The sequence below is a fragment of the Rhipicephalus sanguineus genome, chromosome 5 (genome assembly GCF_013339695.2).
Source record: "Rhipicephalus sanguineus isolate Rsan-2018 chromosome 5, BIME_Rsan_1.4, whole genome shotgun sequence".
In the NCBI taxonomy this organism is placed as follows: domain Eukaryota; kingdom Metazoa; phylum Arthropoda; class Arachnida; order Ixodida; family Ixodidae; genus Rhipicephalus; species Rhipicephalus sanguineus.
In genome coordinates, this window is record NC_051180.1 from 25,150,258 (window position 1) to 25,222,346 (window position 72,089).

Genomic DNA, 72,089 nt, shown 5'->3' on the forward strand with positions numbered 1-72,089 from the left:
ATTAAGAAGCTAGTTGCAAGAGTAATAAGCTCAACACGAATGTACTGAAAAGAAAATAAAACATAAAGATTGTGGCACAATGTAGGAAGAAATTTCTTTTCTCTTACTTAGTCACGACAAGGGGTGGTTCAAAACCGTCGACGAGTAACGTGCAAGTAAGACGTACCTTGACAGCTCTCTTAGTGGTTAGTCGAGCGTAGCTGGGTTCTAGCGCACACTGTGCTTGATTTTAGCTTCATGCCCCGCAGATAAAGCCGCTCCGTGAATCGCTTCGCTCTTCTCCTTCATGGAATAGCTAATGGCTGTGTCACCAAGTAACAGCGGCAAAATCCATCTGAATTACATTGAGGTACATGTATTCTGAACATGAGGCCTAATGCGACTTTTTTTAATAAGACAAGAAAAAAGGGAATGCTCTTACCATCTATTCCCATTTATGCGGCAGTTAAAATTTCTTGTTTTGTGGCCTTAAGTATTCAACGTTTTCACAGGTATCATATATGCTGATCTGTTTTCACAGCTGGCATATACATATTCGTGTAACTGAACGGATGACATAAACGAGTAATTACAGGACATTTAATTTTTGTGACATGAACACGCATGACCTGCCAAGAAGCATAACGGTCATATCGTATCAATGTGCTGGCCCAGTTGACTAGGCATAGTCGTGGATCGGGGTTAGAGCAGAAGCCGTGAGAAAACTGCAAAACGTGTAGATAAGCCTTCGCCCAAACTACATGGATGGAAACGTGTCACCATTGCTCCAGGCGTGACCCGTTCATGCTCGCGTTTTGCCGTGTTTTGGCGAGCACACCCCGAGGCAAAACTTTTGCGAGCTTTTCACGTGCTCCATCACAGCCGTGTCAGTGCAGCTCCGTGGGTACATGTCTCCGGTGCTCGTTTCCCTTGCTCAATTACTGCCGGGAGTGAAGGCCCGAACGACTTCTCGTTCCTTTTGAAGTTTTCAACTCATTTCCATTTTATTTGTTATGACGCCTTCGGAGACAGTAGTTTGTGTTAGCAAGAGTCATGACATAACACCCCCGTTCGTACATTAAACACCTCAACAGCAGTTTATAATATTACAAAGATGGGACTCAGCTGTGCGAGCGTTGCGATAAAAGCGCTGGCTGTACATTCACGCACTCGGCTAAGCAGCAGAAACAAAAAAGAATTTCGTAGTTTCCGACAAAAATAGTGAGTACTTCTTTAACTCCCGCATTTTTTTTTGCAAAGTTGAGCTTATGCTGCCGCCTAAAGTACTTATGGAGTATTAGAAATAAAATGCTGTAACCCACAGAGAGATAATTGAACAGAATGAAATTTGTACAATTGGCATAGCTGTCTGTCCTTTTTAAATTGCGTTTATATTCTAACGGGTCAATCTGATAGTCATTTCGCCTTGTATAATTACACGAATAAATGCTTCTGTGGAATATAAATGCTGTGTGTTCCATGAACGACCACATATGTTCTGTTGTGACACATATGTTTCCACTGACGAAAGTTGATGAAACGAACTTCTGCTTTTTTCAAAGAGGCTTTAGGTGTCTCGAAGTAAATGAGCGTAAAGAATAGCACCTACTACTACTACTACTACTACTACTACTACTACTACTACTACTACTACTACTACTACTACTACTACTACTACTACTACTGCTACTGCTACTGCAGCAGCAGCAGCAGCAGTAACAGAAAATGATTAAACGAAGTGAATAAAAGGAAGTTGAGAGAGGAAAGGACTTGTCGCTAGAGGAGGAACTGCAAGGAAAATGCAAGGAGTCGGATACTTCAACGTGGTATTTACTGCATGGAGAGGACGGTACTCGAATGAACATAAATGGTACTGATACTGATGGTACTGATAGTGCTGTAAAGCTTGATTTAGAATCATTACTAAGCACCCATTTGTGTTACAATGTAATTACTGCCCCTACATGCATTACTGAAAATACAGCTACAATATTAGATATATTCATAACCAACTGCAACAAATGTCACGTTAAAGCAGACGTCATTAATTATGCTATAAGTGATCACTTGTCTGTTTACATTTCATTGTCTCAATTCAGCAGAGTAAAAAAGCAGATGAACACCGATGTGTACCCTCAGATTAACCCTGTAACTTTGTCAAAATTCCGCGATTGCTTATCGAACGTAGACTGGCGCGATGTCTTAAAAGGAAACGATCCAGATGAAGCTTATAAAAAGTTTTTGTGCGACTTTATGCGGATTTATGATCAATATTTTCCCTACAAAACATCTGGACGGTCAAGAAAGGGTAAGAAGCCATGGATGAATAATGATATGCTCAGCCAAATAAGAAAACGCGAACAACTTTACAAATCGTTTGTTCAGGTACGGTCTACTGAATCACTCAAAACTTACAAAACTTTCAGAGACCATGTAAACAAAAATATTCGCTTAGCAAAAAAGGATTATTACACCAATTTCTCAAGAAAATCTTCTCAAGAAAATTCAGAACAGCTGTGTAAAAAATTAAAATCTATATTCTAGCAAACTGCGCGGCAGACGGGACACAAAGAAGGAACGAAAAAGGCAGACGAGCGCAGAAGATGAAACCTTACCAACTCGCCCAGCTTTCGACGCTTGTTAAAATCTATAATCGGTCACGCACCTGAACCCCTTAGCAAACTAGTAAAAGACAGAATAGAGTTAAAAGGATCGGCGCTTTATACTGCGTTTAATGACTTCTTTGTCTCCTTCGCCCCTTCGTCAAAGAACTGTATCCCGGCGCTAAAATACCGCAACGAGCACACGATTTTCTAAGACCCGGTCAGTGAAGCTGACGTAGTTTCCTCTTTCAGTAAACTCAATAACAGCAAATCACTCGATGAGTCGGGGACGCAAATCGCACCAGTTAAATATGTTATAGACATAATCTCGCACTGCTTAGTTCACATCTTTAATATAAGCCGTACAAGCGGAGTGTTCCCACGCGAAATGCAATGTGCGAAAGTAACTGCTCTTTATAAGAAAAGTGACAGAAACAATTTTTCCAATTATCGTCTTATTTCCATCCTGCCAGTCTTTTCTAAAGGACTAGAGAAAATAATACTTAAACGACTCACATCCTTTCTCGACCAATATAAGATTCTAAAGCCAGTACAATATGGCTTCCAAAAAAAAATAAATCGACAGAGCTTGCCCTTCTTGCACAAAAGAATATATACTTGAAAATTTCGAAAATCACAACCTCGTATTAGGTGTTTTTTTTGGATTTCATGAAGGCATTTGATAGCCTTAGCCATCATATTCTTCTGCAGAAGCTTCATCGCTATGGTATTGGGGGCAATGCCCACTCCTTAATATCATCGTACCTACAACACCGCTCACAGTATGTAGAAATTAATGGACATGCATCTTCCTCAAGAAAGGTTAAATTAGGTGTACCACAAGGAAGCATCTTAGGCCCATTTTTATTTCTTTTGTATATTAATGACATTGTCAGCGTTGATCAGACCGTAAAGTATGTCATCTACGCTGATGATACGAGCATTTTCTTCGCTGGTCGCTCCGCTCGTGACTTAGCGGATCATGCCAACGCTACTCTTGAGTTAATTCAACAATGGCCCATAGATAAGCACCTGGGTTTGAATGTTGCAAAAACGAAAGCCTTGATGTTTCACCCTCGTTATAAGGAATGTCTTACGTATCCGCTATTTATTAATGGTGCATCAGTTGAATACGTTAAGTCTTTCAAAACCCTAGGCATCTATTTTTCCGCTACAATGTCATGGGATGCACACGTTGACTTATTGATTAAAAAACTTTCTCGTACTATAGGACTTTTGCAGCGAAACTGTACAACGTTTCCGGTTACAGTAAATCTACCGCTCTACAACTCGATTTTCTCTTCCACACTGAACTATGGTGCTCTTGTGTGGGGCACAACCACAAATGCAAATATCATGAAATTATTTCTATTACAAAAGCGAATTATTAGACTAACTTGTAAGGTGCCCTATTTGTCACATACAGCTGAATTGTTTGACAAATTGCGTATCGTTAGTCCTATCACTATACGAATATAGGATTTATCATTATTACAAATTATGCACAAAAAACCAAGACAATGCCTTGCAAAACTTAGCCAATCTTAAAACAAATGCAGTAGCATACAACACACGTAACCCAGAGCAGTGGGAAGTGGCACGATGTCGCACAAACTATGGGAAGCAAATAGTCCCCTACCAGCTACCATCACTGTTAAACCAGTCGCAGAAAACAAATGGCGTCGATATTGAAAAGTTAACAATGAAAGAGCTCCGCGATATATGCATATAAATAAGCCAAAATATTGTTTATAACATTAGACACCTTATTTGTATACATCATTTCAAGGTTCGCGATAGGTATATATGTTACCTTATTTTGTTCTTTTTTTTCTTTTTTTTTCTTTCTGAATGCTGTTTTTTTCACCTTGCCAACACTATTTTACACTTCGTTTTTTTTTCTTCGTTATATCCTGTTACACGAATGTTATACAGTTTCCGCAAATATGTACCAATAATTCTTGTGTACCTTTGCAATCTGTTTCATGTTATTATTATTTGTCCTGTTCACTGCTTGCTGCTGTCACCTCGTCAAGCTACTCACTGTAGTAGCTTTTTGTGACAGCTCCTATCTTTCCTTTCTTCGAAAGATGAATAAACTTGATTTTGATTTTTTGATTTTTGATAAGAAAAAAAAATTATGGGAGACGTCATGATTACTCACCCGCCACTCGGTTTCATGGAGAAGGCGAAAGGTTCTTTGAAGATGTGTCGTTCTGTTGTCGATTTACTTCAATACTTAACGCCTTCCGTTTTTTCCCCTGGGTGTGTAATGTTTATGCCTCATCTTTTTCGTAATTAAACTAGACGCTCCGCTGAGTGTGCTCCCCTGTTTCCTGTAAATGCTCGTCGGGGCAACCATAGCTCAACAAAACGAGTTTCTTTAATCTCTGTACAGCATGCCCTGCTACTCGCGCGGTGGAGCAAGAGATTATGGCACGAGCGTTCAGAGCAACGGCTGCCTTGCTGCTTGCTCGGCTGAAACAATAAAAAGGGGTTACACTTCGCTTAACGACCTGACGGGGCCTTTATTTCTCCATTACCTCCGTTACATACTTGCATCCTCAACTCGAGGCATGGGTATCTTCGACAGAGAAGCGTTATTAGAAAAACACGTTTCGCGTGCTTAAGTCCGCGCGTGTCTTATACCATCCGTGGCAGTCAGCTTAATGCGTGTGCTCTGCGTAATGTACGCGGTGGGTGTGTATGTGCCTCAACGAATTTTCTGCAAGCGTGAGCTCTCTCGGATGCAGCTGACTAGACAGCGATCTGCGATGCTGCTGGTTGTAGCAATCTCCTGAGGATACACCGCATTTTTCGCCTTAGAATCATTTAACTTCGTTTAATTATATACCTGGCATTTCTAAGGCATGAGGATTACTAAATTACTAAATGTAATTATCATTTACGAAAGTGATAATTATACGGCCCGATTATCACAGCAATCTAACTTTCCACGACGCCGATCACTGGTTACAAAGCTGGCGAAGGGGAGGGTGTAAATAAAGATGTGGGATGTGTTACATTAGATGATTCTGAGTTTTATGAAGGCGGCAGGCGCGGACATACATACATACATACATACATACATACATACATACATACATACATACATACATACATACATACATACATACATACATACATACATACATACATACATAGGATGGTCTTGTCGAGGTTAGAGTGGCTCTTAGAGAGCAATAATTGCTTTCCTGAATTCATGAATGGCTTTAGGAGAGGCCGATCAGCCATTGACGGTGTCATCAACTTGGTCTCCGACGTTGAGCAGGAAAGATGTCGACGCAGATTAGTGGCCGCAGTTTTTCTTGATATAAAGGGCGCCTACGACAATGTCTTGCATTATGCCATCCTTGATGCGCTAGAGGATTTAGACATCGGCGGCCGAATGTATGCATGGATCGTGAGTTACCTTAGTGGCCGTACCGTGTATATGTCGACGAGCGACGGAGATACCGATCGTTATAATATTATCCGCGGAGTTCCCCAAGGGGGTGTTCTCAGTCCGACCCTCTTCAACATCACGTTGATTGGACTTGGTGCTGAACTTCCTGACACGGTGAAGGTTAGCACATATGCTGACGACATCTGCATATGGGCGTCTGGAGCTACACGTCCTCAATTGCGTGCCCTACTGCAACGTGCAGTGACCATCACAGCAAGGTACCTACGACGTCAAGGTCTCGCACTCTCAACTGAAAAATGCGCACTGCTAGCATTTACGCGCAAACAAATGACGAGGTACCCAATAATCGTGAATGGGACCGAGATTCCTACAGTAGCACAACACAAATTCCTTGGTGTCATCATCGACCGGAATCTATCGTGGTCTAAACACGTCGCTGCTATGAAGACAAAGCTGAAAAGTTTTGTCCACGTGGTTCGGTTCTTGGCAGGAGCAAGATGGGGTCCGCCGGAGGCTGCTCTCCTACAGCTGTACCAATCTTTATTCGTAGGATACTTCGATACAGCATGCCCGTGCTCTCCAACATGAAACCTAGTTGTGTGCGCACGCTAGAAAGCATCCAAGCTCAAGGTTTGCGCACATGCTTGGGCCTGCCACGGTGCACATCAATCAATGGTACTATCGCCGAAGCTCGGGCTTCTCCCATGGATGTATATAGGCTCTGCGAGCCCCTTCGAGTCCATCTTCGCTTGCTGACCCGACACAGGCAACATCCCCTATCAGCACTCCCTGTTACTCACCCAGACTGCTGTTATTCTAGAGCTCTATCGCGGCACGAGAACATTATGCCATCAAGATTCTCTCCAACATCTATTCCTGTGATACCTCCGTGGGTTCTGCCTAGACCGCTTGTTAGGCTTCAGATACCTGGGATTACGAAGAAGTCCCTGGTACCATCTATCGGCCTAAAGCAACTTACCCTCCTGCAGATTTATACAATGTATGGCGGTGCGGCACACGTATACACTGATGGATCTACCACCTCACGTGCTTCCGCCGCAGCCTTTGTCATTCCGCAAATGACCGTCGCTAGAAGTTTCAAGTTGGATCACAAGACCACTTCAACTGCTGCGGAACTTGTTGCTATTCGGGAAGCATTACGATTCATTTCCGCAGAGCCCGCTCGAAGATGGACGATATTCTGTGATGCCAAAGCTGCTCTCCAAACCATCGATTGCATCATGATACAAGGCCCGTATTATACCTTATCGATAGAAATTGCTGAGCTTCTTGGCAATGCTATGAAAAATGGACATCATGTAGCATTCCAGTGGATACCTGCTCACTGCGGCGTGATGGGGAATGAAAAGGCTGACGCCGAAGCTAAAACAGCTTTACATAATGCCCCGGAAGTGTGCATTGCGTTTTCGCGAGCAGACACTAACGCCTTACTTCGGCAAGTAATGGGCACCTACACTTCGGAGCACTGGAACAAACCAGAACGCCGGCACAAGCGGCTTCATAAATGGGACCCAGAAATGAAGTTTCGTATGCCTCACAAGCTGAAGCGAAATATGACATGCATCATTCACCGCATTCGTCTTGGTGTGGCATTCACAAGACGCTATGCCCACTTGATCGGCTGCAGTGACACAGGTCCCGATTGTGGTCATTGTCGGATACCAGAGACACTTCAACATATATTTTGCGCCTGTCCAGCGTACGCACGAGAACGACAAAAACTGATCTCATCGATTGGGCAGTATCATAGTAGGCCTTTAACCGATGAGGTTGTGTTAGGTCCTTGGCCTGACGTCAGCAGCACAAGTGTGGTCATAGAAGCAGTCGTAGCCTTCTTGCAAGCCACTGGACTGGATGCACGTCTTTAGATTTGCCCCAGCGTCACGAACTATATTCTCATCTCCCAACCTTACCATCGTCATTCATCACTCTTTCGCTCCCCTGTCCCCCCTCCCCAGTGTAGAGTAGCAGGCCAGAGCAAACTATAGCTCAGGCCGACCTCTCTGCCTTTCTGTAAATAAATTCTCTCTCTCTCTCTACATACATACATACACACATACACGGTCACCATGATTTCCTTTTTATTATAAAGCTCATCATCGAAACATGAACTGCTTTTGAAGATATAACTACTCTTAGATGTCATAATAGGATTTCACAACTAAAGCTGATCGACCAATCCGGGATTAAGCAGAAAAATTCGACAAACGTCCCCGAGTATTCGCGAGACTACGAGCATCTCCATCAAAATGCGGACGCTAATCCAGGCGTAGAGGTATCAGCTGAAATCCTCCGGCGACGCGCACAGCTTATGGCATCCGGGTAGGCCGCGAATTACTACTCAGTGTATAACATGAGCTGCAGGAGTGGGCTTCTCTCACACAATCTACGAGGGATTCTTTGTGAACAAACATGTCAAGAAAAACGTGAGACCCCAGACGCTTTTCCGAGACATTATTTCTTGTTAAGTTCTTAAAGTTGAGCCGCGGATGCGTATTTCTTTGTCCGACAAATGAAAGTTGTCGTTCTGCCACCTGAGCTTCGCGCGCACACACAATGTCTTTTTTTTTCTGCTGTCCTTTATCTCGCGAGGATAAGCGCGGAGACATTGCCTTGAAAAGGAAATGATGTTTTAGGAGTTAGAGATCTGGAAAAAAGGAATGAAGATAATATTTTCTGACGCTTCCAGTCAACTGACACTCGGCTATTGCGGCCAGGAAGACGGGAACTTGAAAAAAAAGCGTTATTTCTGAAAATGTTGCAATGCTCTCACAATTTTGCAATAAAGGAAGGTGAAGACAGCAGTGGTCATATTAGGTTGTTTCTTTGAGCCTTTCATGTCTTCTATTTTGCGCAGGTTTTCGAAATGCTACCGACAGTAATGAGGAAAAAAGAAATCGGTGAATAGTCTTTGGCCATCTAATACAATGCAGTACTCAGCTTCTACATCGCTGCTATTCTTTCCAGTCAGAATAAAATGCCTCACCTTACGCTCTACGTACTATAACCCTCTGCCATTCAACCGCGAAAATTCCTTGCTCTTTCTCAAGGCATTCTGAATATTGGAAATGCAAGAATAGCTTTTTTAAGACTCCAAAAATTCTCGAAATTCTTGCAGGCAGTTGCTTTCGTGCCGATGTATCAGTTTGCTACGTTGAAGAATTGTAGCTTTTGTGCGAGCGCAAGGAAAACGAAATACAGGCCAACACATTTATGCAATATACATCTGCATAGATATGCTCGGTCAGTTAACGTACTCCCGAAAAAAAGAAGAAAAGCGGCATACTTACATGCGTTGCTCTCGTGAACTCGCGATTGGTTGAACTTGCACTTAATAGCTAAGGGCGCTCTTTTTTCTTTCCGCTGATAGTGATTGTGCCAACAATGAATTGATGCAAAGTCCTTTATTGTGACATAGGGAGACGCAGGTTCTCTGTGGGGAAAGGCGGGACTTTGCGAGACTGCTACAATAGTTCACATTGTCTTAGGATTTCCTCTAATTTAAGTATCTCATATACTGAGTCGGCGTGTGGTCTGTACTGTGGTTTGTCAGTCCCTCTAAACCACTCTGATCAGGCCACTCTGACTTCCATATTATGCATATAATAGCTGCGTGTTCGGATCCTAAGTAGCGCTTCACGATAATCCGTGCATTGCAAAGCCTGTATGGCCACTCGCCCTTTATCGAATGCAGAACATTGCCATAATAAGTGTTGAAGGTCTGCGCGGCAGCACAGCCCACAGTGTGTGCACGTTACTGTCGCAATGCTGTTATCGCCATTTTGCGGTGTGTAGGCATAATTTGCGAGTACCTTATTGACAAGTACCTCTTGAGAGCGCGAAAGGGGAGACTTGCTCGATGAGAGGACCTTTGAGGTAACCTGCGTAACACGTTGTTTACTAGCATTACGTAGGGACGTGCTCACATACTGCATTGTGGCTACTGAGGGAGCCATTTGACTTAATCGCTATCCGCAGAATTTTGATGATGGACGCAATCTTAGGGTGCCTTAAGCAGGGCTGCAAATGTTGAGGTTTCGGTTCATGTGACTGACCCTACGGATCTCCAAAGTCAAGATGGCAGCCGACAAATGGAAACGCGGAGTGGGATAGGTTGAACGAATAGGAGAAAGTGCCTCAGAAAGGCTGGCCGAAGTTTCAATAGGAGCGCCTATCTCTGTCAGAGGCGCCTTGGCATCCTTGGCGTGTGAGTTTTAAGGGGTTAGTGTTGACGTCATGTCCAGCGGTGGCGCGTGTCGCTGTTGGTAATTGCTGTCTGGAAAGAAAAAAAAACGATCAACCAGAAGAGTATAACCCTTGCCACATTTCAAGACAGTTTGCAACAGCGCTCAGGCATGTCATCTCAGAGATAAGGGGAGCGAGAAAAAAAAACACATTTTAACAGCCTAGCTGTTTACGCCTTTCGTTCTGCGGGCGGCGTTTGCAGAAACCTGGCGGGTATGCGCCACTGAGAGAGAGAGAGAGAGAAATATAAAGGAAAGACAGCATGGTTAACCAAAGAAAGCCTCCGGTTGGCTACCCTTTACTTGGGAACTGGAAAGTGGGTGTTAAAGAATAAAAAAAACAAACTAGAAAATGAGTGTGACGAGAGTATACGGCGAAACAAACAAAACGGTCATGACTGTAGCACCGTCCAAGTGCTACATCAACATTGTCTACAAACAGTGACAGTTTGTCATTCAGTCCGGTTTCTCGAAGAAACCGCAACAACGCCCTCAGAGCGGCTCGTGTTGAAGACCGGGCAAGCCAATGACCTATCATTTTGTTGCCTGCGAGAGGGCGGTTGTGCAGCTGACCTAGTACGGCTGAGTGGGCTGCTCTTTCGGCGTTGAAGCGGGTGCACTTACAGAGAAGTTGCGTGACTGTTTCGCTGCACGTGAAGACTTCATATGACGGGCTATCAGCCGTTCCAATAATAAATGAATAGGCATTTGAGAAGTCACTCCAAGCCACAGACGGACAAAGACGGTAGAGTCACGACGTGATAGGCTGGAAGAAATACGTAGTTGGAGATGAGAGTCCAACGTATGCAGCCGTAGGATTGTGAATGTGGGTGTATTCTACAAGTTCAACGTTAGATGAAAGCGGATATATGCCCACCATCGCCTAGCATAGCATAGCCATTATGGAATAGTACACTAAGGGGCGAGAAAGGAAAGTGAGGTTGAGCATGAGTGGAGATCGTACAGCATAGCCATGTATAGTATAGCACAATATAGTATAGCAAAGTATAGTATAGTATACTATAGCAGAGCAAGATGTGGGAAAAGGTAGTGAAGTTGAGGAGGAGTGAATTGAGGGTGAGTAGGAGGGAAAGAAGGATGTCGGAGAGGGTCAAACATAGCACGACCAGATATAGCATAGTATAGCAAGGGATGGGGTAGCCATGTATAGTATAGTAAAACAAGAGGTGGGAAAGGGTAGTGGGAGTGAGGAGAAGTGATTCAAGGACTGGGAGGAGGGAAAGGAGAAGGGGAGAGAGTAAAGCATAGCATAGCCTTCTATACTATAGTATCTCAGCGGGTGGGAAAGGGGTGAATGAGAGGAGTGATTTAAGGGTAAGGAGGACGGAGAGGCTAACGCAAGTACCGTCTTGTACAGCATAGTATATATAGTATAGCAAGGGGTGGTAAAGAGAAGTGTGGGTGAGAAGAAAAAGGAGGAGGGGAACGCCACCAGCTCCGCTGTTTCCATAGTCTTCGCACGACTAGCGCGTAGCTGTCCCAATTTCTTTATCAGCTGTGGGTTGGGTATCAGAGTTTTTGCCTCTCGCTTCTTGTGTTTGTTGTTCAGCTAACAGAGGCGGGGCAGGAATCGCGGCTTAGTAATGACGTTTTCCTTTCACGTGCGCTCATAATGGTTGACCACAGAGCCGTCGTTGGTTACCCGGTATACCTGCTCAGCAGAAAACCGCCCCCATGGAAACCAAACAACGCATTTTGCGATAGCGCACCTTGTATGCAGCTCTTGCCGCGGGAAAGTAAAGTACTATGCAGTGCTCAAACAAAAGACACACCACCTCCAACGCTATAGTAAGCAGCTTTCATTTTATGAACCCCAAAGAACGCTGGACATTGTTGCGAGTAACACTGGCCGCCAGGTCACGTATTCTCAGTATCGTCATCGCTCTATGCCACTAGGCGGTCAGGGAGCATTTGGGGGCACTGTAATTGATCGGCTGCCGGACATTGGCCATGCTGCACGATAACAGTGCACTGCCAATCCCCTGGTATGCTGAGCAGTCCACCCCATTTCGGTGTTAAAAAGCTTTCGAAATATTACCATTAGTAGGGCACCGTTTCTTGAACTGCCCACTAAAGGGGCAGTTCCTGAGGGATTATGTTATGTACAAGATTTGTATAGTTAGACAGATTCAATGTAACATGACATTTTTTGTCAGCTATTTTTTTTCTCTATTGCTTCTTTTGTTCATGATGGTCTGGATGCCGCGAAAGCTGTATTTTTTATTTGTTTTTTTTTTATTTTGCTGTACGAACTGTGTACAAGGGCGTTGGGTCCTCTGTCAGGCTATATGCCTTTAGCCCCAACATCCTTTTGTTTCTTGTTCCTTGTACAAGAATACAATAAATCAAATTTTGAAATTGAAAATTGAAAAAAGGCTTTGTTTGTTTTCATTCTTTAAATTGTTGGTTTTGATTTATAGTCACCCGTTCTTTACGCAACGCCCCGTGGTCTGCCATGGCTGCTGCTACTGGGTTGACCAGTGTATGAAAGGATACGCTTTTCACACATATAAAGAAGAATTATGTAAGCGTTGTGCGTTGGGTCCACATTACTTTCATTTGTTTCTTTCCAGTTATTAACCGCAAGTGAGAGGCGTCCGCACAAGCCCATCGTCCCTAAACAAAACAAAAAACTAAAGAAGAAGAAAAAAAAAGCAAAGAGTACCTTCACTGCCTTGTGGGCAGACGAGAGGTTTTTTATTTTTTTTATCTTTCCTCCTTTCTCATCCTTCTGTTAGCCTTCCCAAATCCTCCTTGTAGCGTAGCCAACTGGAAGCTTTTCTGGTTAGTCTGTCTGCTTTCTGCTTTTCTCTTTCCTTCTTTCCTTCCCGTGGCTAACGTACAAATGTGCTCAATATTAGGAGATGCTTGAACTGTGCATATAACATACATTCAAATTCGAACCAATTTTGTATACGCAGGCTTGTTCAGACGACCATCAGTACACTGTTGCCTGAACATATCGGCGCATTCGGTGTCCCGGAGGATGCGTTAAGTAGAGTCTTACAGAAACATTGGCCGCGTATCTGCGTGCTTCGCTGCAAATGTCGTCTAAAGACGATAGAAGAGGCGCTGCGTGAGATATGGACGCCATCTGGCAATACGTCGGGAAACATGAGTGCTGTGTTGCGGGCTGGTAGTCCCGGCGCAGCAGCAGGCGAAGACCGGCGGTGACCAACGCGACCGGCGGAGACGCCAGCCAGCCCGAACACGCGGTTTAGCGCGAAGCGCTGAAGCAGAAGAAACGTCCGCACTCAACGAGTACTCTCCACACACTCTTTTATTTACACGTCGCCTGCGTAAAACAGGAATGCCAGAGCGGCGCCCCATGGCATTCGTACAGTGCAATACAGAACCTAAACCGAAACACAACAATGAGCTCGTGCAGAGGGCACGGAGGAAGGCAAGTTTCAGCGCAGTCGCATTTTCAGCGCAGCTTACGAAAGGCCTTTATAATTACATATGTATGCATTTTCTATTAAAGGAACACACAACCTAATACTTACCTAGTGATGTTGCGCCTCAGATATGCGTGATATTTACTTTTTGATCGACAAGGTTCACAAGTATGAACAGCCGAACCAGTTCAAGATGGCTGGCCCTTGGGCAAGTGGTTCAACTTTGGCCGAGTGGCTGAATCGAGTGACGTGCCGACAGACAGTAAGATAGACCAAAATTTCTCCGTTGAAGTATCCCAAGAAAGACTATCGTCTTTAAAACTTAAAACAAAGCGGGAGCACCCATCTGGTAGGGTCCATATTCTTCGTCCTCCACCCGAAGGAGGGCTGCACGATTTGTGCGGAAATCTTTAATGTAAGCGAAAGTTCTCGCTCCACAGTTGATTGTACCGAAGTTAGTAAAATTAGTGCTGCGTTTCACACTATGAAAAACTGCTTTAAGGTCAAAAGCCAGAATCGCTTTGTCGTTTTGGGCTACGGAAGTAGGTTTGATAATGTGTCTATGAAGTTGAAGTAGATAGTCTTGGGCAGCCATGCGAGGTCGAAAGCCAAACATGGTATCCGCAAAAAGCCTGCTTTGTTCAAAAAAAGGGTAATAACCTATACCTGACCATATTCTCCATCAGTTTACCTACACAGGACGTGAGCGAGATAGGCCGTAAATTATCGGTATTGACCCGTTTTCCAGGTTTCGGGATAAAAGTGACCAACGAGGTCTTGCACTCCTCTAGGAGAAGATGCGTCCCTTCATCGGAGCGCGTCATGACTGAGCATTTTTTATTTTTTTCTTCGAACTTGCGGCTTACTTTCCGTGTACTTGCGAGCGAGCGCGTGCGCGGGCACCTGGCGGCATCGCACGTCGGCAATGGTAACTATGCAGATAAGGGTACTTTCTTGGGCTAGTTGGTATCTATTCATTGCTACGTTACTGCGCACCACTTTGAAGACGAAGACTATGCATGCTATGCAACTGTTGCAGCTCACGATGCTCAAATCAGTCAATGGCCGTGGACTTTGGGTTTATGGCGTCATTTGTCGAGAGAAGAGGAAACGATTTCTAGCTCACTTTAAGAATTAATTTTAAATTCATGGCCGCGAGCGGCGTTATAATGTTTGGCTCGTGTTTTGTCAGGACCCTCGACTACCCATTGGCAGTGTTTTCTAACCATGCTGAAAAAGTGTTGCAGGGCTCCTTTAATGCAACGACTCGGGCTGCCGACTCTGCGAATGGTTCGGAGGAAAAAATGCGATAGAATAAGATTTCAGTCTCCTACCTGAAGACCGTCGTCCGCACCAGACCTTTGTATGAGAAAGTCTTTCCTTACAGGATTATACTTACCTCGACCTCGTTTGTTTTTCTTTTTTTGCGTTTATGAAATAAGTCATTGCTTGCCTTTAAGTGTATTATCAAAAAAAATAACAATATAAAGCGTGCAGTAGAGGCTTATAGGCAGTGCACTGTCCTACAGTACAGTATGAAGGCTTTAGCACAGCCATTTAAAAGGAGATTTTTGTATACGTTGCGCTGCAACGCATGATTGTTTGGCGAGCGCGAATAAAAGATGAAGATAAATTACGATGGCAATAAAAAAGCTAGTGCGACGGTGATCGTCTTCCAGATAAGGGTACGCGAAAGCGAAGCGGCGAGAAGAAATGTACGCGTGGGAGTCGCAATTTATATAGCCATCCCTGAGGATTCACACGACTTGGCAGTAGATATTGTATTTCACAATCGTGAAGCAACCTTCTCCAGCAATTATTTTTATTTAGCTCTTCATGGTTTCGTCATGACTTTTGTAGGCTCCCTTAGCTATGAAGCTAGTTGTCCTCCTTTGAATCCTTCATGTTTCATTGTTGCTTCTCCGTCGACCTCGCTCACATTTCCTTGCTTGAAAACTTCTGATCCCCAATATAATGACGCAATGCTTTCCATCGAAACTGAACTCGTCTGCTTCGCGATTCCCATGGACTCTCAAGTTTCTAAAGCCCCTGTAATTTGAACCATTGCTCACTGAAAAATTAGAATTTTTCGCACTGCTTTTTTCATTTAGCTAGCTCACATCTTTTCACACAGCAACTGCCTAATCTTGAAAAATTGAATTGACAGGTACCGGAAAGAAAGAAAAAGATGGTTGATCCCTCCGTCATAGGAATCGGAATATCACGAAAGTAAAGCATGCCCTTACAAAAGTAACTGAATGTTTACAGCACATTGATATAACAGATTGCACAATGTATATTGATGTCTGGCAGCTATAGCACCGTTTAACGTGGATGCACCCACTTTGATGATTGCTGGTGCATCTCCATGCCGACGACTAACGTCCACGTTAAATGATTAAACAAACCCTGTGGTAGTAGTTAACGGTGAAAGCGTAATAAGAGAACGATGTGTGATAGCCAGAAGAGCGTCGCATATTGGACGCGGAACTTCGTCGCCATCCCGCGGCATGTTAAAATGTTGTTGAAGACTACGGCTAGAGGGAAACGCAAAGCGCGTCGTGCCGCCCTGGTAGCCTGGCCGCGATTGTTCTCGGGGCGAGCGCGTGAGCTCGGACAGCGCCCTCTAGAATATTTGCTCGGAACGCGGTGTTTCAGCCAGAAACTGACAGGCGCGCGTCCCAGAGCTATTTTCGGTTTGGATTAGCGTGATGCTATGAGGGAGGCCGACGCTTTTACGACGCTAAGGCTAAGATCGCCACCTCGCAGTGTTTTACGACATTGACAAAATTGAACTTCTATTGAAAACGAGCCGAAAGAGACGGACGTGTAACGCGTTGCAGGTGCTAATCGCGGAGGCCAGAGTAATGACGAATTACTTTATTTACCGCTCCCAGAGGGCAACACCAGCCCGCCGACCGGGAGAGAGGTAGCAGGTGGTAGATATAAAAGGCGCGTTTGTAAATCCACTGGAGTCTGTGGCCATGGCTCAGTGGATAGCGTGCCCGGCATCTGTTGTTGCGGTCCAAGCCGTCGTGGGTTCGATGCCCACTGACGGGACATTTTTTATTTGCCTTCTAATCGTGTACATTTTTTCGGTGTCATTTCCGTGACGAAAATACGTCACTGAAGTCTTGTGGACCCCGGCATAAAACTCTTTCGTGTTAAAAAATCACAGCATATCCACGGAGTGAATGATGATGAGTGGGCGAAGCTGCGGAGGTTCATCGGTAAACCGTGAATCTTCCGTGAATTCTGCCCAGTACATCATCACCGACGTGAGATCGGGCGCGTTGATACTAAAGGTTCGATGAGTTATGACGACTTGCAGCTCACTTTAATTTTACACGTACGCTGTGAATTTTCATTGTTTAGAAAACCATCGCTTTAGAAAACATCTGGCGTCTTTCGTTAAGCAGCTGGCGTCTTTTCGTTTTGCTTTAGAAACATCTGGCGTTCTTCCGTTTTGCTTTTACAAAACATCTGGCGTCTTTCGTTGGTTTATTTCATCAATCAACGGCGTTTTGAACAAAATTTTTATTGTTTAATCACGCACAGGAGAAATCTCACCAGGCACTACCTTGGAGGTAAAGAATGGCTGCTAATGGGAATGAGAGACAGAAGAAGTCGGCTTTTAGCTACCGCTGCGAATTTTTTATTGTTCAACAACGCACAGGAAAAATCTCCCGGCACCACCTTGGAGGTCAAAGCGTAAGACTGGTTACGCACTACGACTACGACTACGAGGGACGAACGGGTGCCGCCTTAAGGAGCTTCGCCCCTAAAAGAACATTGCTAGAAATGCTCCAAAATTCCCCTACTCACAATCGGCGCACATGATACCATTCTTGCATGATACCCGAGTCATTCCTTATATCTACTGTCTCTCAGCATGCAGAAACGATGTGCTCAAAATGACCATGTTACGTTAGCTTACTTTGTGCCAGTGAAATATGCAAGAATATTTGAACTTGTGACTTTATGCGTTATCCGTTGCATCACGGCGTCGACGACATGAGTAATTGCACAGCGTTTCTCACGAACAGACTTTCTCTTCATTGATGCGAATGCGATGCCTCGAATTTGGCTTCACACTGCCCGCAGGACAAATATGCTGCCTAAGGAATATGACTGCATCATAATGGTTCTTTCGACATACCGGTCTTTCCTCTGTGTCAATACATTGAAGCAACTGGTAACACCTTTGCTTATCTTTTAACTTCTTTTGTGAAGTATGCGTCTGTTAAAACGTTCCAAGAAAGTAATTTGAGTAAGTGGCCCCCATCCCAAACATTCTATTTCTTGACAAATTTCAACTACCTGTTTGTTTACAACATCGGTACGTGTTTTTCTACCTTAATTTTCGTTAGGTTAGTATCTGAACGGGAAACAGAGCAGTAGCACCGAATAAAAAAAAAGGCTTCGCGTTTCAAATATACGCTGATAAAATACCAAGTATTCTTTATGACAGCGATTTGCACGCAAGAAAGCCGAAGTTCTTTCCGATTGAGCAGTTTGGTATGGCCTCACAAAAGTTCTTTGGTCTGCATTTTGGAATAATATAGACCCATGTGGCAACAGGCTACGTACATTAACTTCCTACATTGTTGGCTTAGCTACATCACAATGTTACAGAATTACGTGTCTTAGAATGTAAACCTCACTTTCTCTTTATGTAACCATGCATTTAGTTTTCATTCAGTGATTCAGTAATGAGTAATTTCAGAACAAATTAACTGTCATAAGAACGGACATAAAATGACCACATTTCACTGAACATTCATACGTGAGAAAAATCATCAGGTGATATGAAACAGTCAAAATGAAATATCTTTGTAGAACATTTAAATGTAATGAAAAGAACAACACAACAGGTGTGCTCCCAGTTTACGATGCATTTAGAAACCACCCGCAATTCGAATACAGGTTGTACTAGCGTATTTTACTTTTTTTTTTCAACATCTCACTTTTTTATTCCTCGTTCCTCAGTACAGATTAGACAATACGGCTCAGCCTGTTAAACCTCTCTCTCTTTCCTTTCTGATTTACCTTACTTCATTTGTCTTTTTTATTTCTTAAATATGTTGCAAAATGCAACGCGCTGAAGCATGCATACATAAACACTGCGGGGTGTAAGAACAGAACTAAACGAGTGTAATTTTAATTTCACTAGTGCGTTAAAGCAGGCTCTGCGGGACGACAGCCGGTGCAAGTTCCGGCTAGAGCGCTCTATATTTTTATTCTGTAAACCTCTTGTTCACCCAGGGACGATATTGCAGTTACGCAAGTCTGTGTGTGCGCGCGTCTGCCCCGCTTATGTGCGAGCAATAAGACGGCCGGGTACTCGGTAAATCAACTCGCCAAGGAGGGTGCGCCTTTGAAGCGTTACGAAACACCGTCTCGGCAGATAGCAGCATGTTAGAACGTGATGATAGGAGAACGTATCGCCATTGCGAGGGGGAATTGATCGGTTTTAGGAGGGTTGCACGGTCAATGGTTTTTCGAGTTATGCAACAGAACAACCTAGAGTGAAGGAAAAGCGTGAAAGCGAAGGGGTGTTTTTGCTTTTCTGTCTACTTCGCTGCTTTTGCAGGTCTTCTACGTTTCTACTTAACAGACGTTCATATTATTCGTACAAGTTTCTTCGATTGCACTATGCGATATGAAATGCAGAAATGATTGCAAAGTACTGCTTGTTAAAAAAAGACTATTTATGGCTTTAAGCTACGGCGTAAAATAATTTTTAAAAAAGCATGAGCTATGTGGCGACTGCGAAACGAGTTCGATAAAAGGTTCGTTCTCAACACATCGCTTTACCTAGTAAACGGCCCGAATGAAAAATGATTGCTCATGCTGGAGCTAAAGGATACAGGTACGCCAGAGTAACCGAACATTGTACGCCATGTGGCGAAACGCCACAATGTTTATCCGCGATGTAAAATCATTAAACAGATAAAGAACCATGCCCCGTATGGTATGGAAGTTGCCTCAATATTATTTGCGATATGGCGTTTAATTTGGAACGCGGTTCATACTTCCCGACTCCCATGGCTATGTTTTAATATGTATCGGTTCAATCACCTTTGCTGAGGCTCTCAAGGCTCTCAAACGCAATTAAAATAAAAAAAAATAACTGTGTTGATGCTACCTTTCATTTTTTTCTTCTGCTTAACACTCACCCTTTTATTGGTGAATGCGCGACGTTTTATAAATATTGTTTATCGATTCAGATAAAAATGCAGGAGCTTGCTCAACGCACACAAGAAAGCGGGCTGTGTACATAGAAACTTCGACTATGCATCTGTATAGTAATGGTGACTTGGAAGTTTCCCATAATTGTAGCCATTGCAGCAATAACTTTTAAAAAATTAGATATAGGTACGCAATAAAATGGGAAAAGGACCTGTGTACAACGGAACCAATATGATACATTTGACGATATTTTTGAGTCACTATATCAGGCAGGACATGCATTATGATGCCCCGTGCTGCCTCTATCGACATGCACTGACTGCTGCTTCCAAAGCAAAGTCAACCGCATGAAGATCTGCAATCTAGAACTCATACAGTGCCGTTATTAATCCTTGAGACGCTCGCACAGCCTCGTCTTCCTGTCCCCAACAAACACGCGTATAGATTCAACGCATGTGGCACACAGCTGTTACTCTCCCAGATATGCCTAGGAGCATAGTTTGTAGCAGCGATATTGCCGTGTGCGTTTACAAATACGGGAAACTGTGACTCCCACTTCAAGCGCACCACATATGACAACATGACACGTACTGTCACATCGCGTAGTTTCTTATTTATGTATTTATTTATGTATTCGAGATAAGACACCTCATTCATATGTCATTCGAGAAGGGACACCAAGTGACATTTCAATGGTTGCCAAGTCACTGCGGCGTGCTTGGCAACGAACATGCCGATAATGCTGCTCGGTCAGCTTTGCAAGGAGACAAGGAAGAGGCTATACCGCTTTCAAGGTCTGATGCTGCTGCCATGCTTCAAAGGATCGCAAAGAATATTTCGCACTCAACACTGAATACGTCAAGAAGCCAAAACTATCGGCAACACCACCTTGACGAGTTGCGGCGACTTCAAATACCGTCTGGACTCCGCCGAAGAGAGGCCACTCTGCTATGCCGCTTATGGCTAAGAGTGGCTTTCACGAAGTCATATTCGTTTCGAATAGGGATGGCCGACAACGCTCTTTGCGACGCCTGCGGCACCGAGGAGACCTTGCAACATATCTTCTGCGACTGTCCTCGCTACGCTGCGCAGAGACGATCCCTGGTATTCGCTCTCGCTCATCTTCACAACAGACCATTGACACTAGACACGATTCTCCAATGTCATCCTGATAAGTCATTGAGAGTTCAAGCAACCAAGGCATTGCTCAAATTCCTAAGGACAACAGACTTACACGAGCGGCTGTAGACTTTTTAATGATGCCGCATACCGCACAAGACTGCCGCTCTACGCTGTGACGTTATGTGTGTGCGTGTGTGTTCCCCTCTCTTTCTCTCTTTCTTTACTCTTCTTTCGATCTCCCCCATCCCTTCCCCCTGTACAGGGTAGCATACCGGTTATGCCAAACAGGTTAACATCCCTGTCTTTCCTCTCTCCCGTTTTCCTTCCTTCTTATTTAACGAGGCCCCCTACGTGAGTGTGACCGACGGCGCTGCGTAAAAGACGCCAGCGTACAGTACAACTTTTCTATAACTGAATTCAGCCGCGATGAATCGATCACAATAATTAGGTTGCTTAATTTAAGGTACTCTGAAACTTCTCAAACAAATCCTTGTCACCAACTCCACCCAGTGACCTGCTACGCTGAATCATCATATGCGCATAACCTGAATTTGCATACCCTAGTCCCCAGTTATCTCCTTAATTGAAGCCTCGATAGAGTGTACAGTTATCTTCTTAAAAATTTCATTGCGCCTATGGCTCACTGATCACGCTTCGTATCTCTTAATGGCTTACTTAAGCGCAACGTCGGCACTTCTTCCGTCGCCTCGCATATTAATTAAGGACCAGTAGTGACTTCACATTATGCGTATTATAAACTTTAAAAATCAAGGCTGCGGGAAATCCGAGCCGATATTTCCACCGCACCGCAAGATAGCAACGCGGAAGCCACGTGCGCCGATAAATTAAACAGACGAGATCACAGTCTCATGTGATAGTTTACGCAATATATACCGTTATACAACTTTAGAGCAGAAGCGCAGAATGTGGCTAGTTCGCTGTGGCGCTGCAACTGTCTTCCTGAGCAGTGCAATGGAACCGCGCCGAAAGCCAGCACTCCTCTTCACGCTCGGAGATAGTCACTGAGCGCTCACGTTCATACCTGTATTATTTTCTGCACCATTCAATTTTTCAGATATCTTTCAACAGCGTTGTTGTTTTTTTTCTAACGTGCTTTGTTTTCTTTAGCCTAGAAGATTGTTTATATGCGTCTTTGTTGGCACGCCGACGGCAGGAACGGGAAAACCAGAGACGACGTGCGACGCACTGAAATTTATTAACGAGGACGAGAATCCGCAATTCCTTTTTTGCTTAGCATTAATTTAGCGACGCGCGCCAAGGCTTATGCTGCCTCTGCTTTCTCAGAGCGTAAATTGCACTGGCGTGTGAATCGCGTACAGAAAGCTCAAAAAGCATTCCTGTTTATCTTTTTTTCCCACTCCACTTCAATGTAAACTCCTTTCTAGTTTGTAAAGGCTTGTTTTTATTCTCGCGAGGTGGCACATTTTTACACACTTCTCTTTTTTTACGGTAAGCAATTTTGGGGCGTCACTAAAGGCAGCTCTACGGCGTTGCTGCTTCCCATAGTCGTCGAAATAAGTAAAAAAGAACATTCCTGATGTTGTCGCCTGGAAAGACTTTTTCTCGTCGGCGGCATATCACGTCAGCGTATCGAGCGAGCGAGTTGATCGAGCGAGATCGAGCGAGAGCTTGTGTGCTTCGTGAAGCTTAGACGTTCGTACGCTTCCACTACGGCGCCGACATTTTTGCTCCAAGTTCTGATGCTCTATTTTTGCAGAGCCGTTCGCGCAAAGCGTATTTGAGAATGCTCAGGAGATCATCTAGACGACTGTCTACCTTCTGTCGAAGCGCACATAAAAATATGAAGAACAAAGAAACATGAAGTTGTCATTATAATCGTGCTGCTCCTGGTGTTTCGGCATAATCTCACCTCGACAAGTCGTGTTCTCTGTTTGTATACACAAATATTGTTTTGTTCAAGCTCTTTTTTTCCTGCATGTTATTAGTTTTTACAACATCCTGTCTCCCAGCCTGTCTTTGTTCTAGGTAAAGATCGTTAATAGGCTTCGGCGTTTTGCTGTATCTCTGTTGTTATTTTCGTTTACAGAGGCACAGGGCAAACCAGAAACGCGTTTGTTTCACGTGTCGAATTGCAACGAACTCTGTAACACAATATAGAATTATGGCTTTTTTTTTCAAGTTTATCACAGACAAATTCAACACCGGAGCAATACATGGGTGTCGACCTGCAGCACCAGTGGTGAAGATTGACTTATAGCAACGCTCTGATTTATTAGCATTGATTGTGAAGGTTGTTAGGGCGCCTTAACGCTATAATATATGCCGACTGCTGAGATTCACGAACAGCATATTCGCCAAAAAACGTCTTCGGAAACTTTCTGCACAAAATTTCTCACTGCAAAAACATCAGAATAATGACACGAAATTACCCAATCACGTTTGAGAGCTGTGCTGTGTCCGATACAAAAGACCATCTGGTGAAAACAAAGCTTTCAGCATCGTTTCGACCACGTCATATTCAGCCATTAGTTGTTACTGGTGTGAATTGAAACTGGTGTGAATTGAAAGCTTTGGTTCGTCAGCTGCGTTATTTAAAATCTTACTTTCAGTGTCTAGTGCATCAGTCTCTAGCGTTTTTATTGAATATATTTCTTACGAAATTCTTTAGCCCCTGTTTGGTTACAATATAATTCACATAAATATATGAGGTTAAATGTTGCCCGCATGTGATGATTGATCTCCATGTTGACTGTAGACATTATTAGATGCTTTATTATAAATTTGAATTTTTTGTTTTCCTTTACATTATCTGGGTGTTATTGAAATAGGATATTACATGTGGTACGCATGATATATGTTCTGATGATATACTGTGAGAACATTTTTTTACGTATTTTTCTTTCTTTTTTATAGCTCTATTACTCGTTGTTACCGTGAGGAATTTGAGTTATATGTTCTATCTCTAAATGGTCAAGAGCTTAGGAGTAGCTGGCGCCTTATTTGTGCGCCAAGGTCTCCTCACGTCATATCAATAATTATAAAAAGGAACAATACGTATATACGTATACATGAAGATAGACTCACATGTACATCTGTTCCTAGCTTTTTCAGTGATTTGTTTACCTTACTGTGCGCTGTGTACTTAGAACCGTGTGTTGAAATTGGCTGTGCGTAGTTCAATGACCGCTTTTAAATACATTATAATTGCAAATAGGCTTCAGCATTAGACGCAGAAACAGTGAACTTAAGTGCATTATACATGCGTTCTTTTTTTATATAAAGTTATTCTCCTTTGAGGTTTATGAAATTTTATATGCGCACACTCTATAAGGCAATGACTTTCCGGTTAAATGTCTGTCCGTCGCAATTTTTTGTTTATCTTGCAAGTTACACGGTTTTTCATTTCTAGATATATAGGAGGCCTCAGTGAATGCCATCCCAAGAGCTGCGGGATGAGAAGACGGCGCTCCATTTTTTACACTTTTTACTTTAGACCAACGAAACGGTAACGCTTACCGAAGCACATGGTTTTCTCGTTCGCAAGAAAAACAAGCGAATATGTGCTCAGCGATCAGAAATAACAGCGTTGGACTGTTTTTCAGTGTCCATCGCGAAGTAAAGTGGCAAGTTTTCATCGCTCAACGCGTCAACGCGTCAACGCGAAAGCCTGTCGAACGCACTCCATCTCCATTGCGGCATCCATCGACAACACTGCACCTTATCTGAAATGCTGCACACCGCAATTCTTAGCTGGGAGAAAGAATGCGATGATCAAGTGAAGAGCGAGAAAAACGGCCACCAAGCAAACACAAACTAAACAGTGCACGTTCGAAAGAGACGCAATGCACAACCGCCACGAAATTACTACAACAGAAAGCGAAACGGAAGAGCGGGGTTCTATAGCAGGTGCCATGCACCAACGCCCCCAAATGTTTTCAACTTTCTTCTTTCTGAGTGTGCGCTCGTGAGAGCGCTAGCTTTGATGGTATTATATAAAAGAGCGGGAGGAGGTTTGAAAAAGAAAGAAGGGCGCTGAGGCTTGCGCTATAGCTTGTGGCAACTCGCAGCTGTAGTGAAGTTTCATGATGTGTCCACACCTAGGAAGCTGGAGGAAATGACGGGCAATAGGAGAGTCGCTAGAGGCCCCCTCCATCATCCAGAAACGTCCGTTTTATCGGCTTGCAGAGGGATTCCCACAGCTCCCGAGCCATTAAGGCGATATCGTTTGCTCCTTGGCCGTGGTGGTGAGCGAGGGAGGCTGAGTAGGTGATGTGACGCTAACGTCCGTTAGGCTGTCCGCAGGCGATTGTGAGAGGCTCGCTCGTAGACCTAGCTATTTCACATGTGTGGGTCAAGGCGTTTAATAAATTATACACTTTTATGAAAACTCTAGGACGTAAGGGTTATGCCACCGCATTACGCAACGCGATTGCCACCTTGATAGCAGTAGGAAAACGCTCGCGAAGAAGGAATGTAATGTAAGAGTAACGTATTGGGATTTTGGTCACACCTTCATTTCTTGCTAACATGAGAAACTTATACATAACGTATTGAACTGTACAGCGCAGAATACAGCACGAAAGACGATAAAGCACACACGGGCAGTGCTGGTTGTCCGTGTGCGCAAAAGACTGTTCCTAGAGGCGTGCCGTATTAAGGAAAATGGAGCTAAGTGCATCAGCCGGCCCTCTATCTCCTTAAGCGATAAAAAAATTGAGTTCCTGAATGTCACGCACAGGCGGTAAATAGATTGGGATACTTCTCTTGTTCTTGTCTTTTGCTCATAATCAAGTTTCTTTGCGCATGCGGGTACACGTTCAGGTCTGTATCGTGTGCACTAAGCCTTCAGTTGAGAAAAGAGCGCTGTCCGTGTTTCCTTCCTCGTCTTTCGCCCTGTATTCTGCGCTGTACAATTCAGTACGTTACGAATCAAGAACAACTAGCCCGGCTGTCAGTTATGATGAGTAACTTATTGTGCAAACGGCATGCATTTTGTTGCACACACAAGATTTTACGTCTGAACGTGTACGACTCAAGTTCTTTGTGTTCCTTCTTAAAGTAGGTAATGCGCACACACACAAAAAGAGAAATACACGGACAGCAAAAGGAAAGAGGGGGCACAGATCGTCACTTGCAACTGGGGTTTACTACGAAAGAAAACTCCTGCATGTACTCAACGTTCTACATAGCACCCGCTGGAGTAGCTTATAAGCTCGCCCAAGTATCTGCTCTTCTAAATCTGCTATAGCAGGTTTAGAAGCGCAGACACTTGGACGAGTTTGTAAGGATCCATGAGCGATCGCCCTGTTTGGTTCTACTTTTTGTGTCTTATTTTTTTGCGTTTTTAAGTTCCATCCACCGAGCAGCTAAAGTTTAGTGCTGCAAAGCTTGAGGACATAGGTTCGATTAGCCTCCATAGTTACGTATTCCGATAAGCGTGAAATGCGAAAACAGCCGTGTGCTTAGATTTAGGTGGAAGTTAAAAAACTCCATATGGTAAAAATAAATTTGGAATGCTACACTATACGGTGTTCCTCATCATAATAATATTGTGATTTTTACCATCCTTGACACAAAGGCCGCGGTGCATGCGTCTGAGATAAACAGATATCTTAAGTTTCTTGACTTTACACAAGTTGCCTTGTTGCCTTAACAAATTATTTGCTCAGGCTAGGTGGTGAAGCATTTCCAAAGGTATACACCGGTATGTCTCCCACATGGACAACACAAAGAGACTCAGCCAAGTGGTCACTGCCAACTGAGGCTTATTATCGAAGATATTGATATATAAAGGACAGGCACCGCCAGTATAGCATGTTAACTGGCTGCTTTATGGCAATTCGTTTGAGCAGCAAAATTAACGCCCACCGAGGAATGGCAGGATCTGTCAAGGGCGTTAGAAAAAGAGGTCTTGACTGCATCTCTATCAGCGAATTGTTTGTTAGCTGAAGTGTTGGACAGGAGCGGGTTTGTGGCTCGGTGTTCATGAAGCCAGCAGGTGTCACTCGGTGAAAAGAAACGCTTAATGTCGAGAAAGCGGATCGAGTCAGTTGTCGCCGTTTCGTGCGCTGTAACAGCTGGGCAATCACGGCCGATATTGAGCCTCGCCTCTATTAGCTTTTCAGATGATAAGCCTCGCACAGTAGCTAGAATAGCGCACTGGCTAAGCGTTCCTTAGGAGCTCGTAATCAGGGGTATCCGGCAAAGCAGCAAGTTTTCTTTCTTATTTCGTGTATTACGCGTCACGCGTACTGGAGTAATGGCACGCGTCACGACATCAGGCTGTCAGAGTCACTCGAGCAAGTGACTGAACGCGCCCGTGTGCTGAACAAATGACATCTGCGAAACAAACTCAGTGGAAGCCATTCGTCTTTGGCCCGCTTTGGCTGGCGTACCCGCTACGGTGAGTGGGAGGCGGTGGGCTGCCTTTCTTTTACCATTAAGGCCACCGACAACGAATCACTCTTACGCCCATGGCAGGACCAGGTCACTAATGATTCAGCCTCTGCTTGTTTACCGGGCAGCCGAACATTGGCTGTGTGCTTCAGCCCAGTGGTGCGAAGGGGCCATCGATGTGGAATGCACGCAACGGGAGTGTATATGGACAAACGCTAATTCAAAGTAGGTCGTTCTAGTGGGATCAGTGATAAGGAACTCGGCTTCTGGATTGGAGTTCTTTTCCTGACTGAAGTGTGTTGAGAATACCGCGGCACGGAAGTTGTATGAGAATACTGTGAGGAAGTGTGCGCGTGTTTGCGGAACACACTGCGATAAGCTTTAAAGAGATACTGAAGCGAAATTTGAAAATTTTGCGAGAACTCTGAAAATGAATCCTCAGTGTGCGATTACATCGAAACGAAGTCGTCACTTACATAACTTTTCAGCGGGTACTCTTATTTTATATGTTTTTCTGAGCGTGCGCCAAGCCACTCGGCCAACGGGAGTTGGAAGCCATGACGTCATGACACCCTCATTCGAGAGCCGGCCGGCCGGCCGCCGTCTTTCGAAGCGCGCACGCCGTCCCATTGCTGCACAGCATGCATTCATGTCGTGGTGCATCTACCAGCGATGAATTCACCTGGGATTATCGAGACCATTTCAACTTGCCAAGAAATATAATTGCTTACAGGTTACGAGCCTCCTGTGCCAAGCGACGAAGAGGAGCAGGAAGCCGCGGACGTGCCAGCCAGGCAGTCCGAACTAGCATCATGGTCCAACGTGCCGCGGCAGCAGTAGCTAAAATGCGTGGTTTCATCCGCTTCGATGAGGCAGAAAGGCAGTTATTGCGGCTTAATCGAGGCATCATAGTCCGTCGCTTTGTTTTTACCTATGCGGTCGGCGTTCGACTGCTGCACAGTTTGTTTTCGTGCGACGAGGCACCAAATGTGTGGAATTTCTCAGCCGTTTAATATAGCGCTGTGCAAACGGCAGCTATTGTCACATGCACGCTACCACAAGCCATTACAGCTTGAATTAATCATTTAATCGAAATTGGTTGGCTTCGTCACGATAGAGAGCACGGAATAATCGAAACCAAGTCTCGTTTGCGCGCAGCACAGCTAGGTGGCGCCACCGTCCCATGCTTTTGCTGTTTTTTTTTGTTGTTTTTGCAGATGCAGCTAAATGAATGCACGAAGTATTCCGAGTTAGCAAGTAATGTCAATTTTAAATGTGTCCAGGCTTGGCATGATGGCTGAACAGCACGTATCTAAAGTATACGCCGCTTGTCATCTCTAGGAAACGTGTGCGATGGTGCGTCGCGACCGACGATGCTGTTATGACAGCCTTCGGCGCAGCAGTAGCTAGGCATTTCCTTCTGCCACGACTAACGCTTCAAAACCGAAGACCGCGGAAAAACATGCGTCATACAAAGAGATAAGTTTCCGCGACGTTTCAGACGTACCAAAATTGCAAGCGAGTCGTGCCGACAGCAATGAACAGGCACCGCGGCACCCGCGGCAGCTGCGGCCGCGCGCGCGCGGGGTGTCATGACGTATTGCATCTGGTACCTGCGGCCGCTTAGGCGCTAGGCACAACCGAAAATCACTGAAAAATTATGTTTCTCGTCCTTTTTTTCAAATCTCTCTGTTGTATTTGCCATTTTTAGCACTTAAACTCTTGTTCTGCTGCTAAACATTGCCCGCAAAGTTATCGTTCCGTATCCCTTGAAAGGGTCACTCCGAGTTCAAAAAAAAAGAAAAGAAAAAAAGCTTTCTTTTTCGCTTTAACTACCCTTCCTTTAGGTGCTATTTTCTCCTCACCCGTTATTTCTTCATAAAACACATGGACAATTTCAGCAATAACCGTTGAGCCTGTCACGATCTCGCACTTTTGGGCTAAATGCTGTTCTCTCCGTTTGCTAAGTCGAATACGAACAAACCAAAGTGAAGTCAGTTGAGTTGATCGCGCACGATGGACATGCGAAACAGGGCAAAACAGGCGTGCGAGTATATGGCCAAGCAAGGTGGGTGACAATTCACAACTGATATCCCTCGCATATATACACCAGTGGAGTGCTTATTTCCTCATGACGTCACGTCAACAAACTGCTGGCTTCATAAAATGTGCCGAAAAGACGGTAACCGCCAAGAGAGAATAAAGCTCTTGTTCTTTATATATTCAGAGGTTCCTTAGGGGCCCTTTAGGAGATCAAATTCCAGTTTCAGTCGCGAAACGTATGGTAGGGTTATGAGGCATGTCGTACTGGGAGACTGCGTTAATTTTGACCATGTGCTGTTTCTTACGTACACCTAGATCGCGAGCATCCTCTCATTGCCATCCCTCCTCTATCTAAATGCAGCCACCGCAGCCGGGATCAAATTCGGCGCCTCGAGGGCAGCAGCGCAACGCTTTATTTCCGCTGACCTACAGCAGCGGAGGTGTAAAAGTGTTGCACAAATTATTACACGGCTTAATCTGTCAGCGCATTCAGACTTTAAGCCCTGAAGCCTTAATGACATTACGAAGAATCTTCGTACGCAGCACTTCTTTCGCCTCACTTCCAACGATGCGTATGCAGCAGCAACGCTTGTCGATTCACGTCGATCCTATTTTTATCTATGGAGTGACCCATCCTCTCAAGCACACTCGTCTGGACACAAGTTGTACAGGCAACAGCACTAAATTTCAATAAAAACATCTCCATGAAACCTGATACAGCGACGGCATCGCAGGAACAACCGCTCTCTTTTCACGTCTCAAGGCGATTTGCCGTAATCTTATTAAAGGTTTCTTCTCTTCCCTATCCCCCCCTCCTCCTTACCCTACTTTCAACCCACAGCCATCTTCTTTTACGCCTCTTTGTTTAACTTCTTATCACAAGGGAGGTATACGCCTAGTACGAACGAAGTGCGAAAAAGCGAAATACGCAAGTTTCGCAACCGACGTCAATGTTGGAGGCTTACTCGGTGTAACGGCCGTTCTTTCTAGAGCGCTAATCCGTTTAAAGTTCTACGCCTCAATGCTTATAGAACCACTCTCTTCCTTTAGGTCGCAGCCTTGTTGCTATACAAACCTCGCCATTGTCCCTCGACCGGGCAACGCTACGTACTCTGTGAATCGTGTTTGTTCCGCTAGAGGAAACGATGTTCCTACACTTCTGCGCTTGCTGCCAAGAATGGCGAGCTGTCAGGCGAAACGCCTCGTTCTTTCCGCAACATCCCTCAATATGCGTTACTGCGTGTGTTGGAAGAACCGGAAAGACGCTGTCGTCGCAGAATGCCAGCTTTCCTAACTCCATTTTTCACTTTTATTTGGTCTCACCTAATGCTTTTTTCAAGAGATCCGGCGATATTGCAGTGGAGACAGTGTTCGTCACTAACGATAATATTTTATCAGGATGAATAAATGTTGGTTAGAAGGGTGCGCCCTATATCAGAGGCGTGACATCAAAAATGACGCGAAATAAATAGTATAGACCTACAGCCTTTTGTTAAAAGTTCTCGACGCACTAGCAACCGTCCTTAGACGACTGACATATGCAATTTCTTAAAGCGTATAATTATCTCGATGTCGGCAATGAGCATTTCGTGAGTTCTAAAAAAATGCCTATTGATTTTTATCTACCATTCATGCAAGACTGATAGTCAGAGTTCAATAACCTTTTTTTTACAAGTCATGAAACGTTCAGTGCCGGTATCTGCTTTGTGTAGACGCTTAACAAAAGGATAGGAAAATTAATTACGAATGCGCACGAGTATGATCGAGAAATTACACGTTTATAGGTTCACTATAACCGCCTTGTCGAAATGATGACTATATTTCAATTTAGGCAAGTAATAATTCTGGGATATATTTGAGCGTGAACGGACGGGACAGAAGAAGAGAAGACCACTGCACGAGCGTCCATCCGTTTGCGCTCAAATCTATCCCAGAATGAACCAAAGCGCCCAACAAAGCATTTTATTAGGTTACCTTTCTTCTGCAGTAAGCCCTGTTTTTTTATGTTCTTTCACTCGCCAAGAGCGCTCGTGCAGTCTTCTCGTCTCTTTGCGTCTCTTCTGCTGTTTGGTTTGGAGGAGAGAGTCCGAAACATATACATACACGCGCTAAAAGCAGGCAGTTGCAGCCTTCAAGACAAGACCGCTTGTCGAAAAGCTGGCTCCAGCGACACCTCGTGCTGACTAATTTTATTGCTATAGCAATTATATGGACACTCCCGACGGGTTTTCGCCGTCGCCGTCATGTCCTGTATAAAGCCCAAGTTGATAACACCCAACAGCGCATAGTATGTTCTACCGCTGGTAAATGCGCGTGAACGGGGGCGACGAACGCTGCTAAAGCACAGATCAAACGAGCCGGCCCATCTCCGTCACTCGGATGGCGCGTGCGATAACATCACCCCGCTCGGGAGGCCTGCCGTCGAAGCAGAGAGGAAACGCCCCACCCGTCTTGAACGAGCATGACAAGACGCGAGATGGGAGGGGGGAGGGGTGCCACTCGAGCAGCAACTTTGAACTTTGATTCTAAGGGCGCGGTCACGATCGCTGGCGCGCGCCCTATCTCGGCAGCCATCAGCGGGCGACATATACACTTCTAGGTGCTCCGCTCTCAACGCGAAGAGACTGTGCGGAAAGGGCATCTCTCCCTGGAGCGGCTGTATTCTCTTACACCAGTGTTTTGTAGAGTTGCGCCAGATCGGATCTAAAAGAGTTAGCTGGCAGCCTCACTTGGTATAACATTACAATTCATTGCTATCGCACTGATTGCTTCGTTCTTGCGGTGAAACTGTGACCATTTTTTCATTTCATCAGGTCAGGGGTGTAGCCAGAGAAAAAGAGGGGCGGGTGTTCAAACCCCCCTGCCCCCGGAATGTTTAATTTTGCGTGTGTATATATACACGCACACATACAAGCGCAGGCACGAACACACATGAATTATAGTTAAACCACCCCCCCCCCAAAAAAAAAAAATCTGCCTACGTTACTGCTTCAAGCTTAGCTTAGCAGGTATCAATTTTCCGCGCAGTGTGCGAAAGCTGGGGCAGTGAAAGCACGATCGTAAAAAAAAAAAGACAGGTAGATTGAAACTGCTCCTGAGCATGCGAAGTTTAGAAACTCTTCGGTAAACCCCGATCACCCGCGAATGCATGTGAGCACGTGGTTCTCAGCGAGGCATTCGCGGAAAAACTCATAATCACGCAAGCTTCGTGCGGCTCATTTTCCCCAGCTCACGTCCTCACCTTCAGTACGAAAACATTGAGCGCGTGAAATGAGAAACGCAGCGGTATGACCAACGCGTTAAACAGAACGAAAGGTCAATGCACTCTCTCTCGCTCTTTTTCTCGCAACGCTGCACACTCCTAATTTCGGTCTCGATTTCGTAGGCGCTCAGAGTCTAGAGTAGAAGACGATCGACATAACCGCATCGATCAAAGTCGTGGCTACCGCCAACAATGCGTGACATATGAGACGAAAGGGCGGGTAAAGTGGGTGGAACGAGGGTGTCATGGGAACAGAATCGTGGGCGTGGCTTGGACATATCTGCTTCGAAAAAAAAAATGTATGGCAGCTTCGCACCAGTGGTGCCAAGCCTGACGGAAGAGCGGAGCTGGGCGGCCTTCCTTGTTTCTCTTTATTTTTCTATTTCCTTCTTCTTCTCTTTCTTTCTCTTTCTATCTATTTCTTGTATCTGTTTCTTTCTATTTCTCTCTTTCTCACTCTATCTATTTCTTTCTCTCTCCCTATCGCTTCCTCTTTCTTTCTACCTCTCTCTTTCCTTGTTTCTCTCTCTTTCTCTCTCCGTCTATGTTTTTCTATCTCTTTATCCTTTCATATGTTTAGTCTCTTCCTTTCTCTCTATTTTCTATCTCTTTGTTTTTCTCTTTTTTTACGTGTTCGTTACGTGTTCGTTTGGCAATCGCACCTGCTGTACATGGTAGCGGGGCTTGCCCAATACCTGTGGTGCATACCCACCTGAGGAGTTTTCCACGACGGAGCACTAGTTACCGATAGCTTAAATAGCTTCACTGTGAAGAGGATGGAGAGAGAGCGTACCGGTTCATCATGATGACAGCTTTTTTACTACGGAGCACAAGTTACCGGAAGCTTAAACAGCTTCGCTGTTAAGAGTCACCTGGTCCCTTATGCCCTGACCTAAGACGACTCGAAGGTCAAAGCTATCGTCATCTTTGTCTTCTCATTCGATTGTATTGATCACCCTCCCCCCTCCCCTCCCATGAAGCTTCCTGCTCCCAACGTGGTTTTGCACTGCCTCTGGGACCGGAAGCACTTGAAGTTTTCTGCGTCTCCCGTAGTTTTGTTCACTTCTGACCAAGCGACGATCGATGTCTGGTGATGACGTCACCCCGTGACGTCACTATGATGTCGCACATCTTATTGAAATGTGACGTCACAATGAGGTTATAGGTGACGTCAGCACATCATTATTTTTTGAATCACTCGTGTTGGCGCCGACGGTTACTTGTCGCGTTTGATGAGGCATCGAAGGCTTTCGCCTCTAAAAGTTTGGCTTGGCAGTGTGTTGTTTCAAGCAATAAGATACTCCGCTGCTCCCTACACTTCTACGATTTCTGCCCTATATACCACGGGCCCTTCCTCGCAATGCGCTATAGACCTGCTTTTACACCATCGTATTTTCCCGCACAGTTTAGCTTAGCGCGTTTTTATCTCGCGCCCAGCAAGCGCTCGTTTGCGACGCTTACATTGAGGCCGGCGAGTGATGAAAGAAACCGTTTTACGCCGTCCTCGTCGATCGCTCTCCGCTGCGGCGTGCCACCGCCGACATTACGAGAAAACTGTGACGTCGTCGCTACGTCTACATTCTTTTCGAGGCTTCGAAGTCTTGCGAACACTGCGTATTTCCCAAAGAGCTTTCTGCTTGTATTAAATGCATCATCCCACAAATGTACATTTTTAGCGTGACTTTTAGCATCCTGGTTGCACATGTTTTTTAACATGTCAGCATCACTCGTTGGCTTAGAGTCTACAGCGTATGTACTTTTCCTCGCCAGGATCTACGGAGCACTTTCTTTAACTTTCTTGTTTAGTCATCCTGCTCCGAGATACCGCCCTTTAATAGCATCGTGAGAACCCCGTTGCTGTCGACTTGCGCAACAATCTTCCCACGCGACGCAATTTTTAACCGGGCGCAATCACACGTCTACGACGGCGGTTTTGAACGACGTCTTGAAGAGATGATTGGAAGAACGCTCTATATATTGTTGGAAAAATATCGAAGAAGAGAAAGAGGAACGTTGACTCGAAGCACGCGCTAAAGCAGCAACCCACGGAGTCGGGCTGCGGTTTATCATAAATAAACCCTTGTTTTACGAATTGGAGGCTCGATTTTCTTCAAGTGGTGCCGAAAGCCCTCGCAAGAGTGAACCACATCGATGGCCCCAAGGTAATCGCCTTCCAACGTACACGGTCTCATCGTAACGACCTCTAGCTGCTCAACGCGGATTCGAGTCATGGACGCTCTCAAGCTGAAGCGCAAGGCAGAAAGAGCGCAATTAACGCGCCTTATCAACGAGATTGAGGCAACTATCGACCAAGACGCTGTTACGGAAGAACAGCTTTGCATTCTCACCGATCGCCTCACGCAACTTCACACCGACTTGCGAGCCACTGACTCAGCCATCGTTCCTTTGTTATCAACCACGGAAGCGGAGGCAGAGTTTGACCGCGTTGTGGAATACAACGATCGAGCCACAGCGACGTCAGCGAAGCTCAAGTATCGGTTACGTCGGTTTCACGAATCCCAGAACAGGCCTCTACCAGAGACACCAACCGAACCCGTGCAACGCACGCACCAGCCCGCCGTCCAGCTCCCAAAGGTCGACCTCATGAAGTTCGATGGCCAAACGTCATTGTGGACGCCCTTTTGGGAGCAGTTCAGCCAACTGATCCACAACAACGGTGGACTCACCGACGTAGACAGATTCACCTATCTACGTTCGGTCCTGACCGGCGACGCGGCGTTGGCCATCGCGGGACTTCCGGCAACTGCAAGTTGCTACGCTGAAGCACTGGACATTCTGAAAAACCGATTTGCCAAGACCGATGTGATAATTCAAACTCACATGCAACGACTCATCGACATACAGCCCGTGCGATCCTCCAACGACCTTCAAGGACTGCGATGCCTCTACGACACGGTGCAGTCCCAAACACGTGCCCTGAAGTCTCTCGGAGTACCAGAAGACAATTATTTTGCAATGCTCTACCCCATCCTCCTGAAGTCGCTTCCACACGACATAGTCATCGACTTCAACAAGACCATCGCACGCCAAAGTACACAGCAAAGAGGACAAGGTGGAAACACGGGCCAGCACTCTCAGGAACTGAAGGCGAGCATACAGTCTTTACTGTTTTTTATTCAAACCGAAGTAGAGTCTCGCGAACGATCAGTCCTACACATTTCTGTCGAAGAGGACGCGAAGATGGTTAAAGTAAATGAGGTTCGCACTACTGAGACATCCTCTTCGCGCCGTCAACGTTTAACAACGGAGTCTCTAACTTCATCTGCCAAACCAGTTCCGAAAAAAAACCCCTGCTTTTTCTGCGAGTCCACCACTCATGATACAGAAAAGTGCGACTGTCCGATTCCGCTCGAGGAAAAGAAAAAAGGCTCCTAAACACACGTCGATGTTTTCGCTGTACTTTACAACATCATTTGGCGAAAAATTGCAAGAGGAATGTTACATGCACGAAGTGCAATCGACGCCACGCAGAAACGATGTGCGACCCTCGGATGTTGAAACCGACTAATGGTTCTCAGGCATCACCGACACCGATGCAACTCGAAATGATTGGAGCCGACAATTCAAAACGGCGCGTATACCTTCAGACAGCTGTTGCTTGGGCAGCCAGCCAAGAGAGCAAATGCCTAGCTCGAGTTTTATTCGATGGAGGCAGCCAGCGCACTTTCGTTACTGAACGACTGGCTGAAAAATTACGTTGTCAAGTACTAGATCACGAGAGCCTTACGGTGGGATATTTTGGAGGACAACATGAAGAGAAGACTTTCCAGCGCGTACTTGTCACTCTAAGTTCACAGCGTAGTGGAAATTCGCTACTAATCGAAGCCCTCGTCACGACTAATATCTGTCATCAGTCCATTCCACGACAGAATAAAGATGTCATCGACAGACTTCAACGACAAGGATATTACTTCTCAGACATCGATCAAGCGGACAGCCCAAACGTTGTCGACATCTTAATCGGCAGTGACTATTATTGGTCATTTGTTACGGGAACAACACAAAATTTGGACAATGGACTCAAAGCTGTCGAGACTACTTTAGGCTGGACTCTCCATGGGCCAGTAGCCTCTTGCGCCACAGTCACGCATTGTAATGAGGCAATAGTTCTAAAAGCAGTGACAGATTGTAAAATTACAACGGAAAACTACTGGGACTTAGAAATAATGGGAATAAAATCTCAGGAACACACGAAGACACAAGACGAAAACCCAGTTCTAGATTTCTTCAACAGCACAATCAAGATGGAGAATCGTCGCTACGTCGTATCGCTTCCATGGAAACCAACAATTCTTCACAACAACAATCTAGCAAACGCAGAGACTCGTTTACATCAGCTTCTCCGGAAGCTTCGCAGATGTCCTCAGCTGCTACAAGAGTATGATGTTGCCATACGCAAATACACCAACGACGGTGTAGCAGAGAAGGTCACAGAAGATAAAACAGAGGGTACGGTATATTACATGCCGCACCATGCAGTGATACGCGAGGACCGCACAACGAGAGTACGGGTAGTATTTGATGCTTCATCCCATGAAAAGGGAGAACTCTCGCTTAACGAAAGCCTACATTCTGGACCGAACCTAAATGCCGATCTTATAGGTCTGCTTCTCCGCTTCAGGAAACATCGCATTGCTTTAGTGGCAGACATTGAAAAGGCCTTCCTACAAATCAGTGTCAACAGCACTGACCGCGACGCATTGCGGTACTTGTGGTTGGAGAAGGCGCCCAGTCCCGGTCAACCATTGACTAACCTTGCCACATTTCGCATGGCAAGAGTACCTTTCGGCACGACATGCAGTCCGTTTCTTTTAGCGGCAACCATACGTCATCATCTTGATCAGATGTCGTTTAATTACCCCGAAACTACAAAACTGCTACGGAATTCAATATATGTTGACGACATTTTAATAGGAGCGGAATACGTCGAAGACGCATTAAGATTGCGTGCGGAAGCTACTGAGATATTTTCAAGTGCATCGATGAAACTGCACAAGTGGGCTTCAAACGACCCACGCGCACTTAGCACGCAAGCAACACAGCCACCGGAGCTGCCTCTAGGACAATTAACTGGAGTGCTGAAAGTCCTGGGGTTGGTTTGGCATCCAGACACCGACGTACTGTCGTTCAGCCCAGGAAACGCTTTGGAATTCGTTCAACAAAGGACCGATACCAAACGGTTCATGCTACAGACCACCTCCCGCTTATACGACCCTCTTGGCATGTTGACTCCTTTCACAATAAGGATGAAGATTTGTTTCCAAAAACTTTGGCGGAAAGGCGTTGACTGGAAAGAACAGCTGCCTTTCGACACTCTACACGAATGGAAGAGTTGGTGCAATGAACTTCCCGAGCTTTGTAACATAGAAATACCTAGGTTCTACCGACAGGGAGCGCATGAACCTGACGACAAATACGCACTCCATTTTTTCGCTGACGCCAGTAAGTCAGCCTACGGTGCCGTTTGCTACATTTCAACGACAGGACAAACGAACAGCAAAAGTTCAACTATTGTTTTGTGCAAGTCCAGGGTAGCACCAATGAAGGAGACAAGCCTTGCCAGACTAGAACTGCTAGCCTGTCTAGTCTCAGCGCGGATGTACGACTACGTACGTCGAGAGCTGGACGAGGACATCACTTCAGTACACTTTTGGACTGACTCCATGATCGCACTGTACTGGATTACCGGGGATCCTCACAAGTGGAAAGATTTCGTTCGACATAGGGTAACGGAAATTCAAAGTAAAACGGACATAACAACGTGGCGACACTGCTCCGGAAAGCAAAACCCTGCTGATTTTTTAACGAGAGGAGTATCCGCCCATGAGCTACTAACAAACTCTGTCTGGTGGACGGGACCCAACTGGCTTATTTCTAAAGAAAATGGATGGCCACCACACCGCATTCTGAACTCCACAGATCTTCCACTGAGCGTCACGGAAGAACGTACTCCTCGAACAACATCGTTGGAAATTTCCGTTTCAAACGAATCACCAATTCTGGATATTCATACCTACAGCTCCCTCTCGAGATTACACCGAGTTACAGCTTGGGTACTAAGATTCGTATCGAAGATGAAGCGGAAAGATTTATCACAGGGGGCCCTGACTGCCGAAGAAATACAAGCCGCCGAATTGTATTGGATAAAAAAGGTCCAAAGTTCAGCCTTCTCTCAGGAAATTGATCACATTTCTAAAGGAGCTCAGCATATACGTGATTCTATACTTCGGGATGTAACATGCTTCCTCGACAATGGAGTTCTTCGCGTCGCAGGACGTCTACAATTCAGCAAAAAATCTTACGAGGAGAAGCATCCAATCGTCTTACCCAAGGATCACTACTACTGCGAGCTTATCGTACTGCAGCATCATCGTCAACTGCTTCATGCAGGAGTTCGGGATACACTCGTTCAAATAAGGGAAAGATTCTGGATAATAAGAGGACGGCAGCTAATCAAGAAAATCATTAGAGGGTGCATAGTATGCCAACGCTTCAATGCCAGACATATGACCGAAGTAGCTGCTCCGTTACCACCGGAAAGAGTGACCGCTTCAGAACCATTTCAAGTAACAGGACTAGATTTTTCCGGTCCCTTATATGTTAAACATTCTGATGGCTACGCCAAAATGTATATTTGCCTATTCACGTGTGCCGTGATTAGAGCAGTTCATCTCGAACTAGTCGAAGATATGACTGCCACAAGCTTTCTTAATGCTTTCCGACGCTTCGTCTCGCGACGGGGACTTCCGTCGGTCATATATTCAGATAACGCCTTAGCGTTCAAGAAGAGCAAGAGAGAGCTCTCAAAACTGTGGACATCATTGAGAAACGAAGAAGTTTGTAGTTACATCGCGAACAATCGTATAAAATGGAAATTTATTGCCGATCATGCACCATGGTGGGGCGGTTTTTACGAGAGACTTATCAGGTCTGTCAAGCTGGCGTTGAAGAAGTCCATCGGAAAAGCTTCTTTTACGGAGAAACAGCTACACACTGCCATAACTGAAGTGGAAGCTGTCATCAACTCCCGACCAATAACATATGTTTATAACGACTGTCGAGATCCGGAACCCCTCTCTCCGGCCCACTTTCTCATTGGAAGGCGAATATCTGCACTTCCTGACCTAAATCTTGCCGAGATTACAATCGATAGTAACCACCTTGGAGCTATCTGGGAACAACGAGAGAAAATTCAAAGATCTTTCTGGGAGCGTTGGTCGAAAGAGTACCTCTCGGATTTGAGAACAATACCAACTCCCAAGTCCACGACTTCGTCTGACCGAATTAAGAAAGGCGACCTCATTCTTCTGCAAGACTCCAACAAGCGCCGGCAACTATGGAACATCGTGCAAATAGAGGATCTTCATAAAGGAAAAGATGGCAAGATAAGATCCTGCACATTGAGACTACCGGGTGGGAATACCGTTAAACGGCCAATTCAACACCTTTACCCATTGGAATCAAACCCTCTGTGAACTTCTGTGCGCGGGGCAGTTTTGTTGGAAAAATATCGAAGAAGAGAAAGAGGAACGTTGACTCGAAGCACGCGCTAAAGCAGCAACCCACGGAGTCGGGCTGCGGTTTATCATAAATAAACCCTTGTTTTACGAATTGGAGGCTCGATTTTCTTCATATATCGGCTCGCTCTACGCTTGGACCGCTGGTCGCCTTCGCGAGGACGTCAAATGAAGGGTGTCACAACTTCTGCGGCGCATCTTTCGAAATTCGAAGGTGGACGTGGCCTGCCCCCTATCTGTCTTTCGCACAAGGCGTTTACTCGTGCACGACAGTTTGCTAGTAAAAAGAAGTAAGTTACAGTAAAAAGGGAGGGTACAGACCGGGAGCGACTCTCGAATAGTTGAGAGGAAGACGGGGAGTTTTAAATGGATTAGTTCTTAAATATGGTACAACACTTCTGCGACTGAAGCTTTGCACTCTGACCAGTCCTTAGTGCTGAAAGTGGTCAGCACAATATTTCATCAGTATCCTCGCAAACCGCGCCAGAAAATATGTCGTTAAAACGGGCCAGCAGGTCGACATGCGCATAATCGGATTACGTGATAGCGCCCCAGGGAGCGTGAGAGAATAGAGCTGCACGCTGGTCTGCGCTCAATTGTATCAAGTTCCTTAAAACTTTAACTTCAAGTGTAGCGTGGCTGGACGTAAAGACAAGGGCCAGATGCAGTGTTCCGTGCTATACTTGTGGTAGTACTTTGACGAAACGAGCTGAGTCCGACATCAGGGGTTCTATGGTGCTCAAGGTATGTTAAGTGAACAGAGGATGCGGGGAACAACACCCATTTAAGCAGGTGCGTAGCTCCTCCAGTTATGAACCCTGTAATGGGGAACCAGTGTAGATTTACTTTCATTCGTCGTAATTTTCTTAAATCATTACAAACTCTTAACGCCTCGTGACTTTTGTGTCTTCTTCCGGAGGGATGGGGGGAAGGAGGCCTAATGCCGGAAATGTACGCATGCGTTAAATACATGAATTTGTGCGTCTTTGTTCGTGCCCCAGCGCGAAAACCCCGGAAGGATATTTACTAACACTGTCACGGACTGCCTATCGCGGAATTAACATGTGTTTATCAATTCTAAAGGACAGGGCGTGCAAACACGGATACAAAAAGGACGTCAAGATATCACAAATAAAGTCAAGGCACCATGGCGTTTGTAGTGCCTTGACTTCTCTTTTGTGTCCGTGTTTGCACACCCTGGCTTTCAGTATGAATACTTACCAACTAGCACAGCTCTCTGTTATTGTAAATGTGTTTCTGATTGAATGTTTTTTACTGTATATAGACCTAGTATCTGTATGTTCACCTAGTGGTGGAAAAATATCGGCAAATTGACTATCGATGCTATCGATACTACTTTTTAAACTATCGATGGTGCAAAGAAACTATCGATTGTACTGCTATGTATAAACTATCGATAGTATTATCGATAGTGCAATCGATAGTACGAAAGAAATCGAAAGAAACGTGAACAGTACGGCGCGCTGTTTTCGTCACGCTCTGACCTTGGCGGCAATAAAAACATGCTAGAACGGTTTTTGATTGTATCATGGATGACTTTAGTGGCTTTTTATTTTCGTGCAGGCTACAATCGCTTTAAAAGAAATGCGAAACTGCAGAGAATTCAGATGGCAAACTGTTCGCGTTTCTTTCTATCCCTACTGTACATTAATAAACTCATATTCAAAAGTAACCAGTTTACACCTTACAATTACCAAACTTAGTTCTTCATATTCTATTTTGATATCACAAAATGAAATATAAATTTGAAGCAGTGCAGTTCCACCACATGTAATGGCTTCCTTTCAGATAAAGCTGCACAGTTGAACTTAATTATCAATTTTCAGCCAAGCATTCTGGTGAAAGAACAAGAGCGTGTCAACTTTCTTGCCTTTAGCTTGTTACTTCTGCTCCACCATATACCACATGCTTGGGGAACCAAGCTTATGCTGCAATTAGATCGCGCGGTTGATCTTATGCTATCGATATGTAGGTTTCACTATCAACAGCACTATAGAGATAGCTTTTTTGCCACCGATAGTTCGATAGTGACTCACCTACAGATAGTATCGATAGTACCATCCATAGTTCTGCATCGTTATGCTCACCCCATAGGCTGGTTGTCAAGAAAACGAAGTGAGGCGAAATGGAGTGAAGAGAATATTGTAAGGCTAAATGGCTTGAATCAAACGGAACCAGAAGTTGATTCAGAATTGTAAGCTAAATAAGAAGAAAATAACTCAGAGTTAGCGTGGCTCATAAATTTTGCGTAATAAGAATTGCTAGTGGAAGCGTGAATCAGAATGAATGTTTTGTAATGCAGTGTCGTCATGTGGTCGGTAAAGCTTATCACGTTAAACAAGATAGGAAAGTGAATTACCCATGACCGAAAGTACGCTATATATTCTTTGTTCAAATTTAAGTGTATGTGGTGACAATAAAAAGAAATAGCGCGCTTCAAAGGGTTTCACAAACAAAAAAATATAACAAACGTAATATGAGATTAAGCAAACTGGTGCACATCAATCAGACTGGTGTCACTAAGTTCATAAGTAACTTCCTTGCGTGAGATGCTCGCAAGCAGCGTCAGATGCTTGCAACAGCGTCTCGCAAGCAGCGTCTCTTAAAAACGTGAGAAAGCCATTTGGAACGACCTATTCTTTTCTTTCGCAACATTTGTTTTCTTCGTTCAATCGTACTAATGAGTCGCCTCTGTTGTTACTTTGCCCACATCATCCTGCAGTGTACATGATGGTCGAATTATGAGTATTAATTCGATGCGTAAAATTACACGAGCAGCGCAGTTCTCTGCAGCGACGTACTATTTTATGTCCGTCGCATATTGATTCCACTTTTCTAAGAAAGAAACGGATGGAGTGCTTATGCTGTGCAATGTCGTAGCAGCGCGCATTCCAAAGAAAGAATCAAAGAAGCAGATTGATTCATGATAAGCGATCAATAATTGTGCTAGTGACGGAGTAGATAGGAAAAGGTTCTTTATCAGTTGTGTAATGGGGATTCGTAAAATAAGGTTAAGTAAGCGTTTCATTCGTAAACTATCTAATTGGTATTACATGAACATGAGGTGAACATTAGAGTGTTGGTGGCAAGTTAACATTATTGCGTGGATTATGATTACAGCTTCGCGTTACCAGTTCATCATTAAAGGGAGAACGCATCCCCGCAGGCAAGTCAGGTAAGAATGAGTGATCAACGACAAGGATCCATTGCAGGCTGCAGTGAGTTTCATGTCCTGTGGCGGTAGTCGAAAAAGCAGCCCTTCGAATCAGCAAAGCACAGCGAAAGTTACTGCGTTCCGAAGACGAATGGTTTCCACCGTCTGCACTCGACAAATGACATGCGCACTGCGCACGCTTTGGCTTGGTAGATGGACTTTGAACTGCCTCGTGTCGCTTTGCTCGCCCCTTCGCGAGCAAAGCAGGACATTTCTGGCTGCTCAATGTTTTGCTGTCAGCCCCGCGCACATACTTACCATAGTCAGGATGCTCGAGTGAGCTGGAGTAAGTGTACTTCGGCATTAGATTCCTTTTTTCCCGCTTGCGGGAGGTCCCTCGTTTCCCTAATGGTAGACTGTTTGTGTCACGCACGTACGGAAGTTACAAGATGTGAGAAAGTGACTTGATGGAGTGAGACGGCAAATGTGATTGACCAATGCAAGTTGCTGTCTAGATTGTCACCGCTAACGAAACGACATACTTTATAATGTCCAGAGGAAGATACAGCAAGACAGTGAAAGGTCAAACGAGATAATGAAAGATATGGCGATTTGCAACCCTGTCTGGAGTGGAATGAAAGAAGCAGCAAGAGAAATAACTTAAAGAGTTTAAACAATCACGAGGGTATCTGTACATCAATAAAAATTCCAGCGTACGGCTACAATTGTTCGCAGTTACTGGAATAAATGACACCGTAGGCTTGTAGTTCAGCGGTTATTCTTGAATTTTGTAGATGGTGAATTTGCAGGCGGCTATTTTTAATCACCGGAGGCTTGTAACACACCGATGACTGCATGACGTCATGCGCCCTATTAATAACACATTTTTTGCACTTTATTTTCTCGTTCGCTTGCTCCGGGGTAGATAGAGCCATACCAACACAAACCATCGTCTGTTGAGCAATTACTGGGTCTATCGCACATCCCAATTTCATCTGCGCTGTTAGTGAGAAGCGAGAGAATCACATCTCTTTGATGGCGCAATCGTTGCAAAGTCTGTCCGGTCACCTATGAGAGAAATCTGTCGTCTGCTCTAGCCAATATGCTGCCTGGTGGGGAAACACACATCAAACCAGAGCAATCTGCGGCACTGGATACAAAGTTACTCAGACCAACCTAATTATATCTCTGATTCAGCGCATGTACATGCACCCACCTCCCACGTGGGCGAGACGGTGCAGAGGCAGGCAGCTGAGTCTGGAATATGCGATGAGTGATGAGTTTCATCGGGATTTAGGAATCTGGACCGGTGTGGGCGAATGCAACTTGTGTAATGTCGAAACCAAGGCGAAGTGTGCGGATTGCATACATAAGTGCACTCAATTCAGCCTCCTCCTTCATAACATAGAAAGTACTGAGGTGAACCCCGGTTTCCCCTCAATACATTAAGGTGGATTAATAACTTAATTGCGAAACAGTAGGGAGAACTGATGCCATAACTGCAGTTCGATAGAGATTTCAATATTTATTTGTTCAGTTTTTAGGTCAAAAGTTATTTCAGAGGTCATTTAAGTAGTTGCCACGATGATACTGTGTTTTCCGCATCCTGTGCTCTTTATTATCATCAAAATGGGTGTACAGGGTAAGAATTAAACAGATTTTGCATTTGCAGACAAAATATCACTCAAATAGCCCTATTATTCACAGTGGTTGAGATGAAACGCCGTACAGTCAAGCTACACAAACTGAAGAACAAAGATCTCGAGTTTATGTGCCGGAACACGATCCGAGACGCACGGTGGGAATTGATTTTGAATTGATTTGGCTACGTGGTGTCCTTCAATATAAACCTAATTTTGTGTACACGAGCGTATTTGCATTTCGCTCCCATAAAAAACGCTGCCGCCTTGGCTGGAATTGAACCTACGACCTCGAACCGAGCCGCACAACGTCCCCATCACAACTCATAAGAATCTCGGAAATTGTTTTAGCTGAAATAAATATACATGCGGGAACGTGGGCACTTGCGTGCGTCCGCCTTGGAAACCATCTGGTACATATTTTCATCTCTCAAGTGTTCTTCCGGAACGCTAATGGAAGAACATTTGCGAAATATTGCGCAGATTATCCGGTTCGTCTTCAGCCTTCTGGCTACCGGAAATTTGCTCAAATGGTCAACAAAATACGTCTTTTCTGAGAATTTGTCTCTTTCTTTTTTTTACAGAATGTGCAAAGAGGCAGCAATGTTCTTCATTAACCACTCGAAAATAAAAGAAATGCGATAAGGCTTTTGCCTTGTTCACTCCACGCGACGGTTTAGTACAATAGAGCCGGTTGCCTGACGAAACGAGGCAAAAGAGAATATTTCTACATTTTTCCTCGCTATGTTTTAAATAGTGATGACACATGACGGCTTGCGAAATAATCTACAGAGAACAACCAAATCGTCCATTTTGAAATAGAGGCCCTCCCTGTTACTTTTGCTCTTAAAGAGAACGTACAAAAAATGAGTAGAGAGAAGAACTGCGCTTTTGAGAAAGAGTTCCTGCTCACAGCTGAAATGCGATTTAAAGATAAGTGGATATCGAATGCAGTGGCTAGCCGACAAATGCGATGATGTTCTATATATATGCTCAGCACAATCGTGAATATTTTGCCGAGTACCTTCAAAATCGTCTTTTATTCAATTGCGGCTGACCCGTGAGAAGATCTATTGTGGATGAAAGCCAGCACGAGGACGCGAATACAAAAGGGAGCATACCCATACCATTCTTATTTCGGTGAGACGAAACTCGCTGTTGGGGAGATGCAAGAATCCTAAGGAGAGCATGGTGCAGGCAAATAGATGCACCTTATGTTGAGCGGTTTCTGGTTGCCTGTGCCGAGAACACGTGTACATAGCATCGCCACCTTTGTGATTTACTTCTATTCCTCTCAGATGACCAGTCGTCGTCAAGACATTGCCGTCTCTTGCGACATCATAGAGCATACTTAGGTAACCTGATCACTGTAGCACGAAGATGAAATGCTGATGAAGGAAAGCGCCCTATAATAAAGCCTAATATAAGATAGAGCAATCTGAAATAAGTAAAAGGCGCCTCATCTTTTTCTGAGTGTGAATCGAACTGTAGACACGAAATATAGATGCGCGCAATATCGAAAATCACGCATAAGCCCTACCCACTGAATCTAGAGGGTCATGTGGATAGCGCCTCGTGTCTAAGAAAAAAAAGCTTCTTATAAGAATCCTAAAGCACGGCAGTAGGAAAAGGTCATCGTAAGCCAACTTCTTCATCGCCTGATCGCCTGGGTATGTGCACTTGCTGACATTTACCAGGCGAAAAAGGAGACGCCTGATTTGCCTCTAACTGCACTCCCCATTGTGCTTCTTTTATCTGTGTCTCGTTGCACCTATTCGTTCTTGCGGCTACTCGGGCAGAGCATCCGACCCTTTTCTGTCGAGAGGCATAGGGTCCCTACTGACTGTTGAATTCACTACTCAAAGTTCGAGACTCCAAAGTTGTGTACTCAACGTCTCCACTACGTCGGTTTATTACTTTTCTGCCTTGCTATCAAACATGTCTAAATCGCTTCACGTTACTTTCGTTGCACAAATTTTGTGATCACTTGATTGAAAAATGATGTAATATCACTTATCTAATCACTTTATAAGCAATGATGTAAAATATCTCTAGTTGCGATCAAGCTGCCCGTTCAGCCCATACAGAGGACCGCGACCTGCCGATACCTCTTTGTAGGACAGACGCTGCTCGGAAGCTCCGCATGCTCGCTCGCCAATGCATCATGTCACATTGGAATGAGCCACATTTCATGCATACACGACTACACTCCTTTGATCCCACGTTAAGCCTTCGACTGCCATCAAGACTTCGCCGAGGTGACGCTACCATTCTCTGTAGATTATGGCTGGGCGTCGCGTTTACCCATGCGTATGCATTCCGCATAGGGATGGCCGACACCACCGCCTGTGAACACTGCGGTGACGAAGAAACAATTCGGCATGTTCTGTGTGACTGTGCTGGTGTTTTCCCAGTTCTGAAGTTTTGTTCATTTTTTGTGCTTCTTTGTGCATCAGCAACACCCAGCGCTGTTTCTACTGGCCCTCAAGACTCCTGCTTTGCTGGGATACCCTCCCTCCAGAGCCTGCTATGGAGGGGATGGTGCTGGACCCGTCTTGTGCCAGGGACAGACCTCCCGCTGCAAGGAAGCGCCTCAGCTCTTCAGTGGCATCAGAAGCTGCCGATTCCGAGTCCGATGTTAAGTCGGATGACTCGGAAGCCTTCATACCTGCTAAACATCGTCGTTCAAGACGGAAGTCTTCAACATCGTCCTCAAGCGAAGAGACTGTCATATACAGCAACATCGTGATCACGACAGTAGCCTACGTGCCTGTCGACGTGTCGGTAAGCCTCAATGCTATCTCCAAGCAGAAGCTGCATGACTTTTTCTTCAACTTGGCCCCTGGTCTTATTCAAGAGGTTCGAGTGAACCCAAGGAAGAATATCATAGCCGTTGACACAACAGATGAGAAAACGGTGCAAAACCTACTTGGTTTATCTCAGCTCTGTGGTGTCAGCACGCGGGCTTATATACCACAGGGCGCAAATGTAACCGCTGGTGTTATATCCGACGTCGACCTGGAACTTCAAGACGACGTTTTGAAAAGCATTATCGTTTGCACGCCTCCATGCAAAATCATCGGCGTTCGAAGGCTGGGCTCGTCAAAGTGTGTGAAGGTTCTTTTCGACTGTGAAAAGCTTCCAAGTCATATAAAAGCTGGTTTAGTGCGATACCCAGTTCGACCTTTCGTACCAAGGCCTCTACAGTGCCGTAAATGTCTGAAGCTTGGACATGTACAGGGTTTCTGCACAAGTGTTGTGGTCTGTGCTAAATGTGGCGGAAATCACAACGTAAATTCTTGTGACAGTTCGACATCTCGGTGCCCTAACTGTAACGGCGAGCACTTGGCAACAGACAAAGATTGTCCCACCCTGAAGAAAAAACTAAAATTTCTGAAAGAAAAAGCCAAAGAGAAGGCATCCGGAGAGAGGATGTATAACCGCAGTGCTCGTCCAACGGCTGCACATGACAAAACTGATGTACCTGCACGTTCCAAGAACAGTTCAGACAGCGTGCGTCAGAGAGAAGGGCAGAGGCGGAACTTCCTCTCGGCGACATCGTGGCCAGCGCTTCCATCGAAAACGTCGGAACCCGTCTCTGAAAAGATTGCTTCTCACAAAGCGCCGGAACCAGCTTCTACTAAGGCCCCGCCTACAGTGGAAAACTCTGTAAATAATACGGTCCCTGTCGAAGACGATGCCCACCTTATCAACTTACTTAAGATGCTTGTCAACGTTATTAGAGCACTCATTGCCGGTCGCCAGACACCAGCAGCATTAGCCGCAGAGCAACTTTTGGAGGCACTCGTTCCAGTTCTCGACGGCCTTCGCTAAAAGCAGCATGAACAGTCGAAAGCCCCGCCCTTTCGTGCTGCAATGGAATGTCCGATCCTTACGGCCGCGGCATGCCGATCTGGTTCTAAGGCTCCTCGCAATGAACACCCCGCCAGATGTTATAGCGCTTCAAGAGAGCAATGTCAGGAAAGACGAACTGAGACTTCCTGGTTTTGTGGGCGTTCATAGTAACGCACAATGCACAGTGCCGGCATGTGGGTCTTTCCAATGCACGGACGCCACGCATCCACGAAATCCTTCAAAAGCTTCGTTATACGTACGAGCTGACCTAGATTTCTCAGTTATTGACACAGGCGACATCTGTGACAAAGATTTTGAATGTACTGCTGCTGCTATAAGTCTCAGAGACAGAACTACGACTGTATCAAGCATATATTTTCGACCCACCCGATCTTCAGACACCACATTACTGGAGTCTTTAGTCTCTCGGTGCGGCTCATCATTTGTTCTGTGTGGGGATTTTAATGCTCACCATCCTCGCTGGTGTTCTCGTCCACAAGACAGTCGTGGGGTGGAGATCAATGAACTGATTATTAAACATGATCTGCAAACGCTCAATGACGGTTCACCCACATTTGTCGGCAGAGGAAAGGAGCATTCTACCATCGACCTTGCGATATCAACCAGAGATGTGTGCCTTGCCTGGTCATGTGAAGCTGATCCATGGGGCTCGGATCACCTACCAATTTGGTTGACTCCAGAACACACACCTAGCCGCCAGACTGCCGCCTACAGAGTGACAAACTGGGACAAGTTCCGTCAGCTGCTTTCCGAGGCGCCATCGCACGACAAGATGTTCAAACTGGTGAGCGAGTGTTTACAACAAGCTACGGCGCGACGAATGAGGAGCATAAATAAGCCAAACCCTGATCTTAAGCTATTGAGGCTACGCGCCTGTCGACGCCGCGCCTACAGAAGGGCGCAGCGCTCTAAAAGGAGATCAGATTGGACGGTGTATAACCGCCTAGATGCAGCCATACGGCGACACACAAAACAACTCCGTCGAAAGAGCTGGGCTGCGCTGTGTAGTTCGCTGAATGCGGCAAACGGTTTTGGAAGTGTATGGCGCATACTGAAAGCTCTCCGAACCCCTGATATCTGCAGGAATCCAATTGCAGCTTTGTGCATAACGACCGGACGGCCTCCGCAAATTCTCGCGGAAGAATTTGCCGATCTTTTTGTTTCTACTGTGTCAAGAGACAACTCTAATGGTGACCTTGCCTCCCTGATAAGTGCCGATACCATAACGCTTTGCTATGGTCCTGCCTGTCAGATGGACGAGGCAGATTTTACCCTCGAGGAGCTGCGACACGCGCTTTGCATATCATGTCGCCGCACTGCCCCAGGTGAAGACGGTATTACGTATCAAGCCTTACGAAACATCGATGAGAGCTTCCATCACTACATCTTGGACGAATATAACAAAGTGTGGCGAACGTCTGTGATCCCCGTTGAATGGAAATCATCTATCGTGAAACCAATCTTAAAGCCTGGGCGCCCTGCAAAACACCTCAAGTCATACCGGCCCATATCATTAACTTCTAATGTTGTGAAGCTGATGGAGCGAATGGTGCTGTTTCGTCTAGATGGCAGACTACAGGAGCTCAATTTCTTTCCTGAAGTTATGAGCGGCTTTCGTCGACATCGTTCAACCATCGATAGCATCGCAGATCTCGTATCAACACTTGAATCTGCTCGAGAAAACAGGCACTCTGCATATATGCTCTTCCTGGACGTTCAACAAGCTTTTGATTCGGTGCCACATAAGGAGATTGTCGTTGCACTTATGGCTGCCGGAATTTCGGGTCGACTGCTTAATTTTGTGCGTAACTTTCTATCGGAGCGCAAAATGAAAGTACTCATCGGAGGAGTGACAAGTGAATCGCGCACTGTTAAATGCGGTGTCCCCCAAGGTAGCGTTCTGTCGCCGCTTCTCTTTAACAGTGTACTTGCTGGGCTGCCAAGCCGATTACCTCAAGAATATGAGTTCCCAATAGGCATAGCAATCTATGCTGACGATATTGCACTGTGGATAAGCGGTCCTTCGCAGCAGGGTCCGCGTCTTCGCGGAATTTCGCAGAGAGCCCTGAATACTACTACAGAGTACCTAGAAGAAGTTGGCCTACAAATTTCGCCTGCTAAGTCAGCCGCCATTGCTTACCATCCCAGACAGCGTGCTCGACGAAGCATGAGCCGGCTTTACATCGGAGATACACCAATAGAGTGGGTACGACAACATCGTTACCTGGGCGTAATTATCGATGATCGCCTGTCTTGGCGGCCTGCCGTTACCTCCGCGAGGCGCAAATCACAGACGCTCTTCAAGTATGTGGCTGCTCTGACTGCTAGGGGCGCTGGCTGCGATCAGACGACAGCCCTACAGGTGTATCAGTCAGCTGTGCTCTCTGGCTTGATGTACGCTTTGCCAGTCTTGAACGTGCCACCTACTTTGATGTCTCAATTGGAACGGGACCACCGTGTTGCCCTCCGAATCATACTTGGTTTACCTCGCGAGGCGCAATCTGTTCCTCTACTCACCGAAGCGCACCAGTTGCCCCTGAGGCTACAGGCAGACCAGAGAGCGCTGCACCATATCGAGCGTTTGCACCGAGCAACAGACGGTAAAGCACTTATTAATCGCCTCACTCAACGCCCGGGATCTCGCATGGGGAAAATGGCGGCATTGTTTACTACGATTGCCGGCAATTCAGAAGATTCCACTACCTTCACAACCCCGAAAGAGTACAACCAGTGCACCTTCCCCATTTATCTATCCATACCCGGAATACATAAAAAGTCTGACCAGCCTGTTTCGGCACTATTTCAGTTGGCCCAGTCGCACCTATTTGAAAAGTTTGATAACTATCTCCATGTATTTACAGACGCATCTGTACGCAGCGACGGCCAAGGTGGCTCTGCAGCTTTCTATTGCCCTTCGACTAACATCAGACGGGTGTTTCGCATACCGCATCCATCTTCATCAACAACTGCGGAACTATCAGCGATTGGTGTTGCTCTGAAATACGTTCAAGAAGAATTAGGAGCACCAAAGGTTGTCATACTCACAGACTCTCGTGGTGCCCTTAGCAGACTGTTGAGAAAAGACTGCGACGGTCCAATTACATGCAGCATTGTAAAATCTGCCACAAACATTATTTCTAGTGGGGTGTCCCTCATTTGCCAGTGGATACCTTCGCATGTGGGTATTGCTGGGAATGAAGAGGCCGATCACGTTGCTTCAAGTTGTGCCCACAACGAGTGCGACTGCCAAGAAATTTCATGCCTGATAGACAACGCTCGTCTGTTGATCCGCCGACATCTTTTAAAGCAGCACCCTGACCAACGCGTCGCAAGCCGCGGGTTGTTCCCTCCCCGTATTCGTGGTCGTGGATTGCCTCGTTGTGACAGAGCCCTCTTATATAAGCTAAGAGTTGGCTCTGTATTAGTGCGTGAGCGCTTATACCGACAAGGTCGTGTAGACAGTCCATCATGTACGTCGTGTGACTCCTGTGAGACACTAGAACACATAATTTTTGAGTGTCCCGCATTTGTTATGCAGCGAGCACTGCTCATCAAGGAATATGGACTTATTGGTCTCAAGTGTACGAACCTTGATGATTGCCTGTTCCCGAGGGGTTGTGCTGCTCGGCGTGACCAGGCCCATCGAGCCCTACTTACTTTCTTAAAAAGTACCGATTTGGCCTCGCGCGTATAGACAATTTTCCTTGTGACCACTTATTCGTGTTTACGTCTGTGTTATTTGTTTTTTCTTACCTATTTTCTTTCCTTTTTCTTTCCCCCCTATCTTCCTTTCCCCAATGTTTCCCCTTTCCCAAATGAGCAGGCAGGCGTTGTGCCCCTTTAGGTGGCAGTTGTCAGCCTGTTCCCTCCCTATTTCCTCTGTGTCTTCGTGTTTTCTATGTATTCAAACCAAATAAATAAATAATAAGTATTGTACACAGAGACAATCTCTTTGCCATGCTTTCAACAAGTTAGACGACCAGCCTCTATCAGAAGAAAGACTTTTACGCCATCGTCCGGACATAACGTCGCAGAAGAAGGCTTTACAAGCACTACTAGCCTTCCTGCGATCCACTGACCTGTCAGAGCGCCTCTGAGCGGAACGCTCTTATGTGTGTGTGGATGTGATTGTATTTTTTCTTATTATTTATTTTATTTTATTATTATTTATTAGCCTTCCTGCGATCCACTGACCTGTCACAGCGCCTCTGAGCGGAACGCTCTTTTGTGTGTGTGGATGTGATTGTTTTTTTTCTTATTATTTATTTTCTCTCTCTCGCTTTCAATCCCCTATTCCCCAACCCCAGTGCAGGGTAGCATACCGGATACAAACTTCTGGTTAACCTCCCTGCCTTCCTCTGCTCTTTCTCTCTCTCTCTATCTCTAGTCGCGAAAATCACGATACATTGAAAATTACGGAATTAATACATTTATCGAGAGTATGATTGCGACATGCGAGGACTGCGCTGCAATACTTCGATGAAAGTTCTGCGCAAACATTGATCATATCTTGAAATAGACTGAGTGATGTTAACTATTGATGTGCCAATTACGAATGATTGAGGTTTTATGCAAAGAGGGCTCTGTATTAGTGAGTTCCAACGTTGCTGATATCTGCGGCACGTGCAAGAATCAAACAGGACAAGTTTTAATTTCAGCACATTATTAGCGCATCATTATTTGCTGTACCTGACTACGAGTATACATTGACTTGTGGTGGTGTTAGGAGTGTTTCCCTATCGAAAAATCTCATATGACACGTATGACACACATCCAATAATCTCGTATGATCATACGAGAACTCATATGATTCATATGTGTTCATACGAGATTATTGGATACGAGGCATATGTGTCATGTGAGAATTTTCGATAGGGTTGCGAAATGTTTTCTTATGCTGCTGTCGACCGAGCGCAGACGTGAGTTGAAATTACAACGAGAGCGCAGCAAAATATGAGCATCGAAACTTCACTCTATTAAAGCCTTCATTTCGCAAGAGCATGCACTGCCAGCCAAAAGCTTCAATTCAAAAGCTAGTTTTGAAAACTTACGCTACTGCTTGCTGTGTGTCTAGTTATCAGATATAGAAAAGTCATTGATTAGCTTCCCAAGATAACAACCGCAGAATTCGAACCGACAGATTAGGAAATGGCGTGCCTATATCCTGCAGTTTTGTTAAAGCCTTTCATTTTCTTCTTTTATTACGAGTAATCGTCAGATGAGACGACGAAAGGCATGAGATAACTTTTCAAATAAATTATAATGTGGGTGGGACTAGCACTGTACTGCAAATAGCGAGACCCTATTATTTGTCTAGAAGAGCAAGAAAAAGTTGGGTGCCCTTGCGTGTACTGTATTATCTCCTGGCTTGACTGGAAAGCCGAGAAAAGAAACCGAAGGCGCTTTCTTTGCATACTGGAACAGTTTGCCTAGGGAAGACAGGTACCTTGCTTAAAGAGAATATGTCTAGACAGGGAGGTCAAAGCTTCAGTCATGGTAATTTTTTTTTGTCTTTTCAGAATTTTCAGTGGATGCATATACGAATGGTGGTGTATAGTATTAGGGAAAAAAAAGCATTCGTATCCGAGTTATTCCTCGTTCTCGATGGATAGGTTTGCTTACGTCTGCCGAAGCTAGAGTATATATGTTGAAATCGTTCCTCTAGTGTCCTGCAAATGAAAGAGCGCGACAGAAACTTTGTAGCTCCGTCGTCGTATGCTGGCACTGCGGCGTCGTTAGTGTTGTGTGACATGCTCGCAGGATACATTATGAAGCACACGGCTCTACACGAAAGATAGAAATTGTGTTTGTTACATTCTCCTACAACGTGCACTTTTACGCTTGTTTTTCGTTTGTTCAGAACGTCAGGTGAGGCGGCGCTTTCTCTTTGTATTGTCGGGAAAAATATTATGCACTCAGAAAAAGAAACAGACGTAACATCTTCAAAAGCCGAAAGGCCAATTAAGTCATGAGAAGCGTGCGCGATACATTTTCTAGCAGTCTTTGCTGCTTTTTGTTTAGAGCGATCTTTGCACGTCTTAGCACATGCAGGCAGAGTACGCGTGCGTGCGCGCTTGTGTGTGTGTGTGTGTGTGTGTGTGTGTGTGTGTGTGTGTGTGTGTGTGTGTGTGTGTGTGTGTGTGTGTGTGTGTGTGTGTGTGTGTGTGTGTGTGTGTGTGTGTGTGTGTGTGTGTGTGTGTGTGTGTGTGTGTGTGTGTGTGTGGACGGACGGACGGAGGGATGGATGGATGGATGGACGGACGGACGGACGGACGGACACCCGAAAGTGGCCGGAATAGCGCTGCACTGCAATTCTACAGCTAGGAGAGCGTCGCGCAACTCTTTTGGAGTCAATTGAATCCGGTGAGTTCTCCCAGAAAGGTTCTCTCTGGGTAAAGAGATATTTAGGGGCGAATCACCTTAGGGCCTCGGCGTGTCGACGGGCATCGTCGTCTGCTGTCGCGGCGTGAATCGTCTTGTCCTGTCCATTTGACTGAGCGTAAGAGAGGCCGCCACCGCCTCAGCGCTTGCCGTGTGGCGAGAGAGAGCGAACGGCGCGGGTTGACTATGGAAACGCTCTTTCTGCAATAAACGCTGAACTACCAGCTCGCAAGGAACGAGAACGCGCCCTCGCCCGTGAGAGAGAACGCCGACGCCGGCTGCTCGCGCTGCACAACCGTTCACCGGCCACCCCGTATATATAGGCACTGGATCTTGACCTGCAATGTAGTGTGCCGGTGGGGGATTTCTCTTGTGCGTAGTTCAACAACAAAGATTCGCAGCGTGCACGTTAACTAAAAGCGAACGGCAGGTCTCTGCGTCTATAATCTTTATTCTGTATCTCATTGCCCCTTGCAAGTGATTTTGCTGTGGCAAACACCGGCGCACAATGCATGCTTCCCGCTTCCACAGGTTTCACGTTAGTGGAGCTGAAACACCCTTCCCTACATGCTTCGCCTCTCCCCAATCCTTTTTTTTTTTTGTAGCGTTAGCTACACTTGCCTAACCGGAGCCGATTTCGCGTGAATCGTCATGAGCCGTGCTGCGCATGCGCGAGGATCAGTGATGTCACACAGCTGGCTCACCGGAGCCGGCATCTCACGCGCTCTCCGCCACCGCCGCGCGCGGCTCCCCGCTGCTTGTCTGCGCGTTCGGGAGGAGTGGCGTCGTAGCCGCGGCAGACAAACTGGCCCCGGCGCGCGCGCAGACTCTGCCACCGCCGCGCGCGACTCACCGCCGCCGGTCTGCGCTTTCCAGAGGAGTGACGTCGTAGCCTTGACAGGCGTATTGGCGCCAGCGCGCGCGGCTATTCGCCTTCGCTGTGCAGTCGCCGTCTGACACTGTGCTGGAGCCGCTTGATAGCGCCTCTGATTGGCGTCTGCAGGTGGGTAACGCCATGGAGAAAGAGAGCGCAAATGCTGCTCAACGGCGCAGAAGAGCCGAGAAGCTTATCTCATCGGGTCCCGCAGTAGTTGCGTAGCAATTAGCGGTTCAGCGTACGGAGAATGAACAGAAGAAGGCTAATATTCCTAGACAATCTGTAAAGCTAAGGATAATCAGCTGAACCTTTGCTAACGCTACGTAGATCCTGGCATAGCCGAGCTAAAATATTTTTTTAAGTTAGTTTCGCATGCTCGGCATTTTTTTTTTGTGATGGTCAATTGAAGTGAAGAGCGGGCGGCTGTGAAATATTGTTTCTTGCTCCGGCAAAATGGCTCTGAAACTATTGCAATACTAAATGCTGTTTAGAAGGACGCTGCTATGGGAAGAACTTAAGGTTATGAGTTATTTTCTCGTTTTAAAAATGCGGAAATGCCCATTAATGACAAACCTTGACCTGGACGTCCGCCAACATCAAAAACGTATGAAAAAATATTTTAAAAAATTATGCACCTCTGATTGAAGAGCGAGGACGGACCATTGAAGAGTTGGACAAGTTATCTGGTATAGCTCGTAGCTTGGTTCAGCGAGTTTAAACAAAAGGTTTGTGATGAGAAGTGTCGTTGAGAAATTTCTGCCTCGAATTACGACAGCAAGGAGATGGTCTAGTGAAACCAGGCTGTGCTTTTTGAACGAACAGCTCCGAAGTGACCCAGACTTTCGCTCAAAGGCTCTTAATCGTTACCAGTAAAAATTCTACTCTTACCACCTCGAAACTAAATTTCACGTCCGCACACATTTCGCTTAAAGCAGCCATCACAAAAAAACACTCAGCGCGCGAACCTGATTTTAAGAAAAAAAAACGATCACTATACCAAGAAAAAAAGCTCCCTGGGAGAATTTACCGGATACAATGAACTCGCAAGGTGTGGCACAATGCTCGCCTGGCGAGAAAATTGCGTACTACGATGTCTCCGCCCAACGTAGTGCTCCGCCGGTTACTTCGGGTACCCCCTCGTTTACAGATGGAAAGCCTGAAAGAAGCCCTTATAAAATTAATGTTTATTAAAAGCATGCTTTTAATAAACATTCAGTTGCGAGTCAGCGCTGTGGTTGTGCTTCTATTCTCTTCGTCCGCGTCGTCGTTGCGTTGTTTCAAGAATGTTCAAGTATGCTATGTTCCACCGTCACCATCCTACTTTCCCCCCTCCTCATCCTCTGTTCCCTTTCCCACCCCTTGTTATGCTATACTATACACTGCTGCACTATATGCTGCAGTGTATGCGTTATGCTGTACTATACACTGCTTATGCTGCACCTCCCCCTCCTTTCTTTTCTCCTCCTCAAATCACTGTTCGTCACGCTCACTTTTCTTTCCCATCCCCTTGCTGTACTGTTTTATACATGGCTTACCCTCTCCCTTCCTCCTTTCCCTCCTCCCTACTCTCACTTTCCTTTCCCGCCTCCTTGCTACGCTAACCGCCTCGTGCGCTGGTATGGTGGCGCCACCGCTCGGCTCCCCTGCTGAATAGTGAGGAGAAAGGCGGTTGCAGCCTCTCCCAACCCCCATAAGATCCCATGCATTTTGGATGAAATTTGCGCTTCCGTTGCACAAAAACAAACTAGCGCCATCTTTCGACAGCACGCCCCACCTACGAAGCAACACCTCTCCTTGCTTCCACCGCTTTGCCATGCCCTCAGTTAACCCGTCTCTCACGTTCTTTTCTTACTTCTTTTGCTTGCCATGGGAGCGCGCGCTATGTGCAGACGGCAGCGCACCCGCCAGGACCGGCAGGACTCATCGCGTTCTTCCTTCAACACTGTAACGTTATATGCGTGTTTAGGTGGTGACCACACATCAGACGATAAGCCCTGATTTCCCTCAACTGCCATCGCATCAACGGCAATGCTTCAGCCGCCTCAGTTGTGCACTTTTGTCCGTTGATCGCTAGACAAGATGGCCTCCTGCAAGACGACGTTTTTCCGTGACCGTTAGCGTTGTGTGTAGTTCTCGGCGTCGCAGCAGTTGGATAACGTGAGTGGAGGAACCGGCGCTACATCGGGGAAACCGCTGAAATGACCGCAACCTTTACGACAGTATGTTAGAATATTCTAGCGTTCTGTACGTGCAGGATTGTGCTACAGTTAAGATTGGCCTCGCGCGTCAACTTGCTATCCCTGTGCGGTAACCAGTGTGTTATGTGTCGTTGTTGCGTCGGTTAATATTGAATTGCAATTGGAATACCGTTTTTACAAAGGTGAGTGGGGCTATAATTATTGGCCCCTCTTTATGCTCGCTAGTCCATAAAGATTACTTCTAGAATCGCATTTTATGTAGAGTTTCACGTGCCAGAGGAGAATCTAGCATACGAGATTTATACTACAGAGGGACTACGCTACAGGCTAGCACATTACCCATATAAATCCGAGTATTGTCATGCTTATTTAAAATGCATGTGATAAAGGCTGGTGGCTTGAACGGTAAAAGTGATTACATTTACAGAAATATGTGATTGTAATGCAGTTTAAAGTTTCTGATGATTTTAATACGGTCTGCGAAATAAAACAAAACGGCCATGTGAATGTTTGTTGGTTATTTCCTCCAGTACTTTCACACATTATTATGCAGCTGTGTGACGTTTGTTAAAACGTTAGAGAAGTTAGTTTTCGGTTGTCTTGACATTATTAGTTATATAGTTGCGTGCTATACGTGTTGGGCGAAGATGAAAACGCTTTGCCGTTTGCGTGTTTCCCAAGCAGGCATATAACCGTAATATGCATTGTTGTTGTACTGTTTAGGGTGTTCAATAGAACAAGCAGACTGTTTTATATTGCAGCAGTTTTTATTTCGTCGGTGTTAACAGATCACGCAAACAATGTTAGACGCATGCACGTTAGAAATGTGTGCAGCAAGTATGCAGCAGTAATAGTGTTTGTGGTATCATTACGTAGCGAGCCCTGCGCTGCTGCTGCACCGCGATGATCTCGGCAGAGGTTGGAGTGCTGCTGCGACTGGCCCCGACATTGGCGTTAGAACTCATCTGAACGGGAGCGAAGCGAGAATGAGGCCGGCTTGACGTTACAATTCATCTGAACGAGAGCGAAGCGAGAATGACGGAAGCCGACCGAGCGCACGCGCTTATATGAAATGAGGGAGGGAGAGGAGAGAGTGGGTTTACAGGCTGCAGAGCGGGGGGAGGAGAGGAGAGAAGGCGACCGAAAACCTACGTAAAGGAGGAGAGTGGAAGAGAGAGAAGGCGCATGTGCAGTGGAACGCGGACTCCACCGGACCAAGCTGGCTCATAAGATGCTTCGCATCTAAAAAGGAATACAAACACGGCGAGCAGCAGGCGCTTTGCGCAAGGCTTCTATGAGCCGCGTGCATCCGCTGTTAACCACCGTTCGCCGTAGGTGGCGCCACCTGTATAGCTCAAAGCAGCAACGCACTAGGTGGATACTACACATGGCTATGCTATGGAAGGCTATAATATACATGGCTAATATACATAACGGCAAGCGATGACGTGAGATGACAGCATACGACAGGCCGGACTCCTAAAATGATCCGCACTTAAAACGCATAGAACCGATGAATTGTCCCAATTACGACACACTCAAAGCTTCCCCCGCAGACAACGACTCAAGGCTTCGAACGTGTCAGAGCGGGGCTTTCGAAGCAATAGAATCCCAATTCTAGAAACACATTCTATGTAATCAGCAGACCTCACTCCCTTCCGTCTACTTGAACACACTGGTCCATGGTAGCAGCTCGTACCATCATCACCGAGAGAGAAAATATAAGTGATTACAACATAGGGAGACACTGTGCATCATTAGTTTATAGCCAATTTTCTTTGGCTTTGAGCGTCTGCGATAACATCGATAGACAGCGGGAAATGCTTCTTGGAGCCAAAGGGTTTCTTTTCTTAAAAGGTGTGCGCCTTGATTAGCTTCGCGGCATTCTTTATAGAAGCCACTCTGATCGAGGACAAGCGCAGTTGCCTGCGTTCACTCTTTCTATTATATTATTTAAGTAAGAATGGATGCTCGTAATGAAGAAAGCGGGGGGGGGGGGCGAGGCAAGGTTCCTAATTTTTACGGCGACAAGTAATGCAGCGAGGAAGCAGTGACAAGCCAGGCAATGCAAGTTGGTTGCCTAGGCAACTGCGCCATTCCCCTTATTCGCTTTTTCCTTTGTCGAAGACCCAAGCAAGGTAAATACCATAATGCGTTCCTTGGGCTTCACCGAGCAGATAATGTGATGGAACAGTGTAGTTGTGGGTTAAGTGGGTGCCTGGTTAGGGTCGGAGAAGTAGAAGCGATAGTGTGTGTGTGCTGCTTCGGCAAATGTCTTGCTACGGTAAATGTGCACCGCAAACAGAAGCAATTTCAGCTCGCAGAATTACGTTGAGCTTACTTTTAGCCGTTGTACTTTGCTTATGTCTCTCCTCCTTTATGTCATATGCAAGACTGAGCGGCTATATCGTAGAACATTTGTAAGCACTTGTTGCTAGGCTGATATTGCGTGGAGACTGCAGAGATCTGCACAATACACACGGAGGGACTTGCACTTTATGCGGCGTTTTAGAAGACGCAGTGCGTGCAAGTACGCATAGCAACATAAGAACTGCTGCACTATAGGAATGGCACTTACCAATATTTTACCCATATAGCCTGTGTTCAAAGAATCCTTGCGAAAGCTTTCAAAGCATTTGCTCTATGTTAACGGCACGAGAGGAGTTACGTGAATTGAAGATTTATTCAAATGCATGTCATTTGAAGTCGCCCTAGGGATACCGTATGCGTTTGCTGAGATGCAAATTGACTACTGTTGCTTTCATTCACTACAAAAATGAAATTATACGAACTTGTTTCGTAAGGCAAGGCGTCGTAGCAAGTCGCTGCTTTCTTTGAGATGTTCTTAACAGGTTCTGCGAAGGTAACAACTGCTTTTTCTCTGCTTCAAAAACAGGGTAATTACTCATCGGCATTGCAGCATAAGGATGTCACAAGTCGGAGCTTCGTTTTTTTTTGTTTTTTTTTTTTGAAGTTGCTCTAGTCCATGAGTCTTTCTGGTTTTGTATTCTTCAGAGTGCTCCAGTGTATTGCTGCAGCCTGCAGGGTCTGGTGCTTAAGCTGGAGCAATGCCGTATGAGCAAATCAATCTCTTCATTTTTAAAGGGCCCTTCACCATGTTCGGGTATTCAAAACGTACAAGAGCGTAGATCAGAAAGTGGAGATCGTATCTGCAAACTGTGACCTCTTCAAAGATGAACCGATATTTAAAATCCTTTCTCTGAAATCCTCCCTAAGCAGTACCTTAGAAATTTCATTGTATGGAAGTCAAGCTCCGTCACCTGGACTCAAGACCACTGACAGAAAAGAAGATCTTGGGGCCTTGGTCTACGCTCTCGCATATGAGCAAGGCCACGAAAGCCCTCTTGTGCTTCTTGAGGACCGGACTTCACGAGCGCCTGCGAACTAACAGCGCGAGTTCGTGTTGTGTAGTTTCACGCTGCTCATCCATCTCTTTCTTACTCTTCTTCTTTCTTCTCTACCTTTTCCTTTCTATTATTCCCGCTCTCCCCCACCCCAAGTGTAGGGTAGCCAACCGAGCCAAAGCTTGGTTAACCTCCCTGCCTTTCCTCTTTGTTACTCTCTCTCATTGTGTGATCAAATTTTCAGTGACCTTGCAACCATGGGGCGCTAATAGCCAAGGCATCTTGCGCTCTTTAAAGGGTCCTTGAAATAATTAGGATAAATATAAATTAAATAATACTCTTGGCTTCGTGCAGCGAGATTCATATACAAGATAATTTATTTAGCTTAGATTAGTGAATTTTAGTCGATGTGCGCGTCGATTGAAAAGGCTGGGTGCTCAGCTAGAATTTAAACCGCATTACAAATTTTAAAAACGTATAAGCCAGAAATTTTGTTAGAACCTTGAAAATCAGCTAATAGCAGTCACTGTTGACATGCAGAAACGTTCACTTGTGTAAGTACCCGTGCTCTTTTTCCAGCTAGTGCACAAATATAACTGACATAATTTGTATCTATATTTACTAAAGTTTCCCTCCATCATAGTAAATTAGACGTCTTGAGCTTTGATTGTGGTGTTAAGCAGAGATTCAGAGCATGATGGCTGCTTCAGAGAAATGTTTTTTATATTGAGCACGACAGTAATGAATCCGAAGTTTCTTGTGCTTCCTTAGCCTAACGTATCACTCGACCTTGATAAGAGTCGTAAAGAAAATAAATGCCTACGTAAACGCACAAAGCAATGTTTTATGAACAGGCATTTTCGTACGTCTTAAGAGCGGTTTCAGGACGTCAGAGAAGATGAATGCGAACCATCGTTTGCCTCTTATCTTGGGCACAGAAATGTCGGTCGCCTGCGTCAAAACCGTGAAACAAGATAGCGTATGTCAAGTAGAAGAAGCAAGTCTTTAGCACGTAATTTGACTCTTCTCTAAAATGAAAAATAAATTCCTCAGCTGGCCTTTCTGTACCACACTATCCTCTATTCTGAAGGGGTGGGTTTTGGAGGCTCTTTCTATTTGGGACTGCTAGTCTCTAATAGTTTTGCTTTTTGTATTTGTCCTTTTTGTTCAGTGTAGTCGTGTAGAGAAAGTTTTAGTGTCTTTCTTGTTTTCGGTAGCGCGCGCCAGAATTTCAAAGCTAATTACCGCGTCACAGATTTTTGGCCGCCATCGAAAACGCTTCATGTACGAAATATGCGAATCGTCTGAGTTTTACTCTTTATTGTGTATCGTGCTTTCAAAAAAGAGCCGTAATTAACATCCTTCTCGTCGACCACGGTGAAGTAGGTCTAATGAAAATTAATACGGCGTCTTTTATAAATCAAGCTTTTAGTTTCTCGTGATTTCGTGCTTCGATCGCGCTCGGAGCGGATCATTTTCGCCAAGAGCGTGCTTTTATATGATGCTCAAAACGTAGAGGGAGAGAGAGAGAGAGAAAGGACAAATATAAATGGATAGGTGGGAGAGAAGGTAAAGGGCCGAATGGGAAAGAGAGAGAGAAACTATAGACATAATGTACTACAATACTTGGAGTTCGTTTTGTGGGCGTTTTGTCCTAGCTTTTCCGGAAGCAGCTTTTGTGTTGCATTCAAGAGTCATTGCCGCGCTCGTTTGAATATTCTCGTTCCTCATTTAGCTATTCGATATAATTTTTGCGCAATTTGTACTTGTCCTAGAGTTTCATATTGCGACAATTAGAGGGAAATCTGGCGCTAGTGTCTGTGCGGGCTCCTTGAGCGGCGCTAGAACCATCATGGAAACGATGCGAAGTAGAGGCTTTGGATCTGGTTCGGATGGATTTCGTCCTTGTGATTCACGGCGCTTGTTTACTGAGCTCTAAACAAAATGATTTGATGTTTCTTTGTCGATAAAGTCACACCGGGACGAGCGCTAGCTTTCAACTAAATGTTTATAACCAGAAACAACAGTAATTGTAGATACGTACACGGGAAAGACCCAATAAACGCACATTAAAAGCTGTCGAATCCAGGAAAAGTGAATTCATTTGCAGTCATCGCCGCCGCAGGGCAGCTGAAGCAGCTATCACCCGACCTCACTACTCGGATTTATGCACGAATTAAGAAACCCCAGGCTGCCAACTTTATTTAAGGTCAGGATTTGCACATATAACATAACAATTTTAATCAGTGTTTGACTGTTCGTACAAGTTTGAGTGCGAGACGTTTTTCATAGGGGTGAAGGCAGCGAAAGCAGCGCATGGTATTGTCACGTCAGCAAGGTAAACAAACCAACATTCGGAAAATTCACTTGGTATAAACACCGTAGACCTATTTGAGCAATTTCACGCACGCATAGTCGAGAATTTTGTCAACTTCACCTGGAAATGAAGCCTGAAATGCCAATCCAGAGTTTCGTGATTTCAAAGTCTCGCCAACACAGTCACACAATCGTATCTTCAATACATATCCAGACACTGAAGGCAACGTTCAGAACAGTCGAGGAACCAGCTTTATTCCGTAATTCTTTCACCCGGTCAAATATAAAGGACGCGCTGTAGGCAGCAATTTTTAGAATATCTCCTCAGGGTGAACATTAACGGCGCTTCCTGTTCAAAGCGTAGCATTAATAAAATACGAGGCCTGCTGTGAGCGAAGTTGTAGCAGCCCCTTTATCACCCACTATACTCCACTCACACATCCGTGTCCGTCCCCCATGCATGCCAAGGGTTCTGCACTTTCCTTTTCCATTAACTGAAGCTACAGCTACCTTGAAGCGAGCCCCGTTTAATGCCTTTGGCGTAGGGATACGACCGTGATTATCGCCGGGGGCAACTGTCGCCGTTACGCTGTGCTTTATAGCCTTTTACATAAAAGCTTTTACCGGCATGTACAAAGAGGAACAGAGTGAGACAGGAATGGAAATGTTAGGACGACTGGGGGCGAAAATGCCGCTGGCTTTCACATATCCGTACTTTCCCCAACTGCATGAAGAGGGACATGCTAAAAAACAAAGATAAAATGAACGGGCAGGTTGCAGTGTTGGTGGCAAGGCTCGCATCTCCCCTACCCTTTCTCTCTAGGTTGCGTAAAGGTCGAACTGGGATCGGCCCCGTCAGCGAATGAGCTTCTTGAGAACCACTTCGCCTGATCTTTGTTTTCTTTCTTCTGCTTGTCGTACCCCGATCCTGCAGCTTGGATAGAACTAACAGCTCGTCTACTCAGTCCCGATGATTTTAATGGCCCGAATGGAAGGCCAAATAAAAAGAAGAAAGAAAAGGAAGTGCACGTTAGGAGGCAGTATAGACAGCGTGTTCTGGATACGGGTCTTCAAGAACCACTGTTCCCCACGTGCGCGAGCATTTGTAAGAGAACAACAGCCTAATGTTGGGGGCGTGTCAGCGCATCAACCGGGTGCTTCGCGTGTACCATGTCCGATAGTTCTCGGCGCTCGTCCTGGGCTGCCAGCTTTGTATCAGGGGTTGAAGGAAAATTAAAGAACGTAACAGGAGGTTTGCATGCATGCTGATGCTGATCGGAAGAAGGGTTGCGGCGCATTGCTTTATATAGCTCGCGAGCGCAGATCTGTCGAAGAGCTTGAGGAAGTATACTACAGGCACATGCAAGGAACGAAATGCAAGAGAGGCACCACAGGAATATTTTTTTTAGGGGCGAAGCTCCTTAAGGCGGCACCCGTTCGTCCCTCGTCGTGGTCGTAGTAGTGAGTAACAAGTCTTACGCTTTGACCTCCAAGGTGGTGCCGGTGGGAGATTTCTCCTGTGCGTTGTTGAACAATAAAAAGTTCGCAGCGTGCGCGTTAACTAAAAGCCGAATTCTTCTGTCTCTCATTCCCCATTAGCAGCCATTGGCATGTTCCAGTAGGAAACGTTAGTAGAAGTAGAAGTGTAAGTGTTAGCTAAAAGCCGACTTCTTCTGTCTCTCATTGCCATTAGCAGCCATTGTTTACCTCCAAGGTAGTGCCTGGTGAGATTTCTCCTGTGCGTGATTAAACAATAAAAATTTTGTTCAAAACGCCGTTTATTGATGAAATAAACCAACGAAAGACGCCAGATGTTTTGTAAAAGCAGAACGAAAGAACGCCAGATGTTTTTCTTAAAGTGTAGTAGTTGTATTTAGCCACCTCGCCCGATCGTCAACGGGCGAGGTGGACCGGCAACGGCGCGAGGACCCTGCCGTACGAGAGTTAAATCACACTAAAAGACATACTTTGCGGGCGATACACTCTAGTGAGCTTTCAACTTTTCGTCTTAATGTACATGATAAAGAAATTATTTCTGCGAAAAACGCAAGGCACACCTTGAGCAATATGTTTGGTTTTGGGACGCTAAATGGAACCATGAGGCGATGCGAAGCCGGAGCACTTGCACGATCGCGTTCCGTTGGCTTTCGTTGGGCATGCTACCGACCTCGCGTCGTGGAACGCACGTCCTGTCTTCCCTCTAGCCTTGCCTTTAATTCGCACAGGGCGAGCGGGGAATGCGGTCGCTCTTGGCGCTCTTTCGCTCGGGAGCGGACTTCTTCCTTGCATTTCACCGATCACAAGTGATAATGAAGGGACCACGTAAACCAACAGTACAATAAATGTTTGATGTTTAATATATGCACGATGTTTCACACTCTTTATATTATGTACTGGGCGCATATCACGGAAGAGTTTCACGGTTTACAGATGATTCCCTCCGTAGCTTCGCCCCACTCATCATCATTCACCCCGTGGATATGCTGTGATCGTCTCCTTTTATACCGTTATTTCATCTTCTGTGTTGCTGTCGATACCTAATTCGTATTGCGCCCAAGTCGTCATTTTTTACCTTTACGCTCCTTCTCTTCGCAATAACAGAATCGGTCAGGAAGAGCGAAGCGAGCGTAAAGAGTGCGTGGAGTGGAGGTAAAGAAAAGGAGGGGGTGGGGGGGAGGGGAAATGGGGGCTGCACTGTTCGATATTTGCTACACGCTGAAAGCGATCTGACCACAAACGCGTTCTGCTTGAAGAGTATTGCACGGTGTTACGAATTGGGTTTTCGTGACGGGGAAAGCCGGGAGGCTGGCGAGTCGATGATGCCGACGATCGGACTTATCGCTGAGGAGCAGAGCAGGGAGGCAAAACGTTTACAAAACTTAACAACGTTTATAGCAGGTATAGCAGGCAATAGCAGGTTATAGCAGGACAGAGCCTGCCAGCACGACCAAGTCGGCTGGGGCGTCTCCCTAACAACGGACCAGGCCGGTCTTAAATAGGGGACCAGTCCATTGTTGACAGGGTGGCTCTTTGGTCCCAGGTGTTGACGTTCTCTTAGTCTGTCGGGCAGCCCTTTACGTAGCAGGTGTTGACGTCCCCTTAGTCTGTCGGGCAGCCCTTTAGGTAGCAGGTGTTGACGTCCCCTTAGTCTGTCGGGCAGCCCTTTAGGTAGCAGGTGTTGACGTCCCCTTAGTCTGTCGGGCAGCGCTTTAGGTAGCAGGTGTTGACGTCCCCTTAGTCTGTCGGGCAGCTCTTTAGGTAGCAGGCTTTGACGTCTCCCCGTTCGGTCAGGTGCTCTGGCACAACAGCACCCCCGCCACAAGACAATGCATCCAGAGTTCGAGCTGTCAAACGTAGCTCGGATGATGCGATGCTGGTTGACCGTTGTCAACTGTGGTCGTACCGCTCTTTCCACCAGGAGTGACCTCCACGGCCCAGCAGCAGTTTACTGGAACTGCCAAGAAGCAACACAAAGCCAAACCACTCCGGCCAAAGCAAGTGCCCTCCAAATGCTGATCAAATCGCCAGGCCAGCATAAAAGAACAAAACATTTCCTAGAGATTACGCTAAGCTAAAATTAAAACATCACGAGCAACGTATCTCAGGAAGAACACCAAAGTGAGGACGTGCCTCTAGCTAATTGTCATTACGTGACACTGCTAAAATCAATCAGAATGTCTTCGCGAGCGATTCTCAATGGTGACATCGGCAGATTGGGGACGATCAAAGCAGCTGGGGAAGACTCAATTTTGCCCCAAAACTACAAACACTTCACTAAGTGCTCCCTAAATCGTGCGCCTTGGCACCGCTCGAAAGCGTTCTAAATGTTTGTCAACAAACATCTCAGGATAAATAACACTAGCCTTTCGCTGAAAACGCTTTCGCTCATTGCACTTGGCAAATGAGCATTACATTAAGAAAACAAAGCGCTTCAAACTAAATACGAAGTAAAACTGAAAATCAAACTCACGCGTTTAACACAAATCAAGGAGAAACTAAAATTATACGGACGCGCATACTAACACGAACTGCAAAACACGTAAGAAGGCATGTTAACAGAGGCTTTTCACATTCAGTGAAAAGTTAATACTACACTGACGCGCATACCAACACGTACTGCAAAACACGTAAGAAGGCATGTTAAGCAGAGGCTTTTCACATTCAGCCTTCATCTCTGTAAACACAACGAACAACACTTCTCACACGTCCTAACGCTCGCGCTTCTAAATACCAAAACAAAGGTATTTTAAACGAAGGCTCTTAACGCTCAGCCTATATCGTCGTTTAAAACAATTCACAGCTCTACACGAGCGCTAATCAGTGATGCTTCTAAATAATAACAAAACAAATAACCGAGCAAACATCTCAATGTTTGCTTCTGCAATGAGGAGGAAATTAAAATTTACAAAAACATTGACGCACTCCTTACTCATCAGCAGACGACCAAATGTAAGCACACAAATTAGTTACCAAAATTGGATACAAGAGAAAGTCTTGGTATCCGTCATTGTACTGTGCTTATCTCTATACGGCACCCCTTCAGACGAGCTCTGGGGAGTAGCGCATTCCACCCTTTTCGAGGGGTCCGATCTCGACAAAGGGACAGGGAACAAACCTGTCCGACACACTTAGTAGCGGCTACCTTTGTACCGTGGTCGCCGAACTCACACAAACCGGCATACCAGCGGTTTTGTCTGCCTATTGTACCCCTCCGGGCTAAGCCGTTACCCTTTTGCCACTGTAAACAGCCTTTGTCGCTATTCCGGTGTACGCGACACCTCGCTGCGCTCCTGCCCCGACTAGACCGTGAAAAGGATGAGACCAGGTGAAGACTTCGGCGTCTGAATTTCACAGAAATTCTTTTCTCCGCGACGCGCTTCACGCCTAATCTCAGTTTCCACAGGAGTCTCAACTTGAGACTTCTTCCAGCAGGCATTCTTGGAATTTCCTGTCTGACCTTTCTCCTGGTGGGCCTCCTCCTGATCTGAAGCCCAGCCTTTAACCTGGCGTCTCGAGAGATGACGTCATCGCGCTTGGCCACTTTAGTGTGCCTGACGCCAACTCTCCGCAGCTGTCTCAACTTACATCTTTTCTTATCGGGCCTTTTCGATTTCTTAAGCCCAACCTGGAGCTTGGCGTCTCGAGAGATGACGTCATCGCGCCTAGCCACTTTAGTGCGCTAGGCGCGATGCCTTCACGCGTTCGCCTTCACGCGTTTTCGCCAACGCCTTTTCCTGTCCGAACGGCTCGCAATGCTCGCAGCATTGGCCCTCGTACTCGCAAGTACGCTGCATTCGATTTGCTTTGCCAAAGCTTGAGACTGCTCGACTAGCTGATCCTCGGGATCGCTTATTAGTATCTGCGCTTCTGGCAGAACGATAGTCCCGACGGTTTCTAACCTAGCCGGCTCGCCTTGCGATGTCTCAATTAGTGGCGGTGTACTAATGTCACGAGTACAACCTTTTCTTTGGCCTTCGAAGTCGGCCTTCTCATCACTATGACGCACTTCGGCGTCCTGCGCCTCGCGACGAGTTTCAGGCTTTAGCACGTCGCGACGTTTCTCGACCTCTTGGTCTTCGCGACGCGCCTCGTCCTCACGCTATCTCTGACGCGTTTCCTCCTCTAGCGCCTTGCGACAGGCCTCGGCCTCTAGCGCTTCGCGACGAGCTTCGGCCTCTAGCGCTTCGCGATGGGCTTCGGCCTCTAGCGCTTCGCGACGGGCTTCGGCCTCTAGCGCTTCGCGACGGGCTTCTGCCTCTAGCACTTCGCGTCGGGCTTCAGCCTCTAGCGCTTCGCGACGGGCTTCGGCCTCTAGCGCCTCGCGACGGGCTTCGGCCTCTAGCGCCTCGCGACGGGCTTCAGCTTCTAGCACTTCGCGACGGACCTCGGCGTCCTCAAGCGCCTTACGACGGGCCTCGGCGTCCTCAAGCGCCTTACGACGGGCCTCGGCGTCCTCTATCGCCTTACGACGGGCCTCGGCGTCCTCTATCGCCTTACGACGGGCCTCGGCCTCCAGCGCTTCGCGACGTTTCTTGACCTCTTGGTCTCTGCGGCGCGAATCGGCCGCCTGCGCCTTTCGATGCGCTTCATGCGCTAGGGCTTTAACGTCTCGACTTTCGCAGTCAGCGGGACCTGGAGCAGCGAAGTGGCGCAACAAGGCTTCTTTGGCCATATCAAAGTCTTGCGCTTCCTCAGCGGATAAGCGCTCCAAAACGCATGCAGTTTGGCGCGGCAGCAACGTGACAAGCCTCTCTAACCAAAGGTCTCGGCTAACGCCAATCTTCTCGCAGACAGCCTTAAAGCCAGCGAGAAAAGTCTCAATGTTCAAGCCTGACTTGAAGACGGGGAGACAGTATCGTGCTCGCTGCCACTTAATCGCCTCAATTTTACGAGTAAGCTCTCTCATTTTAAGAGCATGCTCTCGCTCCTCGCGACGCCTCTGAGCCTGCCTCTCTTCACGCCTTTCGCGCTCCTCTGCCTTCCGCTTTTCGCGCATTTCGCGTTCCTCCGCCTTTCGCCTTTTCTCGCAAATATCCTCCCAAGTCTCGTCAGCCTCCTCGATCGTCACGTTCTCCGCCCGCATCACCTCGAGAATCGCTTCCTTTGTTTTTGCGGACCCGGCGGAAATGCCCAAGTCATCACAAATTTCAAGGAGGTCCTGCACTAGGTACTTCTCCATCGCGATCTCGTCCCTCGTGATGCTTTCCTACAAAATTTACTCCTACTTTAAAACGAATATCATGGTTTAAAGTGAGTAAATTGAATCAAACAAAAACACAATACTCTCTCCTAACATCTGCCTGTGCTAGAGAGGTCTGGCGAAATGACCAGTAAACGTTGGGCACTCACCCAACCAAAGTAGCTGACTCCGGTCGAACTCGTGGCTACCGTCGCGCGGTGTCGTGATCGTCCTCGTGCCTCGGGCCTGCAGGGATCTGATCCAACTTTCCAACCGTTGAGATCAGAGTATCATATCCCCGTGCAGCCAAACGTTGAGGTAGCGTATCCCACATATGGTCCAACGATGAGATGAGGTAGCGTATCCCAGCGTGTCGAACGGTGAGATGAAGGTAGCGTATCCCAGCGAAGCCAAACGTTGAGATGAGGATAGCGTATCCCAGCGCTGCCAACCACTGTTACGAATTGGGTTTTCGTGACGGGGAAAGCCGGGAGGATGGCGAGTCGATGATGCCGACGATCGGACTTATCGCTGAGGAGCAGAGCAGGGAGGCAAAACGTTTACAAAACTTAACAACGTTTATAGCAGGTATAGCAGGCAATAGCAGGTTATAGCAGGTTATAGCAGGACAGAGCCTGCCAGCACGACCAAGTCGGCTGGGGCGTCTCCCTAACAACGGACCAGGCCGGTCTTAAATAGGGGACCAGTCCATTGTTGACAGGGTGGCTCTTTGGTCCCAGATGTTGACGTCCTCTTAGTCTGTCGGGCAGCCCTTTAGGTAGCAGGTGTTGACGTCCCCTTAGTCTGTCGGGCAGCCCTTTAGGTAGCAGGTGTTGACGTCCCCTTAGTCTGTCGGGCAGCCCTTTAGGTAGCAGGTGTTGAGGTCCCCTTAGTCTGTCGGGCAGCCCTTTAGGTAGCAGGTGTTGACGTCCCCTTAGTCTGTCGAGCAGCCCTTTTGGTAGCAGGTGTTGACGTCTCCCCGTTCGGACAGGTGCTCTGGCACAACAACGGAAAGCATTCATTCGCTATATCCCAGCATTACCCTCTTATTTTCTTTCTCGCGCTGCATAAACAAGAGCGCTTTCGATTTTCGTTTGTTATGTAGACTATACGTTCCCTCGTCCGTCATAAATCTCATGCTTCACGCTAAACGAAATGTGTTGATGCATAGAAGGGGCACCTAACTTGTAAATGAGGACATCGTGCTCAGTATTTCTTTGCGCCCACCCCTAACAATATGGCTTCAAATCGAATCCTTTTTATGGCCATTTTCAGCGTCGGTTTCTGCAGATTTGCAAATCATGAATAAGGCAACTTTATAAGACGGGAATTTGACCAGTTATATTAAAGTCAC

General features: G+C 46.0%; 1 protein-coding gene across 1 annotated transcript; it reads left to right on the plus strand.

The window, feature by feature from the left end:
• The first annotated feature begins 34,919 nt into the window (after positions 1 to 34,919).
• LOC119393799 (uncharacterized) lies at positions 34,920 to 47,685 on the plus strand. Its single transcript, XM_037660964.1, has 2 exons — positions 34,920 to 35,798; positions 47,500 to 47,685. The coding sequence occupies exons 1-2, from the start codon at positions 34,920 to 34,922 to the stop codon at positions 47,683 to 47,685; spliced, it is 1,065 nt and encodes a 354-aa protein (XP_037516892.1).
• Positions 47,686 to 72,089: the final 24,404 nt, after the last annotated feature.

What these genes read in the sequence shown, in the direction of transcription:
- LOC119393799 (XM_037660964.1), top strand. Translation starts at nt 34,920, where the DNA reads ATGGACGCTCTCAAGCTGAAGCGCAAGGCAGAAAGAGCGCAATTAACG. An exon ending in AGCACTCTCAGGAACTGAAG is followed by an intron (nt 35,799 to 47,499) that starts GCGAGCATACAG and finishes TTTGTGCATCAG; the next exon opens with CAACACCCAGCGCTGTTTCT.